General features: G+C 39.3%; 3 protein-coding genes across 4 annotated transcripts; 2 read left to right on the forward strand and 1 right to left on the reverse strand.

Moving 5' to 3' along the window:
- Window positions 1-26,472: 26,472 nt before the first annotated feature.
- LOC131255203 (receptor-like protein 7) lies at window positions 26,473-27,730 on the forward strand. Its single transcript, XM_058255898.1, has 4 exons — window positions 26,473-26,487; window positions 26,599-27,253; window positions 27,451-27,582; window positions 27,693-27,730. The coding sequence occupies exons 1-4, from the start codon at window positions 26,473-26,475 to the stop codon at window positions 27,728-27,730; spliced, it is 840 nt and encodes a 279-aa protein (XP_058111881.1).
- A 502-nt stretch (window positions 27,731-28,232) lies between these two features.
- On the forward strand, window positions 28,233-29,015 carry LOC131255204 (receptor-like protein 19). The gene has a single exon (XM_058255899.1). The coding sequence runs from the start codon at window positions 28,233-28,235 to the stop codon at window positions 29,013-29,015; it is 783 nt and encodes a 260-aa protein (XP_058111882.1).
- A 1,471-nt stretch (window positions 29,016-30,486) lies between these two features.
- On the reverse strand, window positions 30,487-35,918 carry LOC131255787 (uncharacterized). Of its 2 annotated transcripts, XR_009176418.1 has the most exons (3): window positions 35,880-35,918; window positions 35,549-35,775; window positions 30,487-30,596 (listed from the first exon to the last, which is right to left on the reverse strand). XR_009176418.1 is itself a non-coding variant. In XM_058256602.1 (2 exons), the coding sequence occupies exons 1-2, from the start codon at window positions 35,781-35,783 to the stop codon at window positions 30,490-30,492; spliced, it is 342 nt and encodes a 113-aa protein (XP_058112585.1). In that variant the 5' UTR covers window positions 35,784-35,912; the 3' UTR covers window positions 30,487-30,489. The 2 variants fall into 2 exon arrangements, 1 of the variants encoding a protein (XP_058112585.1); XM_058256602.1 differs by having other exon boundaries at window positions 35,549-35,912.
- Window positions 35,919-72,089: the final 36,171 nt, after the last annotated feature.

Here is a 72,089-nt window from a genome sequence, read left to right on the forward strand (position 1 = left end):
AGTCCCATTACATTTTAATGGGCCTCGACCCATGGGCCTTATATATAAATCAAAGTGGGCCTCAACCATAGGCCACAAGTAATGAAATGGTCCTCCCACGCCAATAAAAAAATATATATATATAATATACATACAGTACATATAATATTATATATCATATAATATTATATATATACATATATATGTATATATATATATATATATATGTATATATAAATATATAAATATACACACGCACACACCACACCTGCACGCACCACACACGCACGTGCCCATGGGCCCACCGTCCCTGGACGGTGGGGAAAAACACAAACATCAAAGCTGGCCCCACCGTCTGCCTGGACGGCGGCCAAAACACATGCATCATTGTGGGCTCCATGTGGGGCCCACCCTAAAGTTTACATTCCATCCCACCCGTTGATAGGGGCCACATAGGCCTAGATGAAGGGTGGACACAAATTTCCACCCGGATCCAAAACTTCTGTGGGCCCAAAAGGAGTTCCAACGGTAGAGTCCAATTCACACTGTTTCCTTTGATGTGGGCCACCCGAGTCTTGGATAAGTCTGATTTTTGGGGTGGGCCCACGTCAGGTAGTGGCCCACCCTATGAACGGTTTAGATAGCATATAAACATCAAGGTGGGGCCCACGGCTACAGCCGTGGGTGGCTGACGCCCGCCCGCTCGCCCGAGCGCTGGTGCGCAGGCAGCGTCCCTGCTGCCGTCTGACACAGCAGCGTCAGCTGCTGTGCATATCTCTTTTTTTTTTTGATTTTTTTTGAAAATCTAAGAATTTTATAGGTGGGGTCCGCATCAAGTGAATCCACTCCGTCCATTGTTCTTCTATGGCTCACTACGAGCAAAACAAGTCCAATATTGGACATATTCCAGTGTACAACCCATCAGGGGAGGTTTCAATGGTGAAAACCACCTTTTGGTATGGTATGGCCCGCCTGAGGGTCTGATGGATCCCACCTCCTGGCTCAACGCCTAAAATCGCCTTAGGAAAGGAATGAACGGCACGGATTTAATACATACATCAAGGTGGGGCCTACATGAGTGGACCACTCCAAGGCCTTTAAAAAAGATATTTATGTTTTCCCATTTAAACGTCCAGCGTCCAGGGACGCTGGACGGTCTGGCCATTTGAGGTGGGCCTGTTCAGGTGGGCCACCACTGATGAATAGCGTGGGTACTATACTTATAAGGTGGGCCCCACTCAAATAAAATGCTTACTACATGGTGGGGTCCATTCAAGCGGGCCATACAACCTTACCATCATAAAAATAAAAATAAAAATAAAATAAAAAGGGAGAGGTATAGAGAGTGAGACCCGCGTGATGGAGGGGCCCCGGCACTATGGGCCCTCCCTTGCACTAAATCATACATCAAGTGGGTCTCATTACATGTGGGCCCATTAAAGTTAGATCCAACGGTGGAGATCCCTTCTCCACTAAATTAGATGGTCTAGATGACCCTAAATGTGCAAGAAAGTAAACATCATGATGGGGTCCATGGAGAATGGCCCCATCATGGAATGATCATGATGATCAAAGTGGGCCATCGGCCACATCTTAGGATCCAAAGTGAGATCCAAACCATTGATCGGTTGGCCTCACTTGGTCCATCTTAAAAATATGAAAATCTACCCTATCAAGGCACCCACCACTTGATCTTCTTGCTCCCTTGGCTTCCTTAGTTCCTTGCGCTCCTCTTTGATGGTGGAAGATGAGAAATGGATGGTTGAGATGAGAGATGAAGGGGTGGAAAAGGTGGGTCTTACAAATGCAATTCTCTCACCATGGGAGGATCATACGTATGGGACTTGCTATGGAAGAGTTGAAATGAGAGAGAGAGAGACTTGTAAGGGAGAGAGAGAGAAAGAGAGAATGATGGGTGATGGAGTGATGGGGGATGGTTTGGGTTGAAAATTGTAAAAAGGTGTATGGTTGTTGTTGAAATTTGGAAAAGAGGAGTGGTGAGGTGGAAAGAATGGTGGACTTTTGAAAAAGGTGGAGATGGGTTGTTGTACTTGAGGCATGTGATGCTTTAATGGTTGATTGATGGGACTAATAGTAGAGATTCCCTCGAAATCCGCAACGCGCGGTGTTTCTTCGGAATAAACGCTGATCGGCATCTTCTAGCCTGGTTATCGGTTCGGTGCGCAAGTCACGGCGTTGGAACCGCGGCGACGACGCGGTCGCTATGATATAACTTTCAGACCAAGCCGACGTTGGTGCGCGGGACCTGGCTTAGGATCGTGCGCAACCACCGAATACAGTGCGAAGGTTGCCGGAATTTGACCGGAAGGACCGCGGAAGCTAACGGAACAGTACGGATTAGGACACGGGTCTTACACGTAGCCTCCACAGATACATCGTGGGTGGTTGGGTTGGATACCGAAAATATTTGGTTCTAGCATACGGGCGCCATAATATGTCCCTGGGGGAAAATTCTTAAACCCGATGGTACCAGAGGATGACTCCAACGTCGAGACCGAGTGGATATATGAGCGTACGAGGGCCGAATACCAGGAGGCCGCGTCTCCCAATATGTCGTGATCGATTGGAAAGGGGTGTGGCCTTACTCGACCGAGGGTAGGGGGCAATACTGGGCTGAGTTTGAGCAGCTTGTGAATGGGTCCACTATCGATATGCCGGATAGGTATTGACAGACTATTAGCCAGGCGGATAGTGAGGTTTCTTACGCTCACTTGGACTGTGCGGCTAGGAGAGTGGCAATGCCACTTGGAATGTACTAAACCCCGGTGATTATCCATAATGAGAACTATACTGATTTATGATAAGGATTGGCATGCTTGAGTTGTATCTCGTATCGCATGGCTGTGTTATGGCCGATAGCATTCATATCTTGTACCACATAGCCTTAGTACGGCTGATTGCATTCATATTTCCATCAGTATGATTTAGCATTACTCTGACCTTGCATTCTGAGCACGCTCATATTGCGCACATACTTACATCGCCCTTTAAGCTTTCTATAAGCTTATGCATGATCGATGCATGCAGGTAACGACAGGATGTAGTCGTAGCATAGTAGCAGCAGGAGCGTGCAGTCGAGCTTTTGGAGTTTCCGTTATTTATATTATCTTGTACTTCCCTTCAAGCGCATTATACTTAGTGGATTTTGTGATGGTATTCTTATAGTTATTGTTCGTGGGTTATGCTTGGTTATGCTCATTATGAATCAGACTAATGATTATAAATCCTCCTTGTAGCATCCCAGGATCGGAACCTGGTGTATGGGTGCCGGGAGCTGAGAATGGGGTACTACGGAGGCTGTCGACACCGGATTCGGCGATCGAGAATTTTGTAAGCTCGGTTTCCGAGTTCGGGGCGTGACAAATTCCATGCATTTTACGGTCAATTCCCTTCACTTCACGGTCAATTCAATTCATTTCATGGTCAATTCCCTTCACTTCGGGGTTAATTCCATGCATTTCACGGTCAATCCCCTTCACTTCACTATCAATTCCGGCGATTTCCCTTCACTTCACGGTCAATTCCCTTCACTTCACGGGCATTTCCATTCACTTCACGATCAATTCTGGCGATTTCCCTTCACTTCACGGTCAATTCCATTCATTTCACAGTCAATCCCCTTCACTTCATGGTCAATTCCGGCGAGGGCGAATTGACCATGAAATGCATGGAATTGACCGTGAAGTGAAGGGAATTGACCGTGAAATGCATGGAATTGACCGTGAAGTAAAGGGAATTGACTATGAAATGAATGGAAATGACTATAAGTGAAGGGAATTGACCGTGAAATGCATGGAATTGATCGTGAAGTGAAGGGAATTCACTGAAATTAACCGTTAAATGCATGGAATTAACCATGAAGTGAAGGGAATTGACCACGAAATGCATAGAATTGATCGTGAAGTGAATGAAATAGACTACGAAGTTAATGAAATTCAATGCAAACTGATTGAAATTGACCGCAAAGTGAATGGAATGAATGAAATTGACTGCAAACTTATTGAAATTGACCGCGAAGTGAATGAAATGGATTTTCGACCATCGACCTGATGGAATCTTGGAAAATAACTATGTTGGTTAGCTAAAGTAGCTTCTCCTACCTGAAAATCATATATGGTACATAAAATAACTCATTCTGGTTTAAGAGATATATTTATTAAATGAATACATAAAGAAATGAATAAAAAGAGAGAAAAAAAAATTATATGCTTATATATACATATTTATAAAATATGTATTAGAGAAAAATGAAGGAGGGAAAGATTTCTCCTTGTAAAAAAAAAAGGCCCAGGCTGCCGCGGCACTGCCGCAGCCCGCTGCAGTATTTTTTTTCCCTGGTGCAATCCCCCACTGCTTTTGTGGGTCCCATCATAAGGTATGTGTTATATCCGAACTGCCCATCTACTTGGCGAACTCGTATTAAGGCTTGAGACGAAAAATAAGACAGATCTAGCTATCAAGTGGACCACACTGTAAAAGGCAGTGGGGGATTGAACGTCTACCATTAAAACCATTTTAGGGGTCACAGAAGTTTTGGATAATATGAAATTTGTTTTTCCTCTTCATCCGGGTCTTTTTGACCTTATGAATAGATTGGATGATAAATAAATGTTATGGTGGGCCTACAAAACTTTTATCAGTTAAAATCAAGTTTCCCATTGCTATTTGTGGTGTGGTCCAATTGATCTTTGGATATGATTCTTTTTTTACGATAATGCTTTGAAATGATCTCGAAATGGATGAACGGTGTGGATATAATAAATACATCATTGTGGGGCCCATGTAACTTTGATCTCTTTTAAACTGTTCCTACAACTCGGAGTTCGAGGAGCGTCAGCGCTCGTCTTCGCGCACGAGCCAATCGGCTTTCGGAAGGAATGACAGGGGGTATTTTGGTCCCATGAAATGTGGCCTGTACACTGGAGAGTATTCTTGTAAGGTAAGAATAAGGGATCTTAATAAGGCACGTGGCCCTTAAGTGGGACGTACAGTAGGAAAAAACTCAATGGCATATGCAGACGGTTAACTGATTAGGTGCGGCTCGGCCTCACACAACATGGTGCGTTTCTGACCATGGGGACCACCTTAGATGTATTTATCATATATCTACACCGCCCATCTATTTTTCAGCTCTCATTCCATATGAACCTAAAAAATGAATATGGTCTAAATCTCAAGTGGACGACATCACAGGCAACAATGGTGATCAACCATTAAGAACTTCTTGTGGGGCACATAAGTTTTAGATCTGGCTACTATCTGTATTTTTCCCTTCATCCCGGCCTTTATGACCTCATTAGTAAGTTGGATGGAAAATAAACATTGCAGTGGGCATTACCATGGCCCTATCTTACGCAGGATGTTCATGTGGACCTCATGCTTTCTCATACAATGACCGAAGGATACAGCGGACATTTCCATAGTTAACGGTTTCATCTGTCCAGCATTCGTTACTACGGGTTTCTGCAAGACCTATCTTAAATAGGTGCGCAGGAAATAATTTATAGGAGGTTCTTGGTACATAGCTGAAAAGATAAGCAGCGGCATGGAAGAATCCCTTTTATGTAAAAATCTGGCTATACCTGACTGGTGCGGCGGGGCATGTGCAAGATGGTGGCTACTCCGACGACATGACTTGCATGCTAGTGACTACTCTGATGAGTGGCTCTCCTATTTTATAGGTGTGACTTTTAAAACTCTATAAGCCTACAATGTTATATATATGTAACGTCCACTCCATCGATCATGCCCTGGGAGGAAAAACCAACCAGATCCACAACTTAAGTGGACCACACCACAGGAAACATGAGGATGGGATGCCAACCATAGGTTTATATATGGGACACAATGATGCGTATCTTTCATCAAAGCTGTTAGTCAATCGTAAATAGCCCATATTTATGGAATGAGAGCTGATAAATAGTCAATTGCCTCATTAGAGTCTCCTGCTTATTGGATGAACTGGTGTAGACGCTGTAGAATATGGCATGGCCCAGATTTACATGTAGAACATGGTATGGCCCCACAGAGGTTGGGGGTTTAATGCACTTATTAAAAGGTGTCACAGACAATTCCAGATTAAGCTTATGCGTTTCCCTTGTGTTACAATGTGTGATAGGGGGAGGTGAGTCTCACTTTAGTGCCTATGTGACATCCACTCCCACCATTAATTTCTTTAGCCCATGTTATATGCTTGGGCTAAAAAATGAGGTGGATCTAAACCTCAAGTGGGCTACACCATTAGGAAGAATATTAATAGAAAGTCTCTCTTGAAACTTTCTTGGGCCCACTTGATGTTTATATGCCATTCCAACCCATTAATGCATTATCAACTTAATGCACCACTACACTGTGTGGACCACTACTTGATACATTTCACCTATTGTGCCTGGTGGGTAGTCTTTTTGTGCAGTGGCTAGCCAGGCTTGTCTTTTTGCTTGCAAAAGAAGAAGGTAGTGATTTAAAAGAGCCAATGAGATTCTAGGTAGTGATTTAAAAGAGCCAATGAGACTCTAAGTATTCATAATAAAAGTAGTAAAAGTAGTGGAAGTTGATATGGATGCCAACTGGACACATTAATCTTGCTTTATCTAGCCTAAGGATCAATGATATAAATATAAAACACACAATATCATAAGAAGGAAAAAAAAAAAAAAAACAAACTAGGGCTCACAACAAGATGGATAGACCGATGTTAAGTATTTTTCGTGATTTTTATTTAAATAACTTTCCCATTATCATAATTAATTTTAGCGACATAAAATGTCGCTAAAAAAGTGAGGCCCTTAAAACGAGATAGTCAAAGAGATGAATGGCATGGATAAGACACATATATCACAGTAGGCCCCATAAAATTTACCTTTTCCCCCTCAGGTTTGGGTCACATGGTTATGGTATGGAGATGGACAGTCCAGAGTTAACAACGTTGGTTGTCTCAATGGATGGCAGTGATCCAACAATGATGGTCAAAGGATTTGGTTGTTAAGATTGTTAGGTCAGATGGACAGTTCAGATTCAGTAATTCCATATGGGCCATGATCCATGTGGCTTCGGATTCATACCAATGCTTTCCATATTCTCTTTACAGTAGGATTGAAGCAGGTAGATGTCATGGTCTTTAGCTTATGTCAGAAAACAGAGGCCATGTGATAGCGTGCACTTGGAACTGGCGCATTGGCAATCTTGTGGAGATTGGGGCATTGAGCTGCTGACCAGGCAATCCTGACCTTGTAGATGCCTTTCCTCAAAGAAACGGCCCCATCTAATAATGAGATTGGCACACCTGCCTAAGAATGCGGACGCCGTCAATCAAGGGAGCAGATTAGGTGAGACCAGGACTCACCCAGATGGTGCAGCCCTTGGTGAGGCTCACCTTGATGTATGAATTTTGTATCCACACTGTCCATCCATTTTTTTCCATATCATTTTAGGGCATTATCTAAAAATTGAAGCAAATCCCATTATCAGGGAGACCATACCATAGGAAATGGTCTACTATTTAAAACTTCTTAGAGTGCACCTTAATATTTTTGTATCATTTATTTGCCGGCCAATCTGCTGATAAAGGGAAAACCAAATATCAGCATGGTTCAAAACTTTCGTTGCCCATTAATGGTCAATCATCACTATTTCCTATGGTCCACTTGATGGTTGGATTTGCGTTATTTTTTTTTTAATTATATAATGCCTTAAAATGAGTCCGGGTCACACCTAATTGTCTCGCTCAAGCAAAGCAATTTTCATGAAAATGGCCTCATTGTTTGATTTAGTGCTAGAGAGTGGCCTCTCTTTTCAGTTTCTTATTTACTTGGATCTCCCGCATCATTTGAATTTTTTAAGAACAAGAATGCCTCGCTTGCATTGAAAGATGGTACGAAAGTTGCTTCATGGAGAATCTAGAAAGTTTCTTTTTAACCATTGGATAAATATTCATTTTTAACCATTATAAATGAAAGTCATTGCACCGCCCTTAGCTCCACAATATATATAATAGACACATTTAGCTACTTTTTGTTGGAAATTATACAGATTAATATAATTACTATATAATATGGAAACCAAAAAATAAAGTTAGCTTGAATAAGGACAGGCTGAAGCACGTCTGAAATGCTGTCCTTAAAGCGTTATTTGCCCCTACTCAATTTAATTGAGTATGCTTATAAGTTACATGCAAACCGCTTCTAGGATACGACAAGTCTGGTATGAGTCTGCTTTCAGCAAACACGAAGGCCCACCTATTGGAACTCTGTTACACTCAGTTTGGCAGAACTACAATAAAAGGAAAAATCCTAGAAGAAAGAAAGAGAAGAAAAATTATGTGATTTAGACCACTGCACTGGTCAAATCTTCAGCCACTGGTTCAGTCGAACTGTTCTAGACCGCACCGTTGGTCTGTTCTTCAAGCAAAGGGTTGAACCCTTGCTGTCTTGCTGGAATTACTAGAGTATATGAGAGGAGTGAAGGACTGTCTCAGTTCGTATGGGTCTACTGGAGTGGGTTGAGAGATGGTTTGGAAACCCATCCAGGCACTCCTTTTATAGGCTATGGTGGCTGGGGGTTATGGTCCAAGGAATTAAATCCCATGACCGTTTTCTAGCTGTTGGAGAAAACTAGCCATTTTATGGTCATTTTCTGACTGTTGTGCATGGGCCATTAAGCTGCTGCATGCTGACTATTGTGAGACAACAGCTAGCCGTTTTCTAGCTGTTGGGCTAGCCATGCAGCAGTTACTGTTGGACCCTATACTAATGGCACAGTTGTTACAGATCTGCTGCAACAGCTCTTTTTCCAACTCTATATATACTGGATGACTCTCATTCAGTCCTCTAGTCTCCCCTTCATCCAGCCATCTACCTTAGCTGCTTAGTCGCACCACGACTTGCTCCAGTTCGCTTAAGGTCGCGAATGAGAGACCCTCTGCGACACGATGCGGACGTACGAAGTGCAAAGTGCGCCACTAGCACCTCTACAGCCACACTGCCTCACACGCCCACGCCTTCACACCGAGCCCGTGCCCGTGACCGAGATCGAGACTGAGACTGAGCCCAAGCCCGTGCTCGTGCCTGTGCTCGAGCGCGAGCGGGTGTTCTAGTGCTACGCACTGGAACACTCAAGGTTCATAGTCCTTGGACTAGGTGAGTAAATATTATAATACTCCACTGTTTTCATTTAAACCACAAAAAGTTCTTCTCTTTTTCCAATGTGAGACTATTCCCAAAACTCACAAAAAGGTGCTTTTCCAAACACTTTTATATATTATATATTATTTTTTATTTTATTAAAATATATTTTAAAATCAATATTTTGTAACAATCCCCCACTTGATTTTTAAAAATATTTTTTCTTGATTAAATATTTCTGCCAGAATAATTAGCTTATATGCATAAAGAAAGATATCTTTCGATTTTAATCTTTCCTTAGTGTAAGTATCTCAAAACTCTATCGAAATGGCTGGTAGTCGTATCGTTGAACCAGTTATTCCTAGATAACAGAGTCGGAGAAACCACACACATATTTGCTATGTGTTTGTTTAGAGTTTTCACAATCTTACTCAGCATAATTAATGGTCATGTGCTTATCCTAATTCGTGAACGATCCCCAGAGAAAACTCCTAACTCTCATGAGAGACGGCACCATCTCTATGTTCATATAGGTGAAATCCTTCTAGTGTCTCCATTACTATAAGATACTTGTCCTATAGACTGGATTTCATTAAGAGTTCTAAGACTCAACCCTCTTTCGTAACGCTTAGCATTCTATCTATTATGGATGATGTTTTATAATTTAGTGCTGAAAACTTTCCACATATCAGTGACTTGTTCTTACTCATTAAACCCAGAATTAGAGATTTTCTGACTTTAGGTTAGGTTACCATCACTGGTGGAACTTTGGTTGAAGAGTTTCAACCCCATCCCTCTAGATGTAGCTTTTACTACCTCTCTTAGTAGAGGTTTAGTAAAAAGGTCTGTAAGGTTATTGCTTGATTTCATATACGAAATAACAATGATTCTATCTCGAATCAATTGTCTGACATAATCATGTCTAAGACTGATATGTCTAGACTTACCATTAAAAGCGCCGTTATAGGATCTAGCTAATATGGCTTCACTATTACAATGTAGTGACACAGCCGATATAGGCTTTACATAGAAAGGAATTTCTAATAAAAGATCCCTTAGCCACTCAGCCTCTTTGCTTGTTATAGCCAGAGTTATGAATTCAAACTCCATAGTCGAGTATGTTATGTAAGTCTGTTTCTTGGATCTCCAAGATACAGCTGCACCTCATAGGGTGAATACCCACCCTGTAGTAGACTTGTTGTCCCCTGCACTCGATATCCAACTCGTATCGGTATATCCTTCCAATACGGTAGGAAACTCTGAATAAAATACTCATAAGTCTTTGGTTGCTTTTAAGTAACCAAGAACTCTACTGATTACATTCCAGTGTTCAGTACTAGGGTTACTAGTAAACCTACTAAGTTTACTCGCAGCATATGCGATATCAAGTCTAGTACATTGCATAGCATACATAAGACTCCTTATAGCACTCGCATATTCTAATTGTACAACTGTTCTTCTAGTATTTTCTTTTAGTTTGATACTTGGATCAAATAGGGTTTTTGCTTCATTTATATTCAGATGGTTAAACTTGTTTAGTATCTTCTCAATATAATGAGATTAACACAAAGCATAACCCCCACAATATTTTTTAACTTTGATACTTAGGATGGTATCAACTTGTCTAAGATCCTTCATTTTAAATACGAAAGATAGAAACTTCTTTGTTTCATTCATGCCTTCCATTTTATTATTTATTATTAACATGTCATCAACATACAGACAAATAATAACGATACCACTACCATTTACTTTAGAATATATGCATTTGTCAGCTATATTATGTATGAAACCATGAGATAGTATTTTGGAATCAAACTTCTCATGCCATTATTTTGATGCTTGTTTTAATCCGTACAAAAATTTGACTAATCTACATACTTTGTTTTCATTTCCTAGTAGAACGAAACCTTCAAGTTGTTCCATGTATACCTCATCATTGAGGTCACCATTCAGGAATGCAGTCTTTACATCCATTTGGTAGATGTGAAGATGATGTATGAAAGCTAGCGCAAATAATATCCTAATGGATGTTATCTTAGCTACAGGAGAGTATGTGTCAAAATAATTTATCCCTTCTTTTTGTCTAAAACCCTTAGTTACTAGTCGAGCTTTGAAGGTTTGGATAGTCCCATTTGTATGATATTTCTTCCTAAATACCCACTTACAACCTATGGATCTAGAACCTGGAGGTAAGTTTACTAGTTTTCATGTTTGATTTGACAGTATGGATTCCATTTCATCGTTTATAGTTTCTTTCCATAAAGCTGAGTCTTTGGAGGATACGGCCTCTTTATATGTTTTAGAACCATCTTCTATAGTCATCACTATAGGTATTTTTCTTATAACATTTTCTCTATCTCCTTCTACAATATGGAAAATGATACGTTGTGAGTCTATGTAGTCATCTCCTAGACTGTTCTCTATTCTTGTCCTTTGACTCCTACGAGGTTCAATAGGAGCTTCCACTATCTGTGGAGCTGTGCTATCTGGTTCTCTATTAGGAGTTTGGATTTCATTATCATTTAACTTCAAGGATAGTGAGTTCTCAAAGAACTCAACGTCTCTTGATTCTATTATTGTATTAGACTCTATGTCTAGAAGTCTATAAGCTTTACTATTCTGTGCATACCCTACGAAAGCGCACTTAATAGTTCTTGGTCCTAACTTAGTTTTTTTTTGGATCAGGGGTTCTGTAATATGCAAGACACCCCCACACTTTTACATATCCTAGATTAGGTTTTTACCTCTCTATATTTCATATGGAGATATTTTATATTTTTTAGATGGAATTCTGTTTAGTATATGGCACGTTGCAAGCAGTGTCTCACCCCATAGACTTAATAGCAACTTTGCTCTTATCAGCATTAAGTTGAACATTTCTACTAATGTTCTATTCTTCCTTTCAGCTATTCCATTTTGTTGAGGTGTGTATGGCGTAGTACATTAATGTATTAGTCCATATTCTTCACAGAAGTTATCAAATTCATTTGAGAAGTATTTCCTCCTCTATCGTTACGGAGAATTTTTATCTTCTTATTTAGTTGATTCTCTACTTCTGCTTTATATATTTTAAACATGTTCAATGCTTCATCTTTGCTCTTTAGTAGGTATACATACACATATTTAGAGCAATCATTTATAAAGGTTATGAAGTACTGTTTACCTCCACAAGTAAGAATGTCGTTTAACTCACAGATATCACTGTGCACAAGATCCAATACTTGAGACAATCTTTCAACACTTGGAAAAGGTTTCTTCGTCATTTTGGATCGTATGCACACTTCACATTTATCGATTTCATTATCTGTGTATGATATTAAACCATTTTTAGCCATGAACTTCAAGGTACTATATCTTATATAGGCTAATCTATCATGTCACAGTCCAGTAGATTCAACCATATACGCAGAAGTGCTACTTTCATTCAGAGAAAACTTAACCATCCCGTTATAAGCATATCTCTTTCCGAAAAAATTCTCATTTTTAGACAGAATCAGTTTACCTGACTCGTACACCACCCTTATGCCTGGTTTACCCAGAAGATCCCCAGAAACTAAGTTTCGCCTCATGTCTGGGACGTGCAGTACATTAGTCAGAATTACTTTCTTCCCAGAGGTAAAAATCAATTCAATAGTTCCTTTGCCGACGACCTTCGATCGGACTTCATTACTCATTTGGACTTCTTGACCATTGGTCAATTCCTCATAGGTTTTGAAGGCTGATTTGTCGTAGCACACATGTACTGTGGCGGTAGTATCATACCACCAACCTGAAACTTTACCTTGGATGGTATTTACCTTAGTGATCATAGCCACAATATCACCTTCTTCTACTACACTTGTCTCTTTTTTAGATTTACGATATCGACATACTCAAGCATAGTGCCCGATTTTTCCATAGACATGGCATGAGCCTTTGAACTTTCCATTCTTCTTTTGGGCATTTTTCTTGAATTCCCTTTATTGGGTTTCAAGGAATCGTCCTTCTCGGAATTTTTGTTACTAGTATTCTCTACTGCATGTACCTTGGACAAGGCATTCCCGTTATCATTCTTTTTGTCGCGGTTACGGGATTCTTCCTCAATTCGGAGATGTTTCTGGATTTGTTCCAGTATGTAGTCATCAGTTTTATGCAGCAACTTCTTTCTATAGTCTTTCCACATCAGTGGCAATTTAGCGATTATAGCCCCGACTTGAAATGATTTAGGAAGATCGATTTTGATTGCTTTAATTTTATTTACTATTAGCTGCAGTTATTGGATTTGGGGTAGCAGCGGTTTGTTATCTACCATGTTGAAGTCAAAATACCTGGCGATGAAGAATTTGTTGGTACCTTTTTCTTCAGCATTGTATTTGAACTCTAGAGCGGCCCAGATCTCCTTTGCTGATGATATTTGTTGGTACAGATCGTACAGTCGGTCGGAGAGCATGTTCAAAATGTGTCCTCGACACAAGAGTTCGTCTTCGGCTTGTTTGGTGCGGACAGCCCCCTGTTCAGGTGCGTCTGTGTCTGATGCTTCAAGTAGTGCTTGCAAATTTGGATCTAATATGTAGTAGATCTTTAGTGCAGTCAGGAGAAATTTCAGCTTGTCTTAGCATCTCGTAAAATTGGTTTCATCGAACCGATCAAGACGTATCAAGTCCTAATTCATCAACTTGATGGATGAAATATTATCGGCTTCCATCACAAATAACGCTTTAAGATTGTTGGAAATTATACAGATTAATATAATTACTGTATAATATGGAAACCGAAAAATAAAATTAGCTTGAATAAGGACAGGCTGAAGCACGTCTGAAATGTTGTCCTTAAAGCGTTATTTGCCCCTACTCAATTTAATTGAGTATGCTGATAAGTTACAGGCAAACTGCTTCTAGGATACGACGAGCATGGTGTGGGTTTGCTTTCAGCAAACACAAAGGCCCACCTATTGAAACTCTATTACAATCAGTCTGGCAGAAATACAATAAAAGGAAAAATCCTAGAAGAAAGAAAGAGAAAAAAAATTATGTGATTTAGACCACTGCACTGGTTAAATCTTCAGCCAATAGTTCAGTCGAACTGTTCTAGACCGCACTGTTAGTCTGTTCTTCAAGCAAAGGGTTGAACCCTTGCTGTCTTGCTGGAATTACTGGAGTATAGGAGAGGAGTGGAGGACGACTGTCTCAGTTCGTATGGGTCTGCTGGAGTGGGTTGAGAAATGATTTGGAAACCCATCCCGGCCCTCCTTTTATAGGATATGGTGGCTGGGGGTTATGGTCCAGGGAATTAAATCTCATGACCGTTTTCTAACTGTTGGAGAAAATTAGCCGTTTTATGGCCGTTTTTTGACTGTTGTGCATAGGCCATTAAGCTACTGCATGCTGACTGTCGTGAGACAGTAGCTAGCTGTTTTCTAGCTGTTGTGCTAGCCATGCAACAGTTACTACTGGACCCTGCACTAATGGCACAGCTGTTACAGATCTGCTGCAACAGCTCTTTTTCCAGCTTTCTATATATACTAGAGGACTCTCATTCAGTCCTCTAGTCTCCTCTTCATCCAACCATCCGCCTTAGCCGCTTAGTCGCACCACGACTCGCACACGTCTCGACTCTCTACGACACGATGTGGACGTGCGAAGTGCGAAGTGCGCCACTAGCGCCTCTACAACCACACATGCCATTGCACCAAGCCCGTGCCCGTGACTGAGACCGAGACCTGAGCCCGTGCCCGTGTCCGAGCGTGCGCGCACGGTAGCACTGGAACATGTAAGGTCCATAGTCCTTGGACTAGGTGAGTAAATATTATAATACTCCACTGTTTTCATTTAAACCACGAAAAGTTCTTCTCTTTTTCCAATGTGAGACTATTCCCAAAACCCACAAAAAAGTTCTTTTTCAAACACTTTTATATATTATATATTATTTTTTATTTTATTAAAATATATTTTAAAATCAATATTTTGTAACACTTTTCCAAACCGATCATTTTTGTATACATTGTGGCAAAAAAGAAGAGAAAAACACAGCCTTAAATTTTATTAGTTTTTCACCTGTCTTACCACGTAGGATAAGTTATCCATGAAACTTTGCTAGTATACCTTGTAGCTCATATTATTTATTTATTATAATTTATGAACTTTGTGTGTATTTTTTGTTAACCATGATTCATGAACCCAATTGAAAAAGACAAATGAAGGCCAAGAAAGAAAGGAATAAAAGAAAGAAAAAAAAAAAAGTGGATGAGACCCTTCTGCATAAATAAATGATATCATGCCCGACTCATTGATGCTTGTTGCTTGACCCATTGAGATAAGTGGTTCAAATTTACTTGTCTCACAATTGTGGTAAAAAAGAAGAAGAGAAAAGCACAACATTAAATTTTATGGGTTTTTCACCTGTCTTACAATTCTTTGCCACATGGGATAAGGTAACCCTGGAACTTTACTAACATATGTTGTAGCTTATACTATTTATTAAACATAATTCATGAACTTGGTATATTGTTTGTTAACCATAATTCATGGACCCAATTGAAATAAAGAAATGAAGGCCAAGAAAGAAAGGAATAAAGAAAAAAGTAAAAAATAAAATAAAACGGATATATGAGACCCTTTTACATAAATAAATTGAAGAATTAGATGATGGGTTCGACCAGTCGACCTAGGAGCCTTTGGAGAAGACACCCAAAATGAGAAAAAAATGATTTTTTCCCTAAATAAAGCATCAAACCCGCGCTATACGGCTAGTCGAGTACATGCTCGACCGGTCGTGCCACGACTGATCGAGTATGTACTCGATCGATTGGTCATGCACAGCTCAAAATATGCAATTTTTCATAAAATTTGAAATTTTAAACATTTAAAATAACAAAAATGATTGACCCGGTGATGCTTGTTGCTTGACCTATTGAGATAAGTGATCAAAAGTATGGGACATACAAACATTGTGGACCATTCTTAGTTTTTTCTACCTGTCCATTACTTTTAGATAGCTTTAACCTACTTTAGCAACTTGCCGAAAAGCAACAATGCCCACATTGAAGTAGATCAGTGCTAAGATTTCGGAGAGGATTTGAAAATTAAAGTGTGTTGAGCCTCACATCTAATTAACATTATGCATATACACTGTGAGGTGTGTTTGGCACTTTAGTGCTCTTTTTTAAGAGAATTAATTTGTGTTTGTAAGATAGAGATGGGAAGTGAGACACTTGATGCCACCCATCTTGAATGTTCACTACCAATGATATCTGTTCATGTAGTCAGTTGATCATTAGCGTATGAAAATACGGCAAAGTTCATCCAATTTATCCAGAAGCCTAAGCCGGGCTTTTACATTACACCATGGATATAAGAGGAAATGGGTCCCACTGTGTTGTGCACCATACATGCCTCCACATGATCATACATATGTGGAATTTATGAACTGTAGATAGATGGACCCCAATTTTTTTTATTTTTTTATTTTTTTATTTTTTTGAGTTAGCTGATTAGTACACACACTCCATGTTAGCCACCCCGCTAGGGATCCATACCAAGACCTCGAGTGTTGAAACGAGGTATCTCCACTCAGTCTGCCAGTTGAGCTATGGATCTGGGTGTAGATGGACCCCACTCTGTATATGCCTAAAAAAGAAAAGATCTGGTCAGTCAACTTATCAGGTTGGCCACGGTGAACGAAACAAATAGATGGCAAAAGATCATATCTGTGCTTGCATGCATGCATTTGTTCCAGCAAGTGCGCGCACTCTCTCAGCACTCAACACACTCTTGGAAAAAAAAAAGAAGAAGCACGCATGTGAGATAGGAGCCACTCACTTGGCCATTCTCACGGTGAAGATTCCTTGACTGAAAGATCTTGGTCCTTATCAATAATTCACATCTTGGTACGTACATGTCTGGGCATGATCTGTGAGACAAGGGACAAGGGCGTAGACAAAGTGGTGACTGCCTGATGAGTGGCTCTCATCTTTGTTAGGCTGATCTGAGCTGCTCATCCTATAATTATGATAGCATAGATGGGTTGCCTACAAGGATCAGGCCCATATGAATATCAGAAAATCCGGACAATTGCTTGCGATGAGTGCGGCTTCATTGAATCCCTGACTGTGCAGCCCACCTTGATGAATGCACCTTACATTCATGCTGTCCATCTGTTTTTACACCTCATTTTAGGGCATGCGGAAAAAAAAAAAAAAAAATTGCAGCAGATCTAGCTGGAACACACGACAGAAAACAGTGGTGATTGACCATCAAAAACTTCTTGTGGGCTATAAAAGTATTAGATTAAGCTTATGTTTGTGTGATCTCCTCATCCAGTTCTTTGTGACCCTATCAACAGTTTGGATGGCAAATAAAATTTACAGTAGCCACAAATAAGTTTTTAATGGTGGATACTCAATCATCCTGTGTTGTCGTCAACCTAAGATTATTATCAAATTAATTTTTGGGATCAACTACTAAAATGAGCTGTTAAAACCGATGGATGGCGTGGATGTAGGTAACATACATCAAGTTGGGCCCCCAGCCAAGATTTATGATCACGACCGAGAAGGATTGCGTGGTGTAGCATACACGCCGCTGATGACCTAGTTCTGTGGGTCTCACCATGATGTATGTGTTATATCCAGACCGTCCATCCATTTTACAAGACCATTTTAGGGTATGGCTCCATTTTACAAGACCATTTTAGGGTATGGCTCCAAAATTAAGGCATATCAAAAGCTCACTGGACCACAATACAGAAAGCAGTGTAGGTTGAACGTCTGCCATTGAAACTTCTAAGGGGATATGGAGTTTTGAATCAATCGCATATTGGTGTTTTTCCGTCTTTCAGGTTCGTGTGGCTTCATGAACAGGTTGGATAGCAAATAAATGTCATTGTGGACTCAATAAAGTTTCAACGGTGGAGTTTCATGCCAACTCTTTTTATGGTGTGCTCCACGGATCCACCTCATTTTTTGACACATCCCTGAAATGCTATCATAAAATGGACAGTCAGCAAAGATAACATATATCACGGTGGAGTCTACAGAAATTAATAACGTCAACACAACATCGAGCACCGGTGGTGTGTTGCACAACACGTAATCGGCATCCACGCTTACTCATGCAGGGACGGACAGGGACCTGGCAGCGGCTCTGTGGGGCCACATTAACGTGTGCGTTTTTATCCACGCGGTGGATCCACTTCAATGGATAATAAGGAATCAACCAAAAAAGATGCAGCTTTAAAGGCACAAGTGAGAATCCGCGTCTACTTTCTCCGCACCTTTATTTCATCTTATTAGACTCAAAGGCACAGGTGGGCAATCCGCGTCTACTTACTCTGCACCTTTATTTCATCCTATTGGACCTTTTTGTGTAGATTCAATATCCTTCAACAGCAAAATTTCCCCTGAAGGCCTTTCGCATGAACTTCCTCACAAGAAATTAGGTAAGGCTCCACGTGACACTTGGAGATTCCACTTGTCTTTTCATATTATTTTAAGACTTGCCCAAGAATTAAGTAGGTCCAATACTAAAGAGGGCTTGGCGGCCACACGGAAAAAGTGGTTAGACGCATGACTACAATGGAAATCTCCTTGGCCTCCACTGTGATGTTTATGTAGCTCCCATGCCTTTGATAAAGTAAATCGGATTGCCTACTTATTAAGTAAGCTTTCATCATACTGAGTAAATTGTGTTGGGCCCATCCTGAATGTATGTGGTTTATCCATTCTGTCGATCCATTTTTACAGATCATTTTAGGGGTTAAGCCCAAAATTAAGGCATGTCCAAATCTCAAAGTAGACCATAACACATGAAACAGTGGGAATAATGATTTCCACTTTTGAAACTTTCATAAGGCTTACGGTGATGCTTATTTGCCATCCAACCTATTCATAAGATCACAAAAACAGGGATGAAGGGAAAACAAAATATCAGCTTAATCCTAAAATTTTGTGGTGCCTAAGATTTATTCAATAGTAGAAGTTTATTTCTCACTGGTTCATATGGTGTTGTCTACTTGAACATTGGATATGCTTCATTTTTGGGCCCAAGCCTTAAAATTATCTGCTACTATGGGTGGACAGAGTGGATAAAATATGTAGATCACGATGGTCCCCACAGAGTTTACTCAGTACACTTAGTATACTGAGTTACTCAGTACGCAATTGGCTACCTTCCTGCGGAGATCCTACGGGATGAAATGAAAACACCAAAAAACACTAGCCAAATCCAAAACCTCTGGCCCAACTAATGCTTCAACCGTGAACATTCAATCCTCACTGTTACCTATCTTGCAACCCACGTGAGTTTTGGATCTACCTTGATTTTTTGGCCAATGTCCAAAATTGATCTAGAAAAATGAATAGATGAGATGGATTTCTCACAAACATCACAGTGTGCTACACCTAGCTTCTCATCCCAGGTATTTCAAAGCTTTTGCAGGCAATCTGTGCCGTGCCGTGCCCAATTCCCACATTGATTCCAAGCCAAAGCCTCTCCCAGGAGCTTACTGCCATGTGAAACTAGGTGAGACTAACCGAGAGTCCATCTGTTTTTTAGGACATGATCCAAAAATTGATGGAAATCCGAAATTCATCTGCACCGTATGACAGAGGATTGGACGTCCATGAGGCTACAAGTTTTGGACAATTTTAATTGTTTGTGTTTTTAGTTCATCCAAGTAGAATGACCTTATGAACGGCGTGGATGGCATATAAACATTGCAGTGACCCTGGGGAGGTTTCAATAGTAAGAATTTACTTACCATCATTTTCTTGTCATGCAGCTCATTTGAGTTTTGGATTTGTATTTTTTTAGGCCCGTATCATAACATGATCTGGAAAAACGGATGGACACGACAGATTTACCACAAACATCACGGTGAGCCCTACCTAATTCTTGGCACACGAAGTTCTTGCAAAAACTTTCCGTCGGCTCCACCTTTCTCTACCCATTCCACGGTTTTCCTGTTTCTCTTGCCACGTTAGTGCATCGTGCCAAACGAAAGGCGTCTTTTTAAGAAAAAGGCTTGTGTACGGAGAAAAATCAGGTTCACGTTGGGTGTGTAACACACACGAAAGGGTCTTTTTAAGAAAAAGGCTTGTATACGGAGAAAAATCAGCTTCACGTTGGGTGTGTAACACACATATATAGGATGAACGTGGACAGCTGGTCAGTATCTTTTAACCATATCCATTTCTTCTCTCCATGTGCTACTCACCTGTTGAGAAGCGCAACATGCTTTTTGAGTGAACTGATTTTCATTGCGGTGTCTCATATAGAAATCTGGATTCTCTGTCTGCCACAAACAAGAGTTTCCTGCATTGTAATTGGGAGTGGGCCATGTCATTAGTGATGATGTGGCCCAATCACAATGCAGGCAACAAGAAATCCCCATTCAAGACAAACAGAGGATTCAGACTCCTGTTGATGATGAGTCAATGAGTCTTTCACACAGGTGCTATATAAAAATGTGTGAAATATCGATTGGCCTAAGTCCTATGGGAAGTGGGACGCTTGATGCCACCTCCCTTGAATGATCACGACCAATGATACCCATTCATGTAGTCAATTGATTATCAGTGTTTGGAAATAGAGCAAATTTGATCCCATCCATCTAAAAGGCCTAAGCCGAACTTCCACATTATATCACAGATACAAGGTGAGCTCCACTTTGTCATGCACTGTACATGCCTCCACATGATCATAATGTGGAATTTATAGACTGTAGGTCGATGTGCCTCACTGTGTAGATGCCTTGGCTGGGGAAAAAAAAAAAAAAAAGATCTCGCAGGTCAGTCAACTTATTCAGGCGGGACACCATCCATGAATTAGATGTATGACATAAGATCATCTTTGTGCTTGCATGCATGCATGCATGCATTTGTTCAGTGCACTTTCTCTCGGCACTCAATGCACTCACAGAAAAAGTTACACGTGTGAGATCGGAACCACTCACTAGGCAATCGTCGTGTGGTGAAGATGCCTTGACCCAAAGAGCCTAACCCACAGATGCATACAGAATGTGGTGACTATAATTCAATTTATCAATCATTTACATCTTGATACATGTCTGGCCCTGATTTGTGAGACTGGGGTAAAGATTAAGTAGTGACCACCTGATGAGTGACTATCATCTTTGTTAGTCTGATCAAAGCCAATTACCAGACAATCATGATAGTGTAGATGCCTTGCCTAAAAGGATCCGGTCCATCTAAATATCAGAATGTGGGATGCGGATTGCCTAGGACAACCTGTCATAGGAAGTTCCTATGCTCGGAAGCTGGGTGGGGCCAATGTGATATTTGTCAGAAATCCACCTTATCAATCTATTTTGCATAAAAAGGATGAGAACCGTCTGAATATCTGAATCTAGTACGTGGATTGCTTGGACAACCTGTAGCTGGATGTTCCTATACTCATAAGCTAAGCGGGGCCAAACTGTGATGTTTGTGAGAAATTCATCCCGTCCATCCGTTTTTCCAGGCTTTGTTAGGGTATGAACCCAAAAATGAGGCAAATCCAAAACTTTAAGTAGCAGCACAACAAGAAAAAGGGGGCTGGAAGTTCCGGTACTCAGAAGCTAGGTAAGGCCGGCTGTGATGTTTGTGAGAAATATACCTTGTCCATCTATTTTTCCAGACTATTATAATCTGAGCCAAGAAATGAAGTAGATCCAAAACTCAAGTGGGCCATATAGCAGGAAAAAGTGGGTGGGAAAATGGCTACCGTTGACACCTATTAGTTCTATCGTGTTTATATGTCATTATTATATTGCTCATAAAGTTATTCTTATTTAAGAGTAAGTTAAAACGCAAAAGTATTATCCTGATCTAAAACTTCTATGGCCCCACAAATGTTTCAACGGTTGATGTTTGTGAGAAATCCACCCTGTCCATCCATTTTTCTAGACTTTGTTATGACATTAACTAAAGTATGAAGTAGATCCAAAACTCAAGTATTGGGCCATGATGCAAGAAAAAGCGGGTAGGAAAATGCCTACCGTTGAAACCTCCCTAGTTCTATCATGTTTATATATCATCTATATTGTTCATAAAGTCACTTTTACTGGGAGGAACTGAAAATACAAAAGTAATAGCCTGATCTAAAACTTCTACCCCACGATCCTTTCAACCGTTGATGTTCAATTCTCACTGTTTCTGTCATGCAGCTTATTTAAATTCTATCAAAGGGATTTTACAAATGGTACTTTATTAAGGTGGCATTTACCTCCTGATACCTTTATAACTTAAATTTTTGTTAAGATACTTTCTTAATGAAGTTATTGTAGGGTTGTGTATCGAGCCGAGTCGATTCGAGGTGGGCCAAGCTTGGCTTGACTCGTCCGTGCTCTCCTCGAGCTCGAGCTCGGCCTCGAGTTTACCAATGGAGCTTGGATTATTTGCTAAACCTTTCGAGTCGAGGTCGATGCGAGCTAGTGGATTAAGTCGAGGCGAGCTTACATCGAGTCAAGTCGAGCCTGCTCCCAACCCGACTTGACCCAGCACTCATCCCGCACTTGATTCAGCCCAGCAACCCGACCCAATTGACATCTGATTTAACCTAGCCACTCAACCTAACTAACCCAACCCACACTCGACCCAACTCCTAAATCAAATATTCAATTAATAATAATAATAATTATTATTATTATTATTATATATATCTATATATATATATATATATATATATATATATATAAATATATATATATATATGAGAGGAATGCTCAACTGCGCACCACTTCTCACGAGTTCGACGAGCTTGGGGGAGTAGAGAGAGAGAGAAAGATGGGTGAACTGTGGAGCTCGAGCACAAGAGAGGGAGAGATGCGAAGCTCAAGCACGCACGAGTTAGGTAAGGAAGGGAAAATGGTAAGAAAGGGATAAATGAGTAGGGTCGTAAGGTTTAAGTTTTATTTTTTTATTTTTAAATATAATATATATTATATATATAATATATATTCGAGCTCAAGCTCAAACTTCAAGCTGAGCTGAGCCGATTTTGAGTCGAGTCGAGTCAAGATCCACAATGATCGAACTTGGCTTGTTTTTAAAACGAGCTAGGTCATATGAAGATTGGCTCGCCTTGAGTCGTCGTTCGAGTTGAGTCAAGCCAAGGTAGATGGAGCAAAGCCGAGCGACCTTTTTGAGCAGGCTTGACTCGTGTATAGCCCTATGTTATTGTTAAGGTACCTTCCGGTAGTTTTCTCCCACTTCCCTTGTGATTTTTTCAAAAATAATTAAAATATCCACCAATTAATAAAGTTGCTTAAAAAGAATTACATAGATATCTAAAGGTAAAATTAGTAATTAATATTAATATAAAAAATTACAAAAAATGAAAAATAATAATAATTTCTTTGGACGCGGATTGCATAGTTAAGATGAGGTTTCCGGATTGGGTGCGGCCATGATCGTTGGTCCACCTTGATGTATGTATTGTATATCTAGGCCATCCATCCATTTTCCAGCTTCTTCCACGTCATGAACCGAAAAATTAAGAGGATCCAAATATCAGGTGGACCATACCATAAAAAAAGGATGCTAATTGAACGCCCACCATAATGCTCATCATGATGTTCATTTGTCATCCACTGTTGATAAGAACATAGTCCTGGATGAAGAATAAAAACTGAAACCAGCTTGATCCAAAACTTTTAGAACCCATAAGAAGTTTTTAATGGTGGCAGTTTAATCACCACTGTTTCCTCTGGAATGGTCTACCTGAGAATTGAATCTCTTTCATTTCTGGGATTATGCCCTAAAATTATCTTAGTAAAATGGCTGGACAGTGTGGATTAAATAAGTACATCATGATGGGCCCTATATAGCAGCGATCAGTACCCACTTGCTAGTGACATGGTACGTAGGCGATCGGCCTCCGGTCTCTCTTTTCAGCTGTAATATATCGGTGGTATTGTATGAGCCCTGCCATGATGTATATATTGTATATCCACATCTTTCATATATAGGTGGTATTGTTTGAGCCCTAACATGATGTATATATTGTATATGTTGTGTATCTACCTGAGAATTGAATCTCTTTCATTTCTGGGCTTATGCCCTAAAATTATCTTAGTAAAATGGATGGACAGTGTGGATTAAAAAAGTACATCATGATAGGCCCTATATAGCAGCGATCAGTACCCACTCGCTAGTGACATGGTACGTTGGCGATCGGCCTCCGGTCTCTCTTTTCGGTTGTAATATATCGGTGGTATTGTATGAGCCCTGCCATGATGTATATATTGTATATCCACATCTTTCATATATCGGTGGTATTGTATGAGCCCTGCCATGATGTATATATCGTATATCAACATCTTTCATCAGTTTTTTCACATCATTTTAGAGCATGAACCAAAAAATGAAGCAGATCCAAATCTTTGGTAAACCACATTGGAGGAATGGTAGTTGTTGAATCTCAACTGCTAAAAAAATTCTGTGGGCTACAAAAGTTTTTGATGAAGCTGATATTTGTTTTTCCCTTCATCCAGGTCGTTGTGTCCTGATCAACAGGTTTGATGGCAAATAAACTCACGGCAGGTATTACATTGAGCCCTAGGAAATTTTTAATGGTGGGAATTCAATCAGCAGTGTGATCCACTTGGGATTTGGACGTGCTCTCTCTCTCTCTCTCTCTCTCTCTCTCTCTCTCTCTCTCTCTCTCTCTCTTGTTTAATTCCCTTAAAAGGAGCAGAAATATGGATGGACAGCTTGGATACACAATACATGCATCAACGTGGGCTCCACAGTCAGGACCACACTGCGTTGGGTGAGACTGTGCACCTAATCGAGAAATGTTTTAGCCTACCACAAAGTATCGTGGGCAGTCAATCGCCATTGTTTCCTATGGTACGGTCCACCTAAGTGTATAAAAAAATATACATTACTGTAGGGCTTATAGGACATCCACCACTAACCAGTGCCATCAATGCAATCCAAATCTACCGTTATGTTTATATGACATCCAAACAGTTTATAAGGTCATTTCCACTTGATGAATTGAAAATACCAAAAAGTTATGAAACTTTTTAGCCATTAGAATGTTTAAAACAGTGGTCACTGGATCCTTACTGCGGCCCACTTGAGTTTTGGATCCACCTCATTTTTAGTCTTATGTCCTAAAATGATCTCTCAAAATGGATGTACCGTGTGAATTTCTCATAAACATCACGGTGGGCCCCACTTAGCATCCCAGCGAAGGAACTTCGTGCTAGGCATGGGCAGGAAATCCGCGTCACGCTGACGTTCCCTGAGATCCAGAGTTGTATTAATGGTTCAAATGAGATAAAAGTTACATGGGCCTCACAATGATGTATTTAATATATCCACACCGTTCACCTATTTGGTGAGATCATTTTAATGAATTATCCCAAAAATAAGTTATATCCAAAGCTCAAGTGGATCACACCACAAATAGAAATGGAATAATAATTTTCACCATTGAAACATTCATATAGAGCCCACCTTAACGTTTATTTTTTTATCCAATCTGTTAATACATACCTGAATGAAGAGGAAAAACAAATATCATATTGATCCAAAACTTCTGCGATGCAGTGTGGTCCACCTAATCCCTGGATCTCTCATATTTTGCCTCTCAAGCCTTACTGGACGAACGGATTGGATATAACACATACCTCATGAGACCCACGTAACTTGGTGACGTCAACATACCAGCCAAATCAGGTCGGTGGTGTGTGGTACAGCAGCCAATCCGCTGTGTATGTAAATACCCACAACGCTTTCTCTTCCTCCGATGACTACCTACTCTTATGAGCGGCTCTCGTATGAAATTCACACGTATGAGTGTTAACAGTAGTAAAACCTCTTCACTTTCTGTCTATAAATAAAGCTCACGCTTTCTATTCCTACACATCCCAAACTGTATTAACTAATGGCCCTCCTCTTTTCTTCTAAGAACCCATCATTTCTCATTCTCTTCTTTTTATCATCTCCTCTTTCTCACTACCCAACAATGCAACCATCATCACTTCTCTGCTTTACTCCACCTCAAGCATGGTTTTAACTTCACTGCTTCCACCCTCTCTACTCTCCCTTCTTGGAATTCAAACAATACCGATTGCTGCTCTTGGGAACGCATCACGTGCGATGGACCCACTGGTCACGTGATCAGCCTCGACCTCAGTGAGCTCTATATCTCTGGTTGGATTGATTTTGAAAGCCTCTTTCATCTTCGGAGCCTCCAGAGGCTCAACCTCGCTGACAATGGGTTTGATCCCTCTCCATTCCCTTATGGGTTTGACCAGCTCACCAGTTTGACCCATCTCAACCTCTCTCACTTATCCTTTTATGGCCAAATCCCACTGGAAATATCCCGTTTGACCACTTTGGTTTCTCTCGATCTTTCTCGCAATGAATATTCGAATGGTTCATCCTATAAAAACCTGAAACTTGAAAACCCAAGCATTGGATCACTCGTCCAAAACCTGTCCAATCTGAGTGAACTCTGTCTGGACGGGGTTACACATCTTACTGCAGGGCCAGAACTTAGATTTGCCACTCCCTAATCTCAGCAAGTTGAGCTTACGAGAATGTGGTCTTTCAGGCTCCATCTTTTCTCCCCTTTCACAGCTCCATTTCTTATCAGAACTTGACCTCAGCAATAACAATCTCTCCTCTGCAATGCCCAATTTCATAGGGAACTTATCCTCATTGACGTCCCTGCTCCTTAAAGATTGTGGATTGCATGGAAAATTCCCTGAGAGTGTTTTCCAGATGCCAAATCTACAAATCATTGACATATCAATCAATCCATTTCTAGCTATCAATTTGCCGGAGTTCCCTCAAAACAATACTCTACAGCAATTGATCCTTTCATACACTGGATTATCAGGAAAGATACCAGATTCAGTCAGTAATCTCAAATTCTTGACTCAATTAGACCTCAGCTATTGCAACTTGTCAGGATCATTACCATCCTCACTTTTGAACCTTACCAAACTGCAATATCTGTATCTTTCATCCAATAAATTGAGCGGCCCAATTCCTTCTTCATATGGAAACGAGCTTCTGAATCTCAAAGAGTTCAGCTTATGGAATAATTTGCTTAATGGGACCATTCCATCATCATTGTCTTCACTCTCATCATTACAACTGTTGGATCTGGGAGGCAACCAACTTAGTGGTCAACGTGGTGAGTTCCACAATGCCTCTTCTTCACAGCTGGAGTTCCTCTATTTGGATAGCAATAAATTGCAGGGGATGATACCCAGATTTATCTTTCAACTTACCAAGCTTCAAGAACTTTTCCTTCTTCCAATAATTTCAGTGGTGTTGTGGAGCTAGGCCTATTTCAAAACCTCAAAAAACTTTCCTATCTGGATCTTTCAGATAACAACCTGTCAGTCCAATATGGCAGTGGTAATTCCACATTTGTTTCCATCCCCCAGTTTCAATATTTGTTGCTACGGTCTTGTAACATCAGCACATTTCCAAATTTCTTGAGAAATCAAGTGCAGTTGGGTGAATTGGACCTTTCCAATAATAATATTAGTGGTGAAATTCCCAAATGGATATGGGAAGTTGGCAATGGGTCTTTATACTCTTTAAATCTTTCTCACAATGTTCTGCAGGGAATAGTACCATCTTCCCATCTTTTGTTGATCAGTGACTTAAGTGTTATGGACATTAGCTCCAACAAGCTAGAAGGTTCACTTCCTATCCCACCACCTTCCATCTTTTTCTTTTCAGTTTCAAACAATAGCCTTGGTGGTGAAATCCCTCGATCAGTTTGCAATGCAACACTCCTAAGAGTCCTTGATTTATCTCACAATCACTTCATTGGTCGGATTCCATCATGTTTGGGTGAGATTGGTGGTACACTTAGTGTGTTGAATCTTCAAGGAAATGCTTTCAATGGCACCTTACATCAGACATTTAAAGAAGAATGTAACATACAAACGCTTGATCTCAGTGGGAATCAATTAGAGGGCCAAGTGCCAAGGTCTTTGGCTAATTGCAAAATGTTAGTGGTATTAAACCTTAGAAACAATCAAATAAATGACACCTTTCCATCATGGATAGAAGCTTTGCCCCTTTTGCGCGTTCTTGTCTTAAAATCTAACAAATTTCATGGCCCCATTATACTTCCACAAACAAATCAAAGCTTCCCAATGTTGCGGATCATTGACCTCTCGTCTAATAGTTTTATGGGTGGTTTGCCATCTAATATGTTTGAGAATTGGAAGGCAATGATGGATGAGGACAAATCTCAATCTTTCCTTTATAAAACCGCAGATGGACCAAGGAAAACTGTATACTATCAAGACACGGTAACAATAATGATCAAAGGACTAGACAGGGAACTCACCAAGATCCCATCCATCTTCACAACAGTTGATCTCTCAAACAACTATTTTCAGGGGGATATTCCAAAATCTATAGGGATTCTCAAGTCGCTACATCTACTCAATATGTCGCACAACGGTTTCACAGGCCAAATTCCAACATCACTTGAGAATCTAGCGGTGCTTGAGTCATTGGATCTCTCACAAAACAATATCTCAGGGGAGATTCCTTGGCAGCTGACAAAGCTAACATTCCTCTCGGTATTGAACCTTTCACAAAACCACCTTCTGGGAAGCATACCACAAATTAAACAGTTTTCTACATTTACAAATGAATCATTCCAAGAAAATCCAGGATTATGTGGACCTCCACTATCAAAGAAATGCAAAGATGCCGAGGGTGCACCATCGTCTGCTCCGTCAGCACTGCAATCTGAAAGAAAATACGATTGGGAACTAATATGGATAGGATTTGGAGTTGGATATGGATCAGGTGTGGGGATGCTTTTCTGGACTCTAGCACTTTGGAGGAAGGGAAGGCGAGAATTCTATATATTTGTTGATGGAATGCTTGCTTTGATTTTTCCTTCCATGGTGTTTTCTAAATAGCAACGATGTTAGAGGATTGGAGCTAGGGTAAGTATGTTTGTATAGTTTGTGGCTAAAAGAAAAAAGTTTTAGTTGTTTTATCCCTTTTGTAATTTTGTGTATTTTGCTTGGTCTTTATAATATGTGTTGTAGTTGTTTGTTGCATTTGCACCTTCCTGAATGGTTGTACATAACATTCTCAAATAAATAAAATTACATGTGGTGTGCTCCCACATTTCTGCAAAAAAAAAAAAAATTGTCTAAGTTGTCTCTTTGTTTTCAAATTTTGGCCCACCTTAGCAACAAGATAACTTAATCTATGAGCTGGATGATCTAACCAATGTAGCCTAAGTATCCAGTGGTCTTTTTTTTCCCCCCAATAGTCTAGACAAATGTAGGCTAAGCAAACATTAAGATGAAGAAGAGTGGTGTTTTATGTATATTTTAATATTTTATATTTTTCGATCATCACACTAAGAGTTCTTTCACCTTCCCACATCCATGTATATGGGGTGTAAGAGTTATCACTTTATTACCACGTGATGATTTTTGAGTTGGAATTTTGTGATGCCAAAAAGAAGTGTGGAAATCATCATCTGCTCTCAAGGCACCATAACATGCAGTTTTTAACTTGCAAGGGGACACTCGGCCAATCTAACCAAGCAATATGGGCTGTGCATTATGTCTAGAACACATTTCTCAGGCCACCGTGTAAAAATCCCACCAATAAGATCAACATTATGAACAATCAACATAATTTATGTGAGAGTAGGCTTGTTCAGCAGCGAGTCATCCATCTGTTATGCCCATCATCTATTGCTTATGGTTCTAAAGAATCAATTTTATCAGAAAATCCTAACCATCCCATCCATGGTTTGGATGTAAATAAATATAAAAAGAAGTCCCATATATAGATGGATTAGATCATCCAACTGATCTGATTTTCACAAAATCACTTTGTGGGAAGCATACCACAAATTAAATAGTTTTTTTACATTTACAAATGAATCATTCCAAATAAATTTAGGATTATGTGGACCTCCACTATCGAGAAAATGCATTGCACCACCATCAGTAATGCCAACCTTTGAAGATGCAAATTCAGAGTTGGACTAAAAATTCGTGTGGATAGGATTTGGAGTAGGAATGGGAGTTATTTTCTGTACTCTAACATTATGAGCAAAAGGGAAGGAAAGAATACAATAAATTTATAGATAAGATGTTTTCATTGATTTTAAAAAAAAAAAATTCTTCTGCAATATTTGCTCTAAAGCCATGACCATAAGTGGATTTAAGTTATGGTTGTTCATGGCTCCTAGCTTGTCCAAGAAATGTTTAGGTATGTATGTTGTTGGATTGAGGTAGTTGGGTTTGTTTGGTTTAGCCTTGCCTTTGTTCGGATTTTTTTTTTTTCATCTTTGTCTAAGATTGTAAATGGTTGTTTTCCATATCAAAAAATTTATAGGTGTGTAAGAAAGTTCTATTTTCCGTCCATTTACGACTGAAAGCAAAAGACCTCACAGTCGAGCTGATGTGCATCACATAGGAGTATCGTTCGACATTCATAAGCTTCTCCACTTTTACAGAACCGGACTTTGAGACCTGCATCAATAGCCTGTTTGAATACAACAATGTGTAGATCTAATCCATGATTCTTTGCGAAATGATTCCCAACTAAATAAGACATTCAATGAGAAACCAAGATAAGAACTGCAATTATCAATCATAAGCAAGGTCATGCACAAGATGTACACAGGCTAAGTAATAGAGAAAAATTTTTAAAAATTAAAAAAAAAAAAAAAAAAAAAAAAAAAAAAAAGAAGAAGATAATATTTGCAATAAAATGTACCATCTGCACACATAAAACACTCAGCAGATGACCCTAGATCAAGGTATTCTGTATCGGCAACGGTAGCTGTAATAGTCACCACCATTACCAATACGAGTATCGGCCCTAACGGCCGATATAGGGGCGTAACGACCGTTACGACTCCCGTAACGGTTGAAAATGTTCTTTTGACAGAAAAATTGTGAAAAAATATGTAGAAAATCCAGAACAATGTAAATATTCTATAGATGTAATTCATTTTTTGTTTTAAACATGTCTATGGTAGTGTAACTGTCCACTCTTTGGTGAGAATGTTGTATCGGGTTGTCTAGTGAATTTGTGAACATGATTATATGTATCTAATGTTTACACATTACAATCAAGCATTACAACTAGAAATAAAAAAGGCATAAATACTACTTTTTCATTTTTTTTCAAGATCTATTTGATCAAATCACTTCAATTTATAGTTTTAATCTTAAAAACTTTAGTAATTGTGGTCGAAATCTGTTGTAAAATGATTTGGGAGACTTTTTGGAACGAGAAAAGTGAAAGAGTTGAGGAGAGAAATAGATTTAAATAGAAAAAAGTGGTTGTTTTTCGATCATTATGGGGGTAATGATCATTATGCCCGGTAACGGCCTTTACGGCCACCGTAACGGCTAATACAGTCCCAAAAAACCAACTACCCCGTTTCACCCCGTATCGCATAACGGTCATGGCCATCACCAATACGCATCGGCATTTACAGGCGTATTGTAACGGATACGGAACACGTTGCCCTAGATCATTCGTGGGTGCACCGAAATTTTAGAGGAGACGGCATGATGCGGACACAAGTGTATTCAAGGTGTACCAACGAAGAAAGTGCCAACCACAAGTGCCGTCCTTGTAGATAGGTGACTATTGAGGAGCTGAAGACCTTTCACATGTGATTGGACATATAGAAGACCCCACTTAGGGAAGACACATGTGAAGGAAGATTGGAGAAAGAAGACCGAGCGCCCAAACTTTCTCATACTTATGTTATTTGCGCGTTTTTGACTTAGTTAGGGGTCTTTTAGTAATTTTATATCTTTATTTGCTTATCCTAGGGGTATTTTAGTAATTTTATGTCTTTATTTGCTTATTTAAGTGAAGTAAAGCCCTAAACTCGAATTTCAACTATTAATTAATGAAAAGCAAACCCTTTGGTTGCCTCCTTCCTCTCTTCTCTCTAATGGTGCTTCTTCTCTCCCCTTGATCTTCTTCTTCTAATTTCTTCTTGTGCCCCTCCAACTTTTTCAAGGTAATAATTTTCTTCCTTCTATTTTCCAGTTTTGGCTAATCCTTCTTCGATCAAAATCTTGAGAATCGATCTAAACCCTAAATCCCCAAATTCTCAAATCCTTAATCCGAGAAACTTCTTGGTTCTTCGGACTAGTGATCTTCATTGATCGATTGGGTGTGACCATGCAAGATCGGGAGGTCTCATCCCTCGCCGGATCCAACCCAAGTAGTAATTGAATTCCATAATCCATGGTTGTAGTGATGGCCCGCTCCATTGCATGTTTCCTTTATGATTTTCTCAGCTATGATGATTACTGTTAGAATTTTAGATCATTTATTCCTTTTATTTCCGCTGTTTAATTGTGTCCATGAGCATGCATCATAATTAGGGTTGTCCTGCGTCACGGCAACTACAGGTTCATGCAATTTTTGAAAGAGTTCAGGCTTATAATTCAAAAAAGGAAAATTCATAGAGGATAAAACCAACAGCTCCCTTAATCTATTACATAAAGTGAGGAGATGATAAACAAAACAATCCATAGAAAATAGCAACTAGTACACAAGTTTGAATTTTTTCTTCAAATTTGATAATAAAACAACCACTTACATATTCTAATCTTAAAACAAACCATGCATCATCTAAGTACATTAAAAAATCATATAAGGTGCCTCATTAGTAGATACAATTTCTGAATGGATTGAGCAATCTTGTCAAAAAGAAGAAGAAGAAGAAGAAGAAGAAGAAAACAAAAAGGAAAGAAAAGAAAAGAAAAAAGAAACAATGGTTCAACAAAACTATGTTAGGAGTTCAATGCCCAATTTGAATTAGAATTCCAAGTCTCTGTGTAGTGGATACCTTATGCAAATATCCAAGCATCTGAGTTGGGTAGGGTACTCCAGTTTTTCTGAGTGATCCAATTATTGTAGGTTGTCTATATCTACATCTATCTGTGTTCTATAGTTTAAAGAGCAACTCGTGAAAAGGGTTTTGATGTAAGATTTCTTGGTTTAGCCATAAATAACAAAATGATGTCACTTTTCCAAGAATATTGTAAACTAACCATAAGGTATCCACAACTCAAGGAGGTTTAGTATGACTATAATTTTGAGTAGAATAAGTTTTGTAAAAATAATTGATTCTCTTCCACCTTCCCTGTAGTACATATTATCTAACAAAGCTGCATATGTTTTATAATTCTACCGCAGTATCAGTCAGCATTTGAACGATGCAGACTTGCAGGACTATTTATTTTCTTTTCGACAATTATAGTCTTTTAGAAAATGAGACTTTGTGTTCCATAAACAATTTTATTTCAGTTGCCAAATTGCAAATTACATGATATATCTACTTGCATCATCTTTATGTACTCATTTGTGTTGACTATCACTATATGATCATTTTCCTTGGTTTCAACATTGTTTACCATTTATTATGCAGGAAATGCCTCACATGTTTCAATTTGTTCCAAGCAGAAAACAGGAAAGAAACAGAGCTTCTCTTGTTATATGGTACCATTTATATGGAATGATTTGCTTCTTTCTCAGGTCAAAGCAGTGAAGAAGCTTCTTAAGATGATCCCACAGAACATAGAAGAAGGCTTGAGGGAGTTCCAGTATTTACTGCTCAAAATTTGAAAATTGCAATAGCTACAACTGGTGGAATTAAGTGGTATGCTGTTTCAGTGTTGTATGTGTTTCTGTATATCATATTTGTAGCATTTAGAAAAGGACCATGGTTATAAATCCTTCTAATTTTTGCTGAAAACTGTGGTTACTTCAGAACACACATCAGCAAAGGGAAACTCCTCCAAGTTTTCAAAGGGCAAACTGTAGAATATATGAAATATCAGAACTTGTAACTGAAAAACAGCTCTGAGTTGGATGGATTCCACCCAAAACAGATGAATAATCCAGGAAGTGATGCGGTCACTGCAGGATGGTAATTTTCAATTTGTGAAGTGTAGAGCTACATTAAAGAACTACATAATGTAATTTTTAAGTTTACAATTCTGGTATACCTTCTACATCACACAGAGGCTCTTGAACACTGTTGCATTTTCAAATAACACAAATGGAGGAAAGTAATGAAGGTGAAAACCTTAAAAATTAAAATACCACGATGATTAAATACAGTTTATTTCAGTGTTTTTCAAAATAAATAAACAAATAAATGGACCACTTATTTGATTAAAACTCAATGCTAATTTTGTAGATATGAAAACAATGATGGATTTTGTATTAAAATAAGAAAACGGAAGTTCTGAAAAGATGAGAAAAGGTGTGGTTTTGTTTTCATGAATGGGACTTTGTGTTTTTTGCATCTCTCTCCTTTCTTGTCTTTTAAAATAGTCCCACATCAGAAATAGATGGGAATATTTTAAGCTTAATAAAAGGTTGATTTTCTAGTATAGTATTCTCATATGCAAGCCTCAGTGTGTCTGCTCATAGGTGCTTCGTAACCCCATCAGCAGGCACATGAGTGCCTGAGGCCATTGTGGTGCATGCATGTGGAAGGGCGCTTGAAGCACACTTTGCACTTGCTTGATCAGACTGTTGGATTGTGCCCCTGGGTCGATTAGGTGTGATTAGATTGGTTGGATCTAGAGATCATTGTAATTTGAATTGGGGAGGTGGCAGATTTCTAAATATAGCAAAGCCATCAAAAAGCATCTGAAGGGGTGTGTAATGCGTACCTATTCAGAGTGACTGGATATGCTCCAAAGACTCTCTCTCTCAAATCTCTTTTGCTTTCTTAGACCAAGCATCAGTTTTCTGCTATAATCATATTCTGAATAACACAACTTAGTAATTTCTCGTAGTCTTGGGCATATTTGAGGTTGTTGTGTTTGGTAGGCACCCACTTTGATTTTGCAAATCTAAGGATGCAATTCTCAGATCGAGAGGTTGAGCTTGTTGTATCCTGGAGGAGGATTTGCTTTTAACACTATTGCAAACTGATATAATAGTATGGGGCAACCTTAAGGGTGGCAACATTGAAACATTCTTCAATCCTATCTTTTACCCTTCTTTTATCATTGTTTTTACTTTCCTTTTTAATCATTTCCGTCTCCTTAATTCTAATTATAAAAGAAACATCTAATGAAAGACCTTATCCTCTTAGAATCTACTTATGGTTTTAGTCCCCAGCCTAGTTCATGTGCAAACGAGTCATGTCTAGAACATTCAAGACTACATACAGTGGACCGAACAATGAAGATCAACTGACATGAAAATCAGATCAGTCCACCAAACAAGTGGGCCACCACATACAGAAACACTGGAGATTTAAATCAAACCTGACAACAGTCTAAAATTGGTGTACCTTTGTGGCCCACATGACAAGTGTACCAACCTAATGTCTGCACGAGGTGATCTTCATGGCGGGGCATATACAATTTTGGTAGATTTCCAAAGTAAAGCACTATCAAAAGCCCTACTGTTCGCTAATAAGAGTTACCTGATCCAAGCCAGAAGACCAAAAGCAGCGTCCCGATGGACTGCAGGATGCGACGCAGGTCTGCTCTGAAGAGCAGCAAATGAACTGCGACGGGCAGCAGATACTCCAAGACAACAGAATATACCGGGACCTCACTAGCAATGATGCTGAGGTTGATCGTGGCGAGCGCCACCAGAGTGCTGACCAGGGCGCAGCTCAGCGCGCTCCGCACTTTCGTCTTCTCCGACCTTCCCATCCCATTTCAAAACGGACATCTTTGAATCAAAATCTCAAAATAAAAAGAGGAAAGGAGAAGTGAATCAAGGCAGGATTGATGGGTGGGAAGTAGTACCAGAGGCCGAATGCACCAGCTGTGAAGAGCGAGGTCCATATGATGAGCGATGGGAATGAGATGTTGAAGTGGGCGGCTGTGATTTTCAGCCGTCGGTCGTGGGGTTTTGTGGAAGCGGTGATTAAGGGATGGGATTTGTTGGGGAGTGAAGGTTGGGAGGTGGGAAGGGCAGTTGCTGAGATGGATGGAAGGTGATGGCAGGTAAGGAGATGCGATCGTACGGATGGTGGGGCTGTGGAGAGAGGACGAGTGGGGCTGAAGAAGGTCAGCGGCGGATATTAATATTGGGGCACTGCTTTATTTAAATCGCGGCGACCACAGAAATCGCCTGCATACCCCGGCCATAGATATTGGCCACGGTCAAAATGTGCCAGTAAGGCTACTTTCTTTATATATATATATATATATATATATATATATATATATATATATATATATATATATATATATATATATGTCGAGCCTGTGTGGGCCACACGGTGATGCATATCGAACATCTACCCCATCAGTCAGATGCACCATTTCATGGTGGGCCACGAGCTTAAAAGTCAATCCTATGCATGACTTTGGTGGATCACACCACATACAACAGTTGAGAGGGGTTATTTTCTTATTAAAACATTCATAATACTTTATTAGGCTCACTGAGATGTGATTCACAAATCCATCCTATCCATTGTGTGTGTCCCACTTAGATGAGGGGTCAGAGCAAGTTTCTTCCGCATCCAAAACTAAGGTAGGCCCCACCAAGTGATTTTATATGTTTTAGGCATGTCCTCGTATAGTTTTAGATGGTATGGCCCACCTAAATTCCATATACGGCTGATTTTTGGGATATTCCTTAAACTAAAGTGGATCCATCATATGCATGGTGTAGATGTTTGACACATGTAACGGTGGGGCCCACACTGACCCCCCCCCCCCCCCCCCAACACATATATGGAAATGGTACTACGAGGAAGACACATTTGGGATCAAGAGATATCCAATGAGATAAGGTAATTCATGCCTAGTCTAATCCCTTCCGCCCCTCCATAAGTAAATGGAATGTATCCTTCATGCAATTCCTCTCAAAAAAATTCCCAAAAAAGGATAAAAGAGGGAGGGGAGTTTATCCTCAATTTGTCCATATAGCCCACTTGTGGACAATCAAAGCCATTCATGATAACCCGGGCGCTATCTTAAATATAGAATTAGAAGGGGTGATCAGTTCCTCTCTACTGGATAGTAGTAAGGTAGACCTTTGGATGTAGATTATCCATTTTCAGCTTTGCAGGAAGGTCTCAAGATCGTGTAAACAGTCAAATCCTGCGAGCCCACCCATTTACACCATTCATCATTAATATTAGACCAAACAAAATGGCTAGATTAGCTTGGATTGAAATGTCCACCGAAATAGGCTAGATCACTGTAAACCTAATTCAATTCAATTAGAAGGTCATTTGTTTACTCATGGAAATGAAAATTAGACTCATCAATAGTCAAAACCATGACATCCGCTTGTAAACTTGACACACAAAGTACAAATGTTAGGAGTAAATTATTGCCAAACGCTTCTATTTAACGATTCTATGATAGGAAAGTTTTCTGAGTGGAATCATTCAACAAGGGTTCAACTGATTGAATTGATGGTTGGATGAATTTCTGTTTATTAGGTCCTAAAATATTGAGCATGATAAAAGCAAAATCTGACGGCTGTGAACTGCTGCATTTTATTGTTGCTGTTTGGCTCTAGTTCAGTTACTATTTTGCTGACGTGGAGAAGCAAACATGTATTTTTAAACCATCATTTAGATGGAAAGGACATCAAGGGCTCATTTAGATACTACCAAATAAATAACTTTTTTAACTAATTTAAATCATTAAGTTACTTTTCTTAATTAAGTTGGTTTGACTATTAAACTAGAATAAGTAACTTATTAGAAAATATACCTTATTTATTACAGTCTGTTTTATTATTATTTTTCTTCCAAAAGCAAATTATTTTCTTTGTTTTTGTTGGTCACACTGAAGGTTGTTAATATTTGCAACCCAACCTGTTGCTGGGTACATGGACGCAGTTGGCGTGAGCACTAACACTAACTTAATGTATCACTTGTGGGCCACCAGTTTGTGGACCCCACTGATGTATGTGATGCTCACATCGTCCACCCATTTTCACGCCCAAACTGTGGCAGATTTAAATCTCGGACATGGGGCCCACCATCTTACGGTGGTGACCAAGCACCTACCGCTGAAAGAAATCGGATTGCGTACTGAGTTACTCAGTACGCTTTTATGTAAATTCAGTTGGGCCTATTTTGAATGTGTGTGGGTTATCCACGCCGTCCATGAGTTTTTCCAGCTCATTTCAGTGGTTGAATACAAAACTAAAGTATTCGAAAAGCTCAACTGCACCACACCACAGGAAACAGTGGGAATAATGATTTCCACCGTTGAAACCTTTCTGGGGCCTACAGTGATTTTTATTTATCATGCAGCCTGTTCATAAGATCACACAGACATGGATGAATGGAAAACATAAATAAAAGCTTGATCCAAAACATATGTAGCCCCAAGAAATTTTCAACGGTAGAATCTCAATTCTCACCGTTTCCCATGGTGAGGTCCACTTGAGACTTTGATATACTTCATTTTTGGTATCAAGCCCTCAAATTACCTGTTAAAATAGATGGATGGAGTGGATAAAATATGTAAATCACGGTGGAGCCCAACGTGTTTACTCAGTACGCTTACCGTACTGAGTTACTCAGTACGCAATCCACTTCCCCGCTGAAACCTCTCTGAAGTACCCCCTGCCACATGTGTTAGATCATTACTCTCCAACCCTTTTGTCAGATCCTTTTGAGTGTGGGTCTAACCACGTGGGACAGTGGGACCCACTATAATTTTGAGGAATTCACATTGTCCATCAAATGACACCCACCATTGCCCGTGCCCTGATGGCCCACCTCTCTATACATTTTGTATATCCATGCCATCCATCCCTTTTCCTATTTATGTGATGCCGGGTCCGGTGAAATGGAGCCCACAGCTGGGATCCACCGTAATGTGCTTGCCATCTAAGCTAATTAAGTGGGTCCCACTACTAAAAAACAATGAAGATAGAATCTCTATCGTTGAAACACTCCGGGGTCTTGTGAGTAAACCCCACGACAGAAAAACCGTGGGGATTTAAACCCACACCATTGAAACGCCCTAGCCTATGTAGCTATATGTGTTGTGTGACCAAGTTCATCATTCCTTTTTTCTTAACTGTTCTTGTATTTGGAGCTCGCTTTTTGGTACCATCCACAAATGTAAGGACTCTTGTATTAGGTGGACCCACACAATGATCAATCCACATCAAAGGTTGGCCTATCATACAATGCCATCAACAATTTCTGCTTAGGCAACTAACTGTCTTCAAGGAATGAATTTGGACTGTCCATACAGTCACAAACTTACAACCTATGGGACACCATGAAAGAATCACATTAGTCAGATGATCCAATCCACTTGAAAGCTAGCCCTCTGTTTTTTTATGACCATATTTTATCTAAGTTGTATGTCATGGATGGATGGTTAGGATCATCTTTTGAAAGTGATTTGTTAGAATCATAAGCAATCCATTATCCATGATGAGAACAAAAAAAAATAAAAAATAAAAAATTTAAAAAAATTTAGAAAAAAAACCCTAATTAGGGATTTTCATTTTCGAGTTCCTCACCTCCAGACATAGTAAATGATAATCAACCATACAAAATCCCAATATGAGATTGAGCTCGTCCAGAAATAAGGGATTACAAAATTAGAAATACCAATTAAGGATTGAAATTTCAAAAAGTCCCAATTAAGGATTTGGAATTTCAAAAATCCCCAATTAGAGATTTTTAATTTGGAACGCCTATTAGAAAAAGAAGAACAATTAGACAAAGAAAAGGAAGGGGAGAATACTACTGCCGCTGCAGAGAGAGAGAGAGAGAGAGAGAGAGAGAGAGAGAGAGAGAGAGAGTTGTTGGTCGTGAGGTTGCGAGAGAGGAGATGGTGAGAGTGAGAAGGGACGAGGATTGCTATCTCCGGATAAAAGAGAGAGTCGATCGAGCGAGCCAAATGAATTAGGGCATTTCTTTTTATCCTTTTATCGGCCACTTTACTGGCGGCCGGTAAAACTGGCTGTCGGCAAAGGGTAACCCTGACAGCCCTATGTCTTTTTCTTTTAGTCTGAATATACAGAGGACGAAGCATACTTGAGAGATAAATACTTGCGTTGCTGAAAACGGAGAAATTTAGGACTGTGGACCCAACCTTTTATCCAGTGGTTTTTTTGAAGCAATACAAACTTAGAATACGCACTTGGACCTCCTCTTACGGAGTCGGAATTTCAGGACAAAAATACCCCCATCTTCCTTTCGAAGACGAGCGTTGACGCTCCTCCAACCGAGAGTTGTACGAACGGCTCAAAATAGATCAAAGTTACATGGCCCCACAGCTATGTATTTATTATATCCACGACGTTCATCCATATTTCGAGATCATTTCGGAGCATTATCCCAAAAAAAAAAAAAAATCACATCCAAATATCAACTGGACCTCACCACAAATAGCAGCGGGAAAATTGATTTTCACCGTTACAAAATTTGTAGGGCCCACCATGACATTTATCTTCCATCCAACCTATTCACAAGGTGACAAAGGCCTGGATGAAGAGGAAAAACAAATTTCATAATGATCCAAGATTCTGTAACCCCTAAAAGGGTTTTAATGGTAGACATTCAATTCTCCACTGCCTTTTACAGTGTGGTCCACTTGATAGTTAGATCTATCTTATTTTTCGTCTCAAGCTTTAATATAAGCTCGCCAAATAGATAGAAGGTTTGGATATAACACAGGCCTCATGATGGGACCTATAAAAATAACATGGCAAAAAAAAAGAAAAAAAGCCACAGAGGGCTGCGGCACTACCGCCGGTTTGGCGGCAGGTTCGGCGGTAGTGCCGCGGCAATCCGACTTTTTTTCCTTTTTTTTTTTCCACATGGAGAACTTTTTCTCCCTTACATTTTTCTCTAATACATAATTAAGTAAATATGTATATATAAGTATATAAAAATATTTTTCTATCTTTCAATTCATTTCTTTGTCTATTTATTTAACAAGCATATCTCCTAAACTAGAATGATTTACTTAACGTACCACATATGATTTTGGGGTAGGAGAAGCTAATTAAGCCAACCAACCCAGTTATTTTCCAAGATTCCATCGGGTCGATGGTCGAAAATCCATTTCATTCAGTTCGTGGTCAATTTCAATCACTTCGCGGTCAAACTGAAAATTCAGCGGGGCAAACATGAAATTGAGCGAAGAAAACTTGAAATTGAGTGGGGAAAGCTAGAAATTTAGCGGGAAAAACATGAAATTGAGCAGGGCAAACATGAAATTAGGGCTGAAAGTCGGGCCGGTTGGTTCGGGTTGGTGCTCAACCCTAACTCAACCCAAGGTTCCTATACCTAAATCTTGACCTAACCCAACCCAATCTTGGGTTGGGAATTCTTAACCCAAGCCCAACCCAAGAGGGCTCGACGGGTTAATTAGGTTGGCCGAGTGTATACATGCCTATTTGGGAGAGAGAAATCCGACATATCTTGTTAGCTTAAGTCCTTGGAAATGACGTGGACAAATCGGACCCGACATCACTAGTGTACCTTCTACACATACAATCCACACTCAATTATAATTTATAAGTAACTAATATATTGATTGGGTTCGGGTTGGGTCAGGTAACCTGAGACCTCAACCCAAACCCAACCTAAGTTTTATCGGGTTGGTGTTTGTATAGCCCAAGCTTGAGATCGGACCTGATATATCCTGCCCGAGCCTAACCCAATGTCGGGTCAGTCATAGGTCGGTCGGGTTGAACCCGCCCAACTTTCAGTCGTACATGAAATTAAGGGGGGCAAACTAGAAATTCAGAGGGGCAAACATAAAATTGAGCGGAGGAAACTATAAAATCAGTGGGGCAAACTAGAAAATCAGCGAGGCAAATTAGAAAATCAGCGGGGCAAACTAAAAAATCAGCGGGGCAAACTATGAAATCAGCGGGGCAAACTAGAAAATCAGCGAGGCAAACAAGAAAATCAGCGGGGGAAACTAGAAAATTAGCGGAGCAAACTAGAAAATCAGCGGGGCAAACTAGAAAATCCACGAGGCAAACTAGGAAATCAGCGGGGCAAACATGAAATTGAGCAGGGCAAACATGAAATTCAAAGGGGCAAACTAGACAATCAGCGGGGCGAACTTAACAAATATTTCATGGCTTGAGCCGATAAATCTAAACTTATCCAATGTTTAAATGGACCACACCAAATGAAATTTTGAATTGAACTTCTATTGTTGATCATTTCTTAGGGGCTACAGAAGTTTTGGATCCAGCTTATAATTGTTTTTTCTATTAATCCATGTTTGTATGATCTTATGAATAGGTTTGATAACAAACAAATATCACTGTTGGGCCTATTATGGTTTCAACGGTGGAAATCATTATGCCCATTGTTTTCCGTGGTGTGATCCACTTGATCTTTTGATATGCTTTAATTTGGGGCTAAACCGCTAAAATTAGATAGAAAAACGGATGGATGGCGTAGATATACTACATACATCCAATGTGATTTTCATGTTTCCTCTGCTGATTTCCTAGTTTGCCCCGCTGATTTTTCTAGTTTGCCCCGCTGATTTTCTACTTTCTCCTGCTCAATTTCATGATTCTCTGCTTCAGTCTATCTTCTCTACTTCTTCTAATGGATGCTGCCTATGTGTTGTTGTGGTGGGCCTTCCCTTGGAGGTGTTGTCGCTAAGGTTAGTTTAGGGTCTTCGATGTGAGATCATAGCAGCAGACTATAGTCTATGGTCAGAAGTTGGGAGGGCTAGATGGGAAGGTGTGGCAGCTGGTTGGTTTGTATAAGTGGAATATTGTATGTAGGGAGAGTGGTCGCTTCCACCCGTGGGATTTTTAGAAGGTCGAAGAGTGGAGGAGTAGGATTTGCCTCCGTGTTGTTGGTGAGTGAGGTGGTGTCTTCTTGGTAGTGTTTATGCCCATTGAGGGGCAGCTTGGCACGTTTTAAGATCCATGGGATTGCTGATACATGTCCTTTTAAACATAGACCTATGTTTGCCTCGCTCAATTTCATGTTTGCCCCGCTGAATTTTCAATTTGACCGCGAACTGATTGAAATTGACCATGAATTGAATGAAATGGATTTTCGACCATCAACCCGATAGAATCTAGGAAAATAACGAGGTTAGTTGGCTAAATTAGCTTCTCCTATCCCAAAATCATTTGTGGTACTTTAAGTATATCATTCTAGTTTAGGAGATATGCTTGTAAAATAAATAGACAAAGAAATGAATTAAAAGATAGAAAAATATTTCTGGGAGAACTTTTTCTCCCTTACATTTTTCTCTAATACATAATTATATAAATATGTATATATAAGTATATAAAAATATTTTTTTATCTTTTAATTCATTTCTTTGTCCATGTATTCAACAAGCATATCTCCTAAATTAGAATGATTTGTTTTTTTTTTTTTACACACGCACACACACCCCCACACACTCACACTAGTGGAATTTCACCACCTAGGGATACTCGAACGCTTGATCGCGTGTTGAAACTCCTAAGAGTCTACCACCCGAGCAAGAGTAAGGATCTAAACTAGAATGATTTGCTTAACGTACCATAATGATTTTCATGCAAACATGAAAATGAGCGGGGCAAACATGAAATTCAACGGGGCAAACATGAAAATGAGAGGGCAAGCATGAAAATTAGCGGGGCAAACATGAAAATGAGCGGGCTAAACATGAAAATGAGCGAGGCAACCATGAAAAAGAGCGGGGCAAACATGAAAAAGAGCGGGGTAAACTAGAAAATCAGCGGGGGAAACATGAAAAGCAGCGGGGCAAACTGAAATATGAGCGGGGCAAACTAAAAAAACAACAGGGCAAACTGAAATATGAGCGGGGCAAACTAGAAAAGTAGCGGGGGAAACATAAAAAGCAGCAGGGCAAACTAGAAAAACAGCGGGGCAAACTGAAATATGAGCGGGGCAAACTAGAAAATCAGTGGGGGAAACATGAAAATCAGCGGGGGAAACATGAAAAGCAGCAGGGTAAACTAGAAAATCAGCGGGAGAAACATGAAAAGCAGCAGGGCAAACTAGAAAAACAGTGAGGCAAACTGAAATATGAGCGGGGCAAACTAGAACATCAGCGAGGGAAACATGAAAAGAAGCGGGGCAAACCAGAAAATCAGTGTCCCTTTTTCTATATTTAGAATGATTTATAACCGTCCATCCATTTTTCCATTTAATTTTAGCGGTTTAGCCCCAAATTGAAGCATATCAAAAGATCAAGTAGATCATACCACGGGAAACAGTGGGCATAATGATTTCCACCATTGAAACTATAGTGGGCCCAACAATGGGCATAATGATTTCCACCATTTACATGCTTACCCCGCAAATTTTAATGTTTGCCCCGCTAGTTTAGGATTCTTACTCTTACTCGGGTGGTAGACTCTTAGGAGTTTCAACACCCGGTCAAGCGTTTGATTATCCATACGTGGTGAAATTTCACTAGTGTGAGTGCATGGGGGTGTGTGTGCACGTGTAAAAAAAAGAAAAACAAACATTCTAATTTAAGAGATATACTTGCTTAATAAATAGACAACGAAATGAATTAAAAGATAGAAAAATATTTTTATATACTTATATATACATATTTACATAATTATGTATTAGACAAAAATGTAGGAGAGAAAAAGTTATCTCTGTTAAAATTTTTTTTAAAAAAAAAAATAGACATCTGCGACACTGCCGCCGAACCGGCGGTAGTGCCGTGGCTGTCTGTGCCTTCTTTTTTTTTTTTTTGCTAGGTTGCTTTCGTGGGTCCCATCATAATATCTGTGTTATATCCAAACCGTCCATCTATTTGGTGAGCTCATATTAAGACTTGAGAAAAAAATAAGATAGATCTAACTATCAAGTGGACCACACTGTAAAAGGCAGTGGGGAATTGAACGTCTACCATTGAAACCCTTTCAGGGGTTAATGAAGTTTTGGATCATTATGAAATTTGTTTTTCCTCTTCATCCAGGCCTTTGTGACCCTATGAATGAACTTAGACGGGAAGGATTTCTCACAAACATCACAGTGGGCCCCAACTTAGATGGGGGAGGATTTCTAATGGTTGACGCTCATTCAACCCTGCTCAATTTCATGATTCTCTACTTCAATCTATCTTCTCTACTTCTTCTAGTGGATGCTGCCTATGTGTTGTTGTGGTGGGCCTTCCCTTGGAGGTGTTGTCGCTAAGGTTGGTTTAGGGTCTTGGATGTGAGATCATAGCAACAGACTATGGTCTATGGCCAGAAGTTGGGAGGGCTAGATGGGAAGGTGTGGCAGGTGATTGGTTTGTATAAGTGGAATATTGTAGGTAGGGAGAGTGGTCGCTTCGGCCCGTGGGATTTTAAGAAGGTCGAAGAGTGGAGGAGTCGGATTTGCCTCCGTGTTGTTGGTGAGTGAGGTGGTATCTTCCTGGTAGTGTTTATGCCCATTGAGGGGCAGCTTGGCACGTTTTTCTCGTTTCTCTTTCTCTGTAACCCCTAAAAGGGTTTCAATGGTAGATGTTCAATTCCCCGCTGCTTTTTACATTGTGGTCCACTTGATAGTTAGATCTATCTTATTTTTCGTCTCAAGCTTTAATTTGAGCTCGCCAAATAGATGGACGGTTTGGATATAACACAGACCTCATGATGGGACCTACAAAAGTAATGTTGTAAAAAAAAAAAATCATCACAGAAGGCCGCGACACTACCGCCGGTCTGGCGGCAGGTTCGGCGGGCAGTCCAACTTTTTTTTTTTTTTTTACATGGAGAACTTTTTCTCCCTTACATTTTTCTCTAATACATAATTAAGTAAATATGTATATATAAGTGTATAAAAATATTTTTCTGTCTTTCAATTCATTTCTTTGTCTATTTATTTAACAAGCATATCTCTTAAACTAGAATGATTTACTTAATGTACCACATATGATTTTGGGGTAGGAGAAGCTAATTAAGCCAACCAACCTAGTTATTTTTCAAGATTCCATCGAGTCGATGGTCAAAAATCCATTTCATTCAGTTCATGGTCAATTTCAATCACTTCGCAGTCAAACTGAAAATTCAGCAGGGCAAACATGAAATTGAGCGAAGCAAACATGAAATTGAGTGGGAAAAACTAGAAATTTGGGGCAAACTATGAAATCAGCGAGGCAAACTAGCAAAACAGCGAGGCAAACTAGAAAATCAGCGGGACAAACTATGAAGTCAGCGGGACAAACTAGACAATCAACGGGGCGAACTTAACAGATTTTTTCATTGCTTAAGCCGATAAATCTAAACTTATTCAATGTTCAAATGGACCACACGAAATGAAATTTTTAATTGAACTTTTAATGTTGATAATTTCTTAGGGGCTATAGAAGTTTTGGATCAAGCTTATAATTGTTTTTTCTATTAATCCATGTCTATATGATCTTATGAATAGGTTTGATAACAAACAAACATCACTATTGGGCCCATTATGGTTTCAACGGTGGAAATCATTATGCCCATTGTTTCCCGTGGTGTGATCCCTTGGAAATAACGTGGACAAATGAGACCCGACATCACTAGTGTACCTTCTACACAAACAATCCACACTCAATTATAATTTATAAGTAACTAATATATTGATCGAGTTCGGGTTAGGTCGGATAACCTGAGACCTTAACCCAAGCCCAACCTAAGTTTTATCGGGTTTCTCACAAACATCACAGTTGGCCCCACCTGAGTTTCTAATGGTTGACGCTCATTCAACACTGTTTCCTGTAATGTGGTATAGTTGAGATTTGGATATACCTCATTTTTGGTATCATACCATAAAATGATTTGGAAAAATATATGGACGGCATGGATGAAAATCATACATCATGATGGGGCCCACAGACCAGCGACGATCCACCATTAGCGGGTGGCAGGAGGAGTACCCAATCCGTTTCTGTGAAAAGGAGCGGGGGAAACATGAAAAATAGCGGGGCAAACTAGAAAAACAGTGGGGGAAACATGAAAAACAGCGGGGCAAACTAGAAAAACAGCGGGAAAAACATGAAAAACAGCGGGTAAAATAAGAAAAACAGCGGGAAAAACATGAAAAACAGTGGGAAAAATATGAAAAATATGAAAAATAAGAAAAACAACGGGGGAAATATGAAAAACAGCGGGGGAAACTAGAAAAATAGTAGGGGAAACTAGAAAATCAGCGTGGGAAACATGAAAAACTCTATGGGCCCATCATGATAGATGTGTTTTATCCATGCTAGGTGGATGTCCATTTTACTAGCTTATTTTAGAGTATGAGCACGAAAGTGATGCAGGTCTAAACAAGTGCAGCTCAACATTTTTGGGGGCCTTAGGCAAGTCATAAAAATAAGGCTTAGAATTTAATTTTTTGAGAACTTAATTAGCAATAAAGTAGGTAGTTGTGGTCCTAGGTTTTAGGAGAAGAATTTATTGAGAATGATGTTATTATTTTAAAAGAGACGATAGAGTTGGACTATTATTATTGATAGTGCTAGTTTTCAGGATTTGTTATTACCAGGAGTTGGAAACATGAGCTCTGCCGTTTTTCATGTTTCCCCTGTTGTTTTTCATGTTTCTCCCACTATTTTTCATATTTTTCATGTTTTCCCCACTGTTTTTCATGTTTCCCTCGCTGTTTTTCTAGTTTGCCCTGCTGTTTTTCATGTTTCCCCCACTGTTTTTCATGTTTCCCTCGTTGTTTTTTATGTTCCCCTCGCTATTTTTCTAGTTTGCCCCGCTGTTTTTCTAGTTTCCCCCGCTGTTTTTTATGTTTTTCCCGCTGTTTTTCTAGTTTGCCCCGCTGTTTTTTCATGTTTCCCCCACTGCTTTTCTAATTTGCCCCGCTGTTTTTTTAGTTTGCCCCGCTCATACTTCAGTTTGCTTCGCTATTTTTCTAGTTTGCCCCGCTCATATTTCATGCTTACCTTGCTCATTTTTATGTTTGCCCCGCTCTTTTTCATGCTTGCCCCGCTCTTAGGATCGATACCAAGACCTCAAGTGTTGAAACGAGGTATTTCCACTCAGTCTGCCAGTTGAGCTATGGATCTAGGTGATAGCTAGATCTGTCTTATTTTTCGTCTCAAGCCTTAATACGAGCTCGTCAAATACATGCTTGCCCCGCTAGATTTTCAACCATCGACCCGAGGAAATCTTGGAAAATAACTAGGTTGGTTGGCTAAATTAGCTTCTCCTACCCCCAAAATCATATGTGGTATGTTAAGTAAATCATTCTAGTTTGGATCCTTACTCTTGCTCGAGTGGTAGACTCTTACGAGTTTCAACACCCGGTCAAGCGTTTGAGTATCCATAGGTGGTGAAATTCCACTAGTGTGAGTGTGTGAGGGTGTGTGTGCGTGTGTAAAAAAAAAAAAATCATTCTAATTTAGGAGATATGCTTGTTAAATACATAGATAAAGAAATGAATTAAAGGATAGAAAAATATTTTTATATACTTATATATACATATTTACATAATTATGTATTAGAGAAAAAATGTAAAGGAGAAAAAGTTCTCCCCCAAAAAAAATATAAAATTTGCCAGACTTCTGCGGCACTGCCGCCGGTTCGGCGGCACTGCCATGGCTGCCTATATGTTTGTTTTTTTTTGTGCTTTTATGGGTCCCATCATGAGGTCTGTGTTATATCCAAACCGTCCATCTATTTGGCGAGCTCATATTAAGGATTGAGACGAAAAATAAGATAGATCTAACTATCCAGTAGACCACACTCTAAAAGGCAGTGGGGAATTGAATGTTTACCATTGAAACCCTTTTAGGGGTTACAAAAGTTTTGAATCATTATGAAATTTGTTTTTCTTCTTCATCCAAGTCTTTGTGACCCTATGAATGAACTTAGACGGGGAGGATTTCTCACAAACATCATAGTGGCCCCAACTTAGACGGGGGAGGATTTCTAATGTTTGACACTCATTCAACACTGTTTCCAGTAATGTGGTACACTAAGATTTGGATATACTCAATTTTTGTCTCATACCATAAAATGATTCGTAAAAATATATGGATGGCATGGATGAAAAGCATACATCATGGTGGGGCCCACAGACCACCGAAGATCCGCCATTCGCGGGTGGCAGGCGGAGTAACGAATCTATTTCTGTGAAAAGGTGGGGTATTTTCGTCCTGAAAATTTTCTTCCGTACGGGGGAAACATAAAAATGAGCGAGGCAAACTAGAAAATCAGCGGGAGAAACATGAAAATGAGCAGGGAAAGCAAGAAAAATGAGCGGGGCAATTATGAAAATGAGCGGGTCAGGCATGAAAATGAGCGGGGCAAACTAGAAAATCAGTGGGGCAAACTGAAATATGAGTGGGGCAAACTGAAATATGAGCGGGGCAAACTAAAAAATAAACGGGGCAAACTTGAAAATGAGAGAAAATTCACCCCAGAGAGAGAGAGAAAAAAAAAGGTTTCATCAGCCAAAAATCGAAGATAATGAAGAAAAATCCCTCAATTTCAAGAGAAAATGAAAACAAATCAAAGCTCATGTAAAGAAAATACCTGGAAAACGCCAACAGAGAGAGAGAGAGAAGACGTATTTTCTTTACATGAACTTTTTCTCCCTTACATTTTTCTCTAATACATAATTAAGTAAATATGTATATATAAGTATATAAAAATATTTTTCTATCTTTCAATTCATTTCTTTGTCTATTTATTTAACAAGCATATCTCCTAAACTAGAATGATTTACTTAACGTACCACATGTGATTTTGGGGTAGGAGAAGCTAATTTAGCCAACCAACCTAATTATTTTCCATGATTCCATTGGGTCGATGGTCAAAAATCCATTTCATTCAGTTCGTGGTCAATTTCAATCACTTCGCGGTCAAACTGCAAATTCAACGGGGCAAACATGAAATTAAGTGAAGCAAACATGAAATTGAGTGGGGAAAACTAGAAATTTAGCAGGTAAAACATGAAATTGAGTAAGGCAAACATGAAATTAGGGCTGAAAGTTGGGCCGGTTGGTTCGGGTTGGTGCTCAACCCTAACCCAACCCAAGGTTCATATACCTAAACCTTGACCTAACCCAACCCACTCTTGGGTTGGGAATTCTCAACCCAAGCCCAACACAAGAGGGCTCGACGGGTTGATTGGGTTGGTCGGGTGTATGCATGCTAATATTTTCATTATTATATTAGTTTATTATATTTCAATATAGGACTTATTTTTTGTATCTATGATTTTATTAATTATATACGTGATTATTCATCATAAAGAACTTCATTTTTTTTCTTTAAAAAAACAAGCTAAAATATAGGACTACCCCTTTAAAAAGTCATGTAGCATAGAACGTAATCTATTTGGGAGAGAGAAATCCGACATATCTTGTTAGCTTGAGTCCTTAGAAATGACGTGGACAAATGAGACCCAACGTCACTAGTGTACGTTCTACACAAACAATCCACACTCAATCTATTTGCCCCGCTGCTTTTCATGTTTCCTTCGTTGATTTTCTAGTTTGCCCCGCTCATATTTCAGTTTGCCCTGCTGCGTTCATGTTTCCCCCATTGATTTTCTAGTTTGCCCCGCCCATATTTTAGTTTGCCTCGCTGTTTTTCTAGTTTCCCCCGCTGCTTTTCATGTTTCCCCCGCTGATTTTCTAGTTTGCCCCGCCACTTTTCATGTTTCTCTCACTGATTTTCTAGTTTGCCCCGCTATTTTTCTAGTTTGCCCCGCTGCATTTCATGTTTCCCCCGCTGATTTTCATGTTTCCCCCGCTGATTTTCTAGTTTGCCCCGCTCATATTTTAGTTTGCCCCACTGTTTTTCTAGTTTGCCCCGCTACTTTTCATGTTTCCCCCGCTGATTTTCTAGTTTACCCCGCTCTTTTTCATGTCTGCCCTGCTCTTTTTCATGCTTGACTCGCTCATTTTCATGTTTGGCCCTCTCATTTTCATGTTTGCCCCGCTAATTTTCATGCTTGCCCTCTCATTTTCATGTTTGCCCCGTTGAATTTCATGTTTGCCCCGCTGAATTTCATGCTTGCCCCGCTAAATTAACTTCTCCTACCCCAAAATCATATATGGTACGTTAAGCATATCATTCTAGTTTGGATCCTTACTCTCCCTCGGGTGGTAGACTCTTAGGAGTTTCAACACCCGGTCAAGCGTTTGAGTATCCATAGGTGGTAAAATTTCACTAGTGTGAGTGTGTGGGGGTGTGTGTGCGTGTGTAAAAAAAAAAAAAATCATTTTAATTTAGGAGATATGCTTGTTGAATACATGGACAAAGAAATGAATTAAAAGATAAAAAAATATTTTTATATACTTATATATACATATTTATATAATTATGTATTAGAGAAAAATGTAAGGGAGAAAAAGTTCTCCCAATTTAAAAAAATAAATAAATAAATAAATTCTGCTGGCTTTTTTTTTTTTTTAAACTGTGTTGCATGTGTGGGTCCAATCATGAGGTTTGTGTTATATCCAAACCGTTCATCTATTTGGAGAGCTCATATTAAGGCTTGAGACGAAAAATAAGATAGATCTAGCTATCAAGTGGACCACACTGTAAAAGGCAGTGGGGAATTGAATGTCTACCATTGAAACCCTTTCAGGGGTTACAAAAGTTTTTGATCATTCTGAAATTTGTTTTTCCTCTTCATCCCGGTCTTTGTGACCCTATGAATGAACTTAGATGGGGAGGATTTCTCACAAACATCACAGTGGGCTCCACCTGAGTTTCCAACGGTTGACGCTCATTCAACACTGTTTCCTGTAATGTGGTACACTTGAGACTTGGATATACCTCGTTTTTGGTCTCGTACCATAAAATGATCTGAAAATATATATGGACGGCATGGATGAAAAGCAAACATCATGTTGAGGCCCACATACCACTGACTATCCGCCATGGGCGGGTGGCAGGAGGCCTACCCAATCCGTTCCATGAAAGGAGGGGTATTTTCGTCCTGGAATTTGTCGTCCATACGAGGAGGTCCAACTGCGTATTCTAAGTTTGTATTGTTTCAAGAATATCCAATGGATAAAAGGTGGGATCCACAGTAGTAAATTTCTCCTGAAAACGAAACATGACTTTCTACTTTTTTGCTAAGAAGTATGGTGTTTACAAAACATGCTGCATACTTTTCTCATTAACAAGAAGAAACCAAGATAAGCTACATATCACACAGGTGGCTCGTAAGTAACTTACATTCCAAACGGTTCCTAAATGAACTTGTCATGGGCAAGGTTGGCCCAATTTTTTTCCCACTCAGGCTTCCACATGCTGTGTTAGGCCCATGCTGGGTTCAGACTAGGCCTAGGCCTTATGTTTAAATGCTGGGCACTGGCCCAAACCCAGCCCATTGTCACCTCTTAACTTATAGTGCAGTTAGTTACATGGATTCACTTGGATAGCAAGTTGAATCAATCTAAATTGTCTGTTAGTTCAGAACACATTTCATGGGCTACCATGCAAAAAGTATAGTTAATGAATAGTTTAGATCAATGCATTGACTTTCCAAGTATCCAAATCCAACTAGGGCATTGTAACTCATTGACTTTCCAAGTATCCGAATCCAACTAGTGGCACTGTAACTTGTATTGCTGTCAGGGCATTGGACCATTTCTCTAAGACAATGGTACAATTTTGTTCCGCTGCATTACTAAATTTGAAAAGGGATGAGTGCATTTGTCATAAAATCAAGGGTTGGTATAGCCACCTGAATTACAGATGGGCTGATTTTTATGCCCTTGTCCTGAATTTTTATGTGGTATTTAATGGATGAAGTAGATTTTGTATAGTCATCATAACGGTCCCTAAAAAAATCAAGGGTGAATGTCTATCTGCCAACTATTTTCTTTGGCATGGCCTACCTGAATTACGAGCCAATATGATGTTTTGGCTTTAAACCTAAACTGGGATTACACATCTAGTGGTCAAAGTGGATCTCTTGTCAACATCACCATGAGCCTCACTAAAAATCAAGTCCCGGCATCCCTCTTTAATGGTAAAGATAGATTATTTAAGAGGGAGAATTGTATGGGATGTCACTATTGATTTTAACGGACCCACCATGGTGTTTATGTAAGATCCACTCCAACTATTAGATATTTAGTCCTAGGCCCAAGGACATAAAGATATATAGGAACGATCCGGGGTGACACCAAAGGAAATAGTTATCCTAGAGACGTTGACCCTTGATTTTTATATAGCTCACCATCATAATTATTTAAATCCACTCCAACCATTAGATTCTACACAAAAATTTATATATATTTAAAAAATATCATACCTATGCATGATTCACATGAACCACACTAATGGAAATAGTTTAGAGTATAAGCATTGTCTTATATATTGTTTGGTATCATTTGGTCCACCTGATTCACTGATGGAGCCAATTTTTGGGTTCTTGGCCTGAGATGGGGTGAATGGAGCTAATTTTTGGGTCATTGGCCTAACATGGGGTGGTGCACCTTGTGGATTTACATAAACATCACGGTGGGGCCCACCCACCCATTTGCTGGTAAGGCAGGTTAATGATAATGGAATGATAATTATATTGATTAATGAGATGGCTTTTTAAAAAAAAAAAATTCTAACTATAGTCTTTTATAAATTTCCTATTAAGTATACAGCTTTTAGAAAATTTTCTTAAATAATAAGAGAATTTTACAAAACCAATCTACGAAATTTGCATTCCAATACTCTTTTCATAAAGGTTTTCCATAAGCTACCCCATTGGAGTACCTTCCCTTGGATTTGGAGCCAGATGGGAGGGGCAAGCAAAGGGGGGGTGGTTGGGTAGCGGCTCCATTGTGGACACAGTGATGTTTATGTTAAATCCACCTTGGATGGGTCCTTATTCATGGCTTAGTGGTACACTCGCAAGAGTTTCAACACTAAGGTCATGGGTTCGACTACCCATCCTGGTGTCTGTCCATGTGAGAAAAAAATTTCACCTCAAACCATCAGGTACATCATCTCAGGTTAGACCTAGGGTCCATAAATTAATCCTCTCTAAGATTCAAGTGGACTCCATGATTGGAATAAGTATACACAGCAACAATCACCTTATAAATTATTTCCCTTAGTATATCCTCACCTGCTGATTTTAGTGCCTCAGGCATAAATTGGTGTGATATCTAGTAGTTAGAGTGGATTTCACATAATTCTCACCATCTAAAAATAAAAAGGGACTTCTCTCTGCCAATTGTTTCCTTTGATGTGGTCTGCCTGAGTTAAGGTTCAGCCTAATGTTTTGGACGTAGGCCTAATATGTAAATACACATCTAATGTTTGGAGTAGATCTAACATATCCATCATAATGAGTGCTTTAAAAATAAAGGTGCCCTTCATGAAATATTACTTCTTTTAAATATATATTAGTCAGGTGTCTGTTTTTTAATAGTTGGGCAGGGACGTTTACGGTTCAGTACCCTTATTTTTTTACGGGTCCACACCGATGTTTATGTGAAACCCACTCCACTTATTAGATGCCTAATCTCATGTCAGGCATAGGACTAAAAGACTAAGCTGACCATTATTCAAGTGGCCCTATCAAAGGAAAACAGATGAGATAGAGAGAGTTGCAATTTTGATTTTTATAGAGCCCGCTGTGATGATTATTGAATATCCAAATCCAACCATTAGATGCCACACCAACATTCAGTTCTGGGACCTAAAAACCAGTACCATTCATTATTCATGTGCAGATGAGAAAATTAGTCTGAAGTTTTCTTATCCATTGAATTGTTTCTAACTTGTGGACCCCCTGCCGAATGGGCCAGAATATCTACAAGGTCATACGTACCTGATGGACGGATTGCTATTGCACATGTTAGCCACCCTACCATTAATGTTCATGACCTGCCTTGTACACGTACGCGTGTGGACTTGGCAAAGCTCAATGTGGTGACCGTTTGATCATGGAGGTGTGGACCACTTGCTCAAGCTTATAACACAATATGCAGGGGTATGTTGGGGCCATGGCTCAGCGAGCCATACTATTCATGTGATGGGCTTACTGTAGGTTGACCGTGGCTCACCAACTTTGGTAGATATTAGCCATCCACTTTTCGGGCCTATTTTCAGTTGAAGTAAACCAATGCTGTATTTCTTATTTTCTTATTCTTTAATCTCTTTGTTGCAGGCTACCAACTGAAGGATTAGCATTGTGTAAATGAAGAGATATTTGCATCAAGCTCCTCGCACCGTGGGGCTGAATCAGATCATCGGTTCGGATCACCCAACCGTTGGGCCTTCTACAAATAGAGGATGCGAGGATACTCTGCATACCCGTAGCTCAGGAGGAAATGAAGAGGTGATTACTCATCCCGTGCGTACGTGGCGAAGCTGTCATGCTCTGAACTTTCCATCTGGTCGGGCCCACCATAATTATGTCTTGGGCCAAAATCAGGCTAGCCACTCATCAGGTTGGTACACAATTTCGGAAGTTTCTTGTACAGGCCCATTCTTCTGATGCAGTACCACCTAAAGAATGGTCCCCCCCCCCCAAACATTTTTATGGTGGCCCCACGTGATGAACGGACCTGATCACCAAATAACACGCAATCACAATTTAGTTCAAGGCATTGGTCTGTATACTGCTGGGATTGCCTATGCAAGGAACGGGAATAATATCATACATGGTCCCCTATCTTCATAGGAAGTCCATCCGTTTTCAATTCTGACAGATGGGGCTCATGGTTTTCTAATCCAGACCATTGATCTTTTTCGGATAACCATCTAACTAGCATGTGTTGAGGGTCAAATATTGCATATCAGACCCATTTATTGCATGGATTTACAAGCATGATACCGTTTAATAGCCTGATTTAATTGTATTTGTGATGCAGAGTGTATTTACAAGCATGAACTGAAAAAGGATGCTTAAACCATGGATTTGATGCTCTGATGACACCCAAGGCAAGGGACGGACTCCCGGGGACCAAGATCGATGGAATTACACACCAGGTATCCGAGGAAATCAAGTTATTCACGTTAAAGAGGCCCGAAATTGGTGAAAAATGCAAGATCATATAGTTCTCGCTATCTGATTGGCTCAAAACTTCATACATGGCCTGAGGGCCATAAATTAACCGTACATATCAAATTTCAGCCCTCGGATCACTATGGAAGTACCCCAACTGACAGATCAGCCCATAAACCGTTGATTCTGGGCCCACCTGATCTCTGGATACTCCTCATCTTCGGTCTCAACGCCTTAAATCATGAGAAGAACAAGATGGATGGTGTGGATTTCTCATAATCATCATACAGTGTACATAGTATACTTTTTGCACTAATCTCTTTTGTTTTCTTTTGCAGGATCTTAACATAGGAACTTCTCATTTGGTAACATCCTTCTAACTTCTCATCTTACTTTCTGTACTGCGATAGGAATTTTTTATTTTCTTCTAGGATTAGAATCAGAATTAAAGTTCACCATGGAAGCTTGGGTACGTGTCTATGCTGAGATGGATAAGCAGTTTTGGGGAATGCCTGAGGGTTTTGGAATTCAACGTATACATCAAGATTCTTCCCCATCGAGAATCGACATTGAGAACCGACTAGAACGTTATGCTCCATCGGCTAATAGGTCTGTATACGATCATAATTATGGGAATGAGGATTATTATCAACCATCATGTTCTCCCATGTATGATCAGTATAACTATAACCAGTGGAACCATCAAAACTGGGAAGATGAACCAACAACATGTTGTAATGATTATTCTCTTGGATACCCTACCTTTGAGAACCAACCAGAAACGATCCAAGAGAATTCATTTCAGCATAACATGCAGTGTCTTGCTGAAATTAGAAAAGCAATGGAAGCACTCAATTCGCGCTTCGATAGGATAGAGGAAGCTCGCTCATCCCAACTACAATCCAATCCAGAAATACAATGCGAGGAAAATGATCCTCACTCGCTTTTGAAGAAATCTGAAATTTGGAATGAGGAGTTGGATTCCATTAATGAGCATACGGTTCAATTGCCCGATAAGTCGATTTCAATGACTGTTCAAAAGAATGGTGGAGATACATGGGTGTCTTTCAAATATAATGATGATGATATACTTCACTCACAGGATACACTAGATTTCAATGATGAGGGAGAGATTGGTTTATGTGAACCTCAACCCAATCTGGGAATAGAATGCGAGGAAAGTGATCTCATCCCAAATGTGCACTGCACTGAACTAGAATATGATGAGTATTGGGATGACAATCATAAATGTGCAGCCCCAGTTCCCCTGGAATTAATCTCAAGTTTGGTCCAGGTCAATGATCAAGAAGTGCACAAAGTGAGTGGTCATAATGAGCTACTCCACTCACCTGACATATCTGATTTGAAAGTGGATGAGCTCATTACAACCAACCCTCCTATCTCTTGTGAGACATGTTTGGACCACTCCCCTGAATTACATGATGATATGATTCGGGATATGGACGAGTCACTCGATACGACTCTGGAATTTAAAACCACCCAGTTGAGGCCACCATCTGAACTATTGGATTTTGACGATTCACTTTCTCTTCAACAGAGTCCGCACATCAATACTTCGTCTACTGACCCTCTATCTGTCTGTGTAGGGCTGGAGCAAGAGAGCATGCGTCCATCCACTTCAAAAGATGATGGAATCCTTGGGCTCATCATCACAGATTTCGATGCAGGAGACGAGTCACTCCCAGCTGACTTTCCTACATCTTTGAACTCATGCTTGGCACACCATGTGGATTCCAATGATCTCATGATACAAGAAAAGGTGGACTCCTTGCATGACACTATCTCGGTGATTGTCACGGACCAAGCGAACCCTTACTCTGAAGCCCCTTCTTCCACGGATCCTGAATGTTTACCATTAAGGGAGGAGGAACTGAAAATTGAACCGAAGACTGACACTTCGGAATGTGTTGAGACTACATTACTTCTTGCGAAGTTTTCTAAACTTTATCTACCTGTAGTTTCTGATTCACTATGGGATACTAACGATGAAACTTCTTCTGTCACAGGTGAATCGTATATGCTATGGATACCTCAAGCACTTCAACGGAAAATTTCTTATGAGGTACATAAGTTTCTCTGGAAGGTCATGCTCCAAGGCGTCCAAGCCTATTGCAAAAAGGGCTTTTGGATGATCATGTTGAGGAACTTACTGAGAAATTTATCAAGATATTGGCCAAAAGAGGAACCTTGCGGCTTGACTCAGTAGTTTTTCATTACTTTCTTAGGACTAGGGTAGTTTCTTTTATGTTGTTTTAGGATAGACAGTAAACTTAGTGCTCATGGGAGCCTATCTAACTTTTCTTTCTGTTTCATTTTCCTAGTTAGTTAGTTCAATGTTTGTGGGTAACATTGCTGCAAACCCTCACAAGACTACAACTCGTCCAATAGGGGCAACCTAGGGGTTTAAAGGCTTGTTGCATACGCTAAATGCAATCGAGAGTACCTGCGAAAGTGGTGTAGGTAGGATTTCATTTTTGTTATTTTTATTTTACTTATGTTGGTTTCTCTCTTGTGTTGACCCGATCTTACGTAAATATCTTTGGAAAGCCTTTTGATTCTTTCGTCCAGGTATTATCTTTTCATCACTCCTCTTATATTTTTTTTGTCCCATGTGCATTGCATGCTTATTTCTTTTACATTGAGGATAATGTAGATTTTAGGTTGGGGGTGGGAGATTAGGGTTCCTAATCAGTGTTTTCTTGGTCTTGAGCAAAAAAATTGTGAAATTTTTCAAAAAAAATTTTGACATTTTTGAGAATCCGAAGTGATTTTGACAACCATCTTGGATTTAGAATTATAAGATGAGTGATGTTGGTAATTTATGACTCTTAGATTCAGTTATTTATTATATTAGATTTCACAGTTAAGTTTGAAGTGTTAATCTCTGATTAGAAGTTGTAAACATTGATTGAGTTATTATCTCACATGTCACATCTCGCTTTCACATTAAGGTTTCAGTTTGATATTGAAGGATTTACTTGGTACTCACTAAGCTTGAAGGGAACCAACCTGAGAAATTGAAAGGATTGGGCGAATGGTCGACGCCATAGGTTTGTTCCCTATAGGTGTAGATTTAATTCCCTATGAATGATATGTGAAAAATTTGGGTGTACAGTCTTCATCATAGGTTTGCTCCCTGTAGGTGAGGATTTGATTCCCCTTCTTGGTGTCACTTTTAATGGAAAAATCAAAAGCTGAAGGAATGAAAAGATGATCTGTGAGGCAAGTTTTGGTTATCATGAATCTTTTTATTGGTTACCAGTGATATCCTGAAATAGAGAAGTGAATTTTAATGATGATAAGCTGAGATTATACTGTATGCTCATAGATCTCAATGATTAGAATTTTTTCTAATTAATGGAATAATACTTTAAACTTGATTAGGAAGTTTACCGTGTGCTTGAGTCTAGGAGAAAGTAATATCCAACATTCTTGAATCTGGGAATTCTCATATCTGGATTATTCTACAAAAATCATTCGAGTTTATAGAAATTGTTCTATAATTCTCAACTTACTTTTCGCATATTTTGCTCGGGACTAGCAAAATGCTGGTTGGGGGTTGTGTTGAGGGTCAAATATTGCATATCGGACCCATTTATTGCATGGATTTACAAGCATGATACCGTTTAATAGCCTGATTTAATTGTATTTGTGATGCAGAGTGTATTTACAAGCATGAACTGAAAAATGGTGCTTAAACCATGTATTTGACTCTCTGATGACACCCAAGGCAAGGGACGGACTCCCAGGGACAAAGATCGATGGAATTACACACCAGGGATCCGAGGAAATCAAGTTATTCACGTTAAAGAGGCCCGAAATTGGTGAAAAATGCAAGATCACATAGTTCTCGCCATCTGATTGGCTCAAAACTTCATACATGGCCTAAGGGCCATAAATTAACCGTACATATCAAATTTCAGCCCTCGGATCACTATGGAAGTACCCCAACTGACAAATCAGCCCATAAACCGTTGATTCTGGGCCCACCTGATCTCTGGATACTCCTCATCTTCGGTCTCAACGCCTTAATTCATGAGAAGAACAAGATGGATGGTGTGGATTTCTCATAATCATCATACAGTGTACATAGTACACTTTTTGCACTAAGACTGCATGGCAACACAGGGACGTCTCTCTCTCTTCAATTCAAACACGGACAGCGTACTGGTGTCGTCCGCCGGTTCCTCTCAGTGGGGCCCATTCCTCCCCCAAATAACTGATCAGGACCGTCCATTGTGTGCATAGGTGGGGTATTTACCTCACCAAGGTGGCCTCTTGAGGTCATGGAAGATGTTGCAGAATCCTAACCGTTAAATGCATAATGAACGGCGGAGTAGAAGATACGGTGGGCCACACTAAAATCAAGAAAAAGTGCACGTTTCTTACTGGTTTTTCGCCACGAGTCGAATGAACGGAGTGGATTTACTTTATGACAGTGTTCATGGGCCCCACCAACTCTCAATCAAAAGACGGAACATCCGTTTCTTCTGGCGTGAAACAGGGGCACCGTTCGATCTCTATGGGCCACCATCATGGTCCAGATGACTGATCCAGACAGTCCATGAGAATCACAAGGGCCATATCATTCATGCCTAGGTGGCAAATTTCCAAAAGTCCCGGAGATCCATTCTTGATCGTCCAAAGCAAGATGGACGGTGAAGGGATCTGATACAATTGGCCATGCAGAATTTTAAGAAAACCCACCCTTCCTGACCAGTTTTTTGTCAGGAATCCAATGAACGGGGTGGATTTCTCTAAAAACTATACTGTGGGCCCCACCAGCAGTACAGCGCTCGGACGTGCGTGCCTCTGTTCACGCAATCCGGAAAATCTGGGATGCTATGGGCCCCTGTGTTCTCCTGATCACTGTCGGATTGATTATCCAGACCATCCACATGCTTCAACAGATGGTCATAGCTTTAGCCAAGGTGTCAGAATCAACAAATATGTTGATTTCGCACCGCAAAATCGAATCAAACGGAGGCTGTTTTGCTGCGAAAAACAGGGACGTGCGTTCCTGGCTGCGTAAGGACTGTTTCCGCAACCTATTTATGGTGGGACTCACCAGCAGCTCTTGGAGGATAGCTCTATAAGGAGGGAGATCGGTGACTCTCGGTGGAGTGGGAGAGAAGGTTTTGAACGTGGAAAGGAAAACGGATCGTCTGCTGGAGCGGGGGTGGCTTGGACGTGGAGCAGAGAAACAGGGCTTGGACGTGGAGGCCAAGAGAGAGGAAGAAACAAGGTGGACGTGGCTGGAACGTGAGGCTGGAATAGGATTGAGATCTGGTTCTCTCTTTCCTTCTTATTCTTTTCTTTCTTTTTTTATTTTTATTTTGTTACTTTGTTCAGCCCATTCATGTGTGGCTAATCCTCCTAGCTAGGGCTAAGAGGTGAAGCTTGTAAGAGGTGAAGCTTGTATTGAGATGAGAGACTCTATTTGTTGATTTAATTATTTAATTGTGAATTAAACTTGATTGTGGTTTAATTATTAAGGGATGTTTGTAGTTTTTAATGGTCTATTGTGATTGAAATTACAATGGGTCTGAGATAGCTTTGAGCATGTTCCTTTCTTTTTGTGTTTATGACGTCAGGAAGTCCTGTTGTTCACCATCGTCTCATGGGCATGGTCGGATGACGGTACCCTTCCTAACTTTCATGTACTATTGATTGGTTGGTAATTAGTTTAATCCTGTTGTTTGCTTTGTCTCCTGGGCATGGTTAGATGATAGAATCCATTCTAATTCATATACCTTTCATCTCTTGAAAACCAGATCAAGTAAGTTCAGTTTAAATTTCATAATTCTTGATGCTGGCATAAGATCTCCCTGGTCCCTACAAGTGGATCCTCTGAATCCCTAGTTCCTTCTTTTGAATTCCTTAAGTTCTAGATAATTTATTTCACAATTATTCTTTAAATCCTACTTGATTTAGATTTTATCTTTTGCTAGTTCTATTTCTACCTAGTTTCAGATCACGTACAAGTTTCAGTCCCTGTGGATTCGACCTCGGTCTTACCGAGTTTATTACTACATCACAACCCTATACTTGGGGAGTGAACAGCATGTTAAATTTATTAGATTAAAAATCCCAACAGTCAATGCTATGATCTTTTACATTTGAACGGAGACGATTGTTGCATTTCTCTTATTGGGAATCCATTAGTAGGCCACGAAGAGAGAGATTGGAATTTTGGGAATCCATCAGTAGGACACGAAGAGAGAGATTAGGATTGTCATGCATGTAGAGGATATTTATGAGGACTGCTCCAGCCACTGTGAGGCGCTCAAAGATTCCACTGATAAAGGCATATAAACGGTAAAATATTCAGTCCATGTGACGCAGAGAAGAGCAAAAAGGGTTAACGAGAGAAAGATTATAGTCTTCTTTGATCGATAAAAACTTCGAACCTATAAGGTAATTTTTGAAATTCACTGAAAAATTAAAATTAAAATATTTTATCGAATAATGTATATTGTCTAATGGTCTATTTTTCTCAATTATGCCATTAATAGAGAAAAAATAAACTAGATTTTGAAAATAGTAAAATTTAAACACCGATCAAAGTCCTACCTCTAACAAAACTCTTTTAAAGTTTAATTTCTAAAACTAAAAAATTTAGATAAACTTTTGCCGGCAGAATTACAAATAACTTCTAAAAAAAAGATGGAAATTTAGAACTTTAAAAAATATTATGATAATCTAAATGACTAAAAATAGTAAAATTTTCCTAAAATCTCTTCTTCTTTTTCTATTAGAACCGTGTGTTTTCAAGATAGATGGATTGATATGACCTACATAGTGGATCAATTGACCTTGGATGGCCCATTGCAGTAAAGATTAATAGGTCATGCGTTTCGTAATGATACCCAGATCAAAAGTTATGGCCAATTTATAATTCGCATTCTTCTGATTCAACCATGCTAAGAATGTATCTATCCCATGTCCTACATCAGAATCCATTCACTTGGAAAAAAATTATTATCCAGTTACTCAATAGACTTGGGCCATGATACTCAGACAACTTTTAGTGCCAATGCCTATTAGGCCTTTACTTGTACTTTGCATATTAGGCTTTTGAGCTGGCACATCATATCTAGCCATGTTCTCATTGACTTGACCTTTATGAATCAATTTCTATGCTTATGCTTACAAGTTCTCGCATTCTTTCTAATAATGTGGGCAATTAAGCAGACTTGTCCTTGGGACAAAAACAATGTAATTTTGTATATCACGCATGTGAGGTAACTTCTTAATAAGTTCATCTAGCATAATTGCTTTGAATTCATGCAACATTAGTTTTAAATCCTCTAGGATGTTCATAAACTCCACGTACTTTTCATTTTCAACTAATGCATTTATATATGTCGTTCTTTCATATTGTTTAATGAAATCTTGTTCAGTTACAAGAGACTGTCTCTCCATTTTAGAAGTCTTGGGTTTATTCACCATTCCTATAAGAATGAGGATAATCTATTTTTAACATCTTTAACAAAAATAAATATATTATCTTGGCCTTTATACGTAGCATTAACATAGTAGTGCCATGGTTGACTAAGTAACATGTGATAACGTCCAGATCGACTACTTCATATATAACTTCATCTTTGTAATATTTAACAATGGAGAAAGGAATACGACATTGTTTAATTATTTTTGTTTTGCTTAATCATATACTTGAGTAGTTTTTTTTTTTTTTTTTGGTCTTCAATTGTAGCTTTTCCACCGTAGTATTGAAGACAAAATTTTCACTGTTTCTGACATCTATAAGCATATCATAAACCATATGCTTCACAATGTACCTCATTTGAAAGATGTGGTGCTACTATAGATATATTTCGTCCTTTGACATATACAATTTTCTCACAATCAAAGTGGTGGATTGTGATTCACCACTATCGCATGGTGGCTTGTGATTTACCACTGGTGTCACACCATGAACATGATGATAGAAAGCTCCATTGCTAATATTATGTTGCTTATCCTTACGAACATAGGTCTATCTTAAAGATCTCGTCAAACAGTCGATTGACGCTTGCAATCCTTGAATGCATGGCTCGCCAATTCTTCCACTGGAACACTTCAAATGACAATATTATCCATCGAAACAAGGAAAAACCTTACTCTGATACTAACCGACGCAAGAATTAGTGTGGGAAAGTGGAGAGGAAGAACACCGTCTCCTCTACATAATATGAACCTTGAATCCACAAGATAATTTTTTCAATCCACAAAAAAAAAAAAAACTCAAATATTTTATTAAATAATGTCTATTGTCTAATTATTTATTTTTCTAATTCATTATTAATAAAGAAAAAATAAACCAAAAATAACAAAATTCTAACATTAATAAAAATCCTAATCCTAACAAAACTCAACTAAAGCCTAATTTCTAAAAATAAAAATTCTAGATAAGCTTTTGTTACAAGTGTTCTAAGCATGATTATAGAACATCTCTAAAACATAAAAAATACCATAACAAGTAGAATTATTAAAAATAATATTTTTTTTTTCTAAAATCTCGTTTTTGATCTAAAATTACACATTTTATCTTGTAAAACGGATTGACACAACTCACCAAGTGGGTCGGTTGACCTCATATGGTCCATTACACTAAAGATTAATAGGTTATGTGTTCCATAATAATACATGGATCAAAAGTCAAGGCCAATTTAATGTTCATCTTCTTTTAGTTCAAACTAGAAGGTACCATTTTCTGTGGTAGTGGTAACTTATTCACTATACATGTGTACCTCTTGTGAAAGGAGCATAGGCCAAAAATGGCACTCACCCAATTGGAGCTCTAACTTAAATAACTTAGGGCCGTCCATTTTAAGATCTTATGATTAATGTATAATTTTTCAAGATATACTTCATTCAAGCAGACCTACGAATGGATGCTATGCAGTCTTGTCCATTCGAGCCTACTTACCTTGAATCTGCCTCAGTTTTGGGGTTATATCCTAAAATGACTGTCCATTCGAGCCTATTTACCTTGAATCTGCCTCAGTTTTGGGTTATATCCTAAAATGATGTAACAAATTAAATGGATATCGACAACGTGGATAAGATCCATATATCATGGCGGGCTTGATTCTCGTGGCAGTCATCCACAAGGCAGGTCCTATCTGATGAACGTCTCAGATGTTCCACACATATGTCACATCTACATATTTGGAAACGCAGGTATTAGGTTGGGATTAGGTTACACACGAACGTGACATGGGCGGTATTCCAACTCTACCCCAAGGGGATGTTTGTTCCTCTATGAATAGAGGTAAGTACTAGTAAATAATTGTAAATAGCTTATTGTTATTATTATTTACGTCTGATTGATAGCCAATAATAATTTCACCTTAAAACTTAGTCCAAAAAGGACTAATTTAAATCCATGGGGTCCATCGTTGCCTCCGTGACATATCTACGTCCTCCATCCATTTTACCTTAATATTTTAGGGCATGAGCCAAAAATGAGAGAATTTCAAGCTCGCAGAGCCCACACCATATGAAATCATGATCATAAAATGTTTTCAGTGGTGGGAATTCAACTCAGCGCTCTTGTGGTGTCGTGTACTTGAGCTTTGGATTTGCCTCAATTTCGGTCCATGCCTTAAAATTACCTTGCAAAATGGATAGAAGATGTGGATAAGCCCTGGGTATTAGGGTGGGCCTCATAAAAAATTTAAACCCTCCTCGATTTTAATATACAAAAAGTAAGCAGTTATTGTCAGCCTAGGAAAAATATTAACAAATTACATTGTAATTAATCTTTATCCATTTGCAGGAATTTTTACACGGGGTAAATGAAAAACAAACACCCCTTTAAAAATAAAACCTGAGGACTTTAATCATCAGGTCCATCCCACACAAAAATGGAAATGAAGGAAAGTAGTCCATGATCTAGACCATTGATCATATCTCTTCTAAATTTCTAATTTGTCGCTGTCCATTTTCTCAAAAGGCATCCATCAAACAATTGTAAACGTCCTAGTGGCGGACCTTTTCCAATTGATCTGACCACCGCCAATATTCTTTTCCAAACTTTTATTCGGTGTCGGATGGGTGAGAAATTCATGAATTTCCAATCCATGGTAGGACCCACCAAACAAATGATCCAGATCATGTGCACTGGCTCATCACTCAGAGCTTTTGGAGACATCCCATTAGGTCTTGTCTACCACGTTACAGATCCTTCCAAGGTGGTTCCTAGATAGTGCTGTCAATAGGCTGGGCTTTAAGCCGAGCATAAATTTAAACCCATCTCTCAAAAATGCTGGGTTTGGACCTTGTACAACATTCCATGCATAGGACCCTCTGAGACAAGCCCATTAAGGTTTGAAAGGGCAATAATTTTATAATATATACAATATGTAAAAGTTCTCACTTATTCTGTTGCATTCTTATATTTGTTTTGTAGCCCTCGATCCATCTAAGAAACACTTAAAACATCTTAGCCGAGCTCGGGCTCAGGCTCAGGTTAAACCGTTTTGGTTTGTCACGGGTTTGGAAAGGGCTGAGATCTATGTTGTACAATTGAATTCCTGTTATATATATTCTTTAAATTTATTTATTTTTTTTAAAAAAAAAAAAAAAAACCCCTCTCAGATTTGACGTTCTCAACGTGGACCATCCTGATTGTGGTTCTCATTTGTGGTTGGAGAATATGTCTAAAATGACACCGATCAAGTTGAGCTTATGGTAGTGATTTTTTAGGGAATTCTAGGTTGTGGCCAATGGGCTATACTATTTAGACTGGAATGATTTAGTAAACTTGGAGCTTTTTTCAAGAAACAAGGCAATTTTCAAGCTAAGAGTGTGAATCTCAAGCAAGGCTTTTAATAAGCATGTCAGGAACAAGCAACACTTCAAGACTGATACAGGAACAGAAAGGAAAGGCATAAACTAATCACATTGGAAGCTACAGAATCATGAAACAAGGAAAAGCAAACCGAACACATGCACAACACATGGGATTATTGCAAGAAAGATTAGCAAACAAATTATCTAAGTAGCACAGAGCAGTTGTAATTTCAACTTAATGGCCATGATAGTTAACCAGTATGGAGAATGATAGAACTTCACTTGAAGTGATGCATAGTTAACTAACTCAGTGCCATCTCCACCAATCAGAGCAGTTGCATTTTCAGGTAAATAGCAATGGCAGTCAACCAATATGGAGAATAAACTAAGTATGGTTCAGAATTATTATTTTTTTCTAGGAAATCTCACACCTTATTATCAACATCAATCAGAGAATTAAAATATAGATAATATTTAATTTGAAGATGCCAACAAAAAGGGCTAGACTTTTATCTACTAGCCTATGCATGTCAACCTCTAAGATAATTCCCTATATGGCTTCTAAGGAGAGAGGAAAGAACATGAGCCCAATTCTTATGTCATTTATTTTGACACCTGATATTGTCCACGCGATCCAGGAAAATCAGGCCTCTGATAACGGGAGGGAAATCGGCTACCTCTATGAGCAAGACCGTCAGCCACTGCATTTGACTCCCTAGGGAGTGGGAGATGATCACATCCCTGCCGTTCATAAGGGACCTTATCCTCGTATACCAGTACTACATAGACCAAGCTAGGGCGGCCTTGTTGTTGAGGGAGTCAACCACAGATATGGAGTCACTAACAAGCTCAATCTTGGAGTAACCGAGGCCCATGCAGCCGGTTAAGCCTTCCCAGATGGCATTGATTTCAGCCCTGCCATTAGAACCAAAGCCATAACCAGACGAAAAGGCAAAGATTAAGTCCCCTGAGTGGGTCCTACCAATCCCACCACCCCGCTATGGGCCTGGGTTGCCAAGGGTAGAGCCATCGACATTAACCTTCAACCAGTAGGCAGCAGGACGCAACCACCTGTCTGGAACATTCTGAGTTTTAAAACCATCTGATACTCTCATACTCTGGAAGAGTAACACGGTTAACCTGCATGCACTTGTAAATTGTATATGTGATCTAATTAACTTAGATGCATGGGAACCTTCCCATGTGGCACATGGTTAGCATTAGCATCACCCATCTAGGCCTTCCATTAAGTCCAAACTACTTTTCTTCCACTGCAGCACAAAAATCACAGGAATGGTGTTATATAAATATCTAAAACTGACTCATCTTCTATGAATGATCTTATCCGCATATTTTTCCATGCCACTGAATAGTTTGTTTGAATGATCTGACTAGTATAAATTTTTCAATGCATGGTAGCAGGAATAGAGTACAGTCGAGATATTTGATGTGGTTTTCAATGAGCCCAAATGCAACTGTGCGTTAAAAGCTTACCTTGCACTCAACTCACTCGATTAGAACTCCGCTGACAAACCAAGTGCATGGACTATTATTATTATTATTATTATTTTAGAATTTTTTAACTTTATAAATTTAAGGATTATTATTTTATTTTTATTTTTTACAAGAGGAAAACGATGTTTTATTCCTCCCCTTTCCACCACACACCTGCTATGCAATGATAGAACCTGACTGGACATTGTACGTGTTTTTTGAGTTTTTGAACTAGTATTCATGGCTATTAATATACACGTGCAGTTTTTCAGTTGTATCTAATATCTGATACATTTTTATCCTGGTACGTGTGTAGGATACATTTATAATTACCATAGTACGGGCATAGAGTCATGGAATTCTGATTCAATGCGTGTATAGTCCACATTACCCTCATGTATGTAAACCATCTAGGTTTAATCAAGCTCTTTCAACTACTACTACTACTACTAATAATAATAATAATAAAACCACTCATCATCAGATATTCAGTATATTGAATTGGCTAGCTACTTTTCCAAACCATTCATTTTCTTTCTTATGCTCATTGTGGAAGAAAAATGAGAAGAAGTGTTGAAGTCTCAATTTTTTTTGGAACCGATTCAGTAGTGACCCTACCATTATGGATATTGGTCGGTGCTCTATGGGCCCCACCATAATGTATGTGTTTTATTCACACCATCGAAAAATGAGGTAGATTCAAATCTAAGGTGAACCACACCAAAAGAAAAGATGGTGATTGAACACCCACCATTAAAAACTTCCTGGGGCAATAAAGTTTTGCATTAAGATGATATTTATGTTTTCCCTTCATCCAGATCTGTCTAAACTAATCGACAGGTTGGATTGCAAATAAATGTTGCAGTGAACCCTAGGAAGTACTTAATGGCGAGCCTTCAATCACCATGGTTTCCTATGGTGTGGTCTACTTGAGATTTGATTCTTCCTGAATTTTGGCTCATGCCCTGGACTGAGCTGGAAAAATAGATGGACAGCATGGATAAAACACATACATCATGGTGGAGCTCACAAAGCATTTTCAACACCAACCAGGACCATCTTAGGCACTAAAGGGGTCACTATCGAATCTGAGTCCAAATTTTTTCGCCTATGGGCTTAGTCAGGCTTAATCAGGCCGGTTCCTATAGACGATGGGCTCACCTGACTGACAATTCTTTGCTGAAAAAAAAGTGAAACTAAGTGAGCAAGAAAAAAGGTTCCGGCCACCTATTTTTATGAAAAATCACCATCGTGTGCTTGAGTTGCTGAGATGAGTGGTTCTAATCCTGAAAGGTATGAATATTTAATTCAGAGAGCATTTGGAAATTAAAGCATATCGAGCCCACATTTAATGGCCATTGTCAAAGCCATGCATATATGGTGTGAGACGTGTTTGACTTTAAGTGATGCTCTTTAAGAAAATCGGATAAACGATGTTTGTAATTGTAAGATATAACTGGGAAGTGGGCCACTTGATTCAGCTAGAAAAATGGACGATGGTGGGGATAAAATACATGCATTATGGTGGTGCCCACAAAGCATTTCCAACACCGACCAAGACTATCTTGGTTAATAAAGGGATCCCTACTGAATTTGAGTCAATTTTTTTACTGGTTTTTCTAGATGAGCCCACCTCATTGACAATTCGTTGTTGAGGAAAATAGAAACAAATCATGTGCGCATTCGATGGGACCTTCAATGGCATCAATAGACATCGAAGCCCCATCGATGACATCGAAGATCCTTCGTTGCCTTCAAGTAGCAACTTTCAAAACTATCCAGCAAGCAAATAGGATTTTCTCGATTTTCTCGATAGGATTGAGTGGATTATCGATGGCATCGACATCATCCTCATCTGCTCGATGGGATCGAGTGGTCTGTCGATGGCATCAACAAACCCTGTTACTAACAAATTTAAGAAATTAACAACAATCTCCACCATGTCTTCAATCTTTATTAGCCTTCATCATCTCTAATTTGCCTCCCATCATAGCTTCATTATCGCTTCTCATGCACACTCCGTCCTTCATTAAACATTCACCAAGCCCAATGAAGTAGCACAAAACTTGAACTTCTCTATGAGAACCATCTTAGTAAGCATATCAACTGGATTTACGCTTTTGCGGATCTTTTCTAGAATCACGCCTCATTCCTCAAGCACCTGTAAGATAAAATAATGACGCACATCAATATATTTAGCACATGAGTGATAAACAAAATTCTTAGCCAAATTGATCGCACTTTCGCTATCATAATTGACTGACACGACTTTTTGCTGAAGTCTCAACTGATTTATCATTCCTCTCAACTAAACACCTTCCTTAAACGCTTTTGTCACCGCCATATACTGAGCTTCGGCTATATAAAGAGTTACCATAAACTGAAACTTCGACATCCAAATGGTCGCTCTACCCGTTAGTACAAACAAGTAAACAAAAGTTAAATCTTCTGTTATACACATTGCCTGAGTAATTTCAGTCCACATAGCTTACTAACTTGCACCATGATTTTTCAAATGTTAAGACGTAGTCCTGTGTAGGACCCATAATGGATGCACCATCGCCAAAAGCCTCCCATATTCAAAGATGTTAAGTCTTCGAACATATATACCACGTCATCAACTATAGGGTTTGGACCCTCCAAAATTGAGAGGTTTCTGGTGCATCGCCATTTAAAGTGGGTGCTTACTATTAAAGGCTAGGAATCACCAAATAATGGACCCACATGGGAACTTATACAATTTTTTTTTTTTTATGCTCAACATGCTACATGCTACATAATTCATTGTTTGTACCGAGGACAGGTCACAACAAATTTTTAGGCCAAAGTCCTACTATGACACTCAAAGGTGGAAACAATCCATTCATACTAAAATCACTTCTGAAAGCTCCAATTGCAGGAATCTCAAATAAAGGGGTCCAAGAAAAAATTAAAACAAAATTGAGCCTATTTCCAACCAATCCTCCCGAGCATAAGCAAAATGCAAGTGATAATGAACTAATTATGCATGCAAATTCAATACTTAGTAGTCCCACCAAGTCCGAGTTGAATCATTCGAGTTGCACCCATGACCCCTAGTATGAATTTTAAGACCATAACCTCAATCATTCAATCATTCTTCAAAATGATGTGTTAAGTGCCACTTAGAAATTTCTTAAGTGGCAGTAAATTAATGTTCTAAGAAAATTTATCGGCTACACTCTGATTACAGAGGAGAGTACTATGCTCATTTCTCCATGAGGGGTGGAGGACACGTGACCAAAACATCAAAGCCACGGGACAGAGCAAATAGCACTTAGTGAGGTTGCAAGGGTAAGGACAGCAGTGCATGTATTGAATTCGGCTCCAACTACGGATAATAGTAAGCCCATTGATGAAACTGTCATATCTTGTGGACATTTTGCATTTCACTAGGTGAACTAGAGACAGACCATTCATTTTGAAAGTGGCAATAGCTTTACCTGAATTAATTGTGTTGACTTCAGGACCAGTGCCGGGGTGAGAATCTGATAACTCAGGGGTAGCTCTTCTTGGTATCATTGCTAGCATAGCACCAATGTTGCCATCTGATATCCCATTGTGACTAGTCTTTGCATTTTTTATTTGCAAGGGCGGCCCCAACATTTTTGGGGGCCTTGGGCAAGTTATAAAAATGAGGCTTGTTAGTTAAATTTTTTTTAAAAAAAAAAATAAACCATAAATTTGCTTCTTGCCTTTTTAGATGCAAAATTACAAATTAAACTTTTGTATTCAAGTTTATCCAATAAATCAGTTTCGATAGATAAAATTG

Source organism: Magnolia sinica, chromosome 9 (genome assembly GCF_029962835.1).
Source record: "Magnolia sinica isolate HGM2019 chromosome 9, MsV1, whole genome shotgun sequence".
In the NCBI taxonomy this organism is placed as follows: Eukaryota; Viridiplantae; Streptophyta; class Magnoliopsida; order Magnoliales; family Magnoliaceae; genus Magnolia; species Magnolia sinica.

What these genes read in the sequence shown, in the direction of transcription:
- LOC131255203 (XM_058255898.1), top strand. An exon ending in CCAACTTAGTGGTCAACGTG is followed by an intron (nt 27,254 to 27,450) that starts GTGAGTTCCACA and finishes TGGATCTTTCAG; the next exon opens with ATAACAACCTGTCAGTCCAA. An exon ending in GAGAAATCAAGTGCAGTTGG is followed by an intron (nt 27,583 to 27,692) that starts GTGAATTGGACC and finishes AATGTTCTGCAG; the next exon opens with GGAATAGTACCATCTTCCCA.
- LOC131255204 (XM_058255899.1), top strand. Translation starts at nt 28,233, where the DNA reads ATGTTGCGGATCATTGACCTCTCGTCTAATAGTTTTATGGGTGGTTTG.
- LOC131255787 (XM_058256602.1), bottom strand. Translation starts at nt 35,783, where the DNA reads ATGGGAAGGTCGGAGAAGACGAAAGTGCGGAGCGCGCTGAGCTGCGCC. An exon ending in GGTCTTCTGGCTTGGATCAG is followed by an intron (nt 30,597 to 35,548) that starts GTAACTCTTATT and finishes CTATTGATGCAG; the next exon opens with GTCTCAAAGTCCGGTTCTGT.